This window comes from Hypanus sabinus, chromosome 16, assembly GCF_030144855.1.
Source record: "Hypanus sabinus isolate sHypSab1 chromosome 16, sHypSab1.hap1, whole genome shotgun sequence".
Taxonomy (NCBI): Eukaryota; Metazoa; Chordata; class Chondrichthyes; order Myliobatiformes; family Dasyatidae; genus Hypanus; species Hypanus sabinus.
The window spans coordinates 54,965,491-55,037,579 of NC_082721.1; positions in this window are offsets into that span (position 1 = coordinate 54,965,491).

Below are 72,089 nucleotides of genomic sequence, written 5' to 3' on the forward strand. Positions count from 1 at the left end.
AGTTTTCAGCGAAATTGTACTTGACACTCCATTGTGTTCAATGCTTTACTTTCTATTCAATGCATTTCGTGGTGAATTTGTGTACATAACTACTCAGTGTGATTTGAAACTGCGCAGATATTGCATGTAGAGTGCTCAGTGCCATGGAATACACCAATGCAAGCTGAATTGAGGAACCTACCTGGTACCATTTGGAATGGAACAGCCATTGACTTGCTTTAGTACTGCAAACTCTAAAGTTCCACTATGTAGAGAATGTGTAGTTACTGAAAGTAAATTATGGAGATTAGGTAGCAGACACATAAAATTGGTTGCAGACGATTCTGAATCATATGGTGAGTATAATAATAAGGTTTACATCATGTTAGCACATACTAGTTTTCAGCAAAATTGTACTTGACACTCCATTGTGTTGAATGCTTTTGTATTCAATGCATTTTGTGGTAAGGTTGTGTACATCACTACTCAGGGTGATTTAGAACTGTATAGTTATTGCATTAAGAGTGCTCAGTGCAATGGAATACACCAATGCAAGCTGAATTCAACAACTTACCTGGTAGATTTTGGAATGGAACAGCCATTGACTTGCTTTAGTACTGCAAACTCTAATGTTCCACTATGTAGAGAATGTGTTGTTACTGAAAGTAAATTCTGGATCTTAGGTAGCACACACAGAAAATTGGTTGCAGACGATTCTAAATCATATGGTGAGTATAATAATAAGGTTTACATCATGTTAGCACATACTAGTTTTCAGCGAAATTGTACTTGACACTCCATTGTGTTCAATGCGTTACTTTCTATTCAATGCATTTCGTGGTAAATTTGTGTACATAACTACTCAGTGTGATTTGAAACTGCGCAGATATTGCTTGTAGAGTGCTCAGTGCCATGGAATACACCAGTGCAAGCTGAATTGAGGAACCTACCTGGTACCATTTGGAATGGAACAGCCATTGACTTGCTTTAGTACTGCAAACTCTAATGTTGCACTATGTAGAAAATGTGATGTTCCTGAAAGTAAATTCTGGAGCTTAGGTAGCACACTCATAAAATTGGTTGCCGACAATTCTAAATCATATGGTGAGTATAATAATAAGGTTTACATCATGTTAGCACATACTTGTTTTCACCAAAATTGTACTTGACACTCCATTGTGTTCAATGCTTTACTTTCTATTCAATGCATTTCGTGGTAAGGTTGTGTACATAACTACTCCATGTGATTTGGAACTGTGTACATATTGCATGTAGAGTGCTCAGTGACATGGAGTTCACCAATGCAAGCTGAATATAGGAACCTACATGGTACCATTTGGAATGGAACAGCCATTGACTTGCTTTAGTACTGCAAACTCTAATGTTCCACTATGTAGAGAATGCGTTGTTCCTGAAAGTAAATTCTGGTGCTTAGGTAGCACAGTCATAAAATTGGTTGTAGACGATTCTAAATCATATGGTGAGTATAATAATAAGGTTTACATCATGTTAGCACATACTAGTTTTCAGCGAAATTGTACTTGACACTCCATTGTGTTCAATACTTTACTTTCTATTCAATGCATTTTGTGGTAAGGCTGTGTACATAACTACTCAGGGTGATTTGGAATAGTGTAGATATTGCATGTAGAGTGCTCAGTGCCATGGAATACACCAATGCAAGCTGAATATAGGAACCTACCTGGTACCATTTGGAATGGAACAGCCATTGACTTGCTTTAGTACTGCAAACTCGAAAGTTCCACTATGTAGAGAATGTGTAGTTACTGAAAGTAAATTATGGAGATTAGGTAGCAGACACATAAAATTGGTTGCAGACTATTCTAAAACATATGGTGAGTATAATAATAAGGTTTACATTATGATAGCAAATAGCTGATTTTAGCAAAATTGTACATGACACTCCATTGTGTTAAATGCTTTTGTATTCAATGCATTTTGTGGTAAGGTTGTGTACATAACTACTCAGGGTGATTTAGAACTGTATAGATATTGCATTAAGAGTGCTCAGTGCAATGGAATACACCAATGCAAGCTGAATTCAAGAACTTACCTGGTAGATTTTGGAATGGAACAGCCTTTGACTTGCTTTTGTACTGCAAACTCTAATGTTCCACTATGTAGAGAATGTGTTGTTACTGAAAGTAAATTCTGGATCTTAGGTAGCACACCCAGAAAATTGGTTGCAGACGATTCTAAATCATATGGTGAGTATAATAATAAGGTTTACATCATGTTAGCACATACTAGTTTTCAGCGAAATTGTACTTGACACTCCATGGTGTTCAATGCTTTACTTTCTATTCAATGCATTTCTTGGTAAGGTTGTGTACATAACTACTCCATGTGAATTGGAACTGTGTAGATATTGCATGTAGAGTGCTCAGTGCCATGGAGTACACCAATGCAAGCTGAATATAGGAACCTACCTGGTACCATTTGGAATGGAACAGCCTTTGACTTGCTTTAGTACCAAAAACTCTAATGTTCCACTATGTAGAGAATGTGTTGTTACTTAAAGTAAATTCTGGAGCTTAGGTAGCACACACATAAAATTGGTTGCAGACGATTCTAAATCATATGGTGAGTATAATAATAAGGTTTACATCATGTTAGGACATACTAATTTTCAGCGAAATTGTACTTGACACTCCATTGTGTTCAATGCTTTACTTTCTATTCAATGCATTTCTTGGTAAGGTTGTGTACATAACTACTCCATGTGAATTGGAACTGTGTAGATATTGCATGTAGAGTGCTCAGTGCCATGGAGTATACCAATGCAAGCTGAATATAGGAACCTACCTGGTACCATTTGGAATGGAACAGCCTTTGACTTGCTTTAGTACCAAAAACTCTAATGTTCCACTATGTAGGGAATGTGTTGTTACTGAAAGTAAATTCTGGAGCTTAGGTAGCACACACATAAAATTGGTTGCAGACGATTCTAAATCATATGGTGAGTATAATAATAAGGTTTACATCATGTTAGCACATACTAGTTTTCAGCGAAATTGTACTTGACACTCCATTGTGTTCAATGCTTTACTTTCTATTCAATGCATTTCGTGGTAAAGTTGTGTACATAACTACTCAGTGTGATTTGGAACTGCGCAGATATTGCATGTGGAGTGCTCAGTGCCAGGGAATACACCAATGCAAGCTGAATTGAGGAACCTACCTGGTACCATTTGGAATGGAACAGCCATTGACTTGCTTTAGTACTGCAAACTCTAATGTCCCACCATGTAGAGAATGTGTTGTTACTGAAAGTAAATTCTGGAGATCAGGTAGCACACTCATAAAATTGTTTGCAGACGATTCTGAATCATATGGTGAGTATAATAATAAGGTTTAAATCATGTTAGCACATACTAGTTTTCTGCAAAATTGTACTTGACACTCCATTGTGTTCAATGCTTTTCCTTCTATTCAATGCATTTCGTGGTAAGGTTGTGTACATAACTACTCAGTGTGATTTGGAGCTGTGCAGATATTGCATGTACATTTCTCAGTGCCAAGGAATACTACAATGCAAGTTGAATTCAGGAACTTACCTGGTAGTATTTGGAGTGGAACTGCCATTTTCTTGTTTTAGCAGTGCAATCACTAATCTTCAACTCTGTGGAGAACATGATGTTACTGAAAATAACTTCAGGTTCATAGATAGCACACTCATTAAATTGGTTGCAGTCTTGTCTAAATCATACTGTAATAATAAGGCTTACATCATGTTAGGACTTACTAGTTTTCAGCAAAATTGAACTGTACACTCCATTGAGTTGAATGCAATATGTTATATTCAAAGTATTTTGTGATACGATTGTGTATATACATAGTCAGGGTGATTTGGAACTGTATAGATATTGCATGTATAGTGCTCAGTGCCATGGAATACACCAATGCAAGCTGAATTCAGGAACCTACCTGGTAGCATTTGGAATGGAACAGCCATTGACTTGCTTTAGAACTGCAAACTCTAATGTTGCACTAAGTAGAAAATGTGTTGTTACTGAAAGTAAATTCTGGAGCTCAGGTAGCACACTCATAAAATTGGTTGCAGAGGATTCTAAATCATATGGTGAGTATAATAATAAGGTTTACATCATGTTAGCACATACTAGTTTTCAGCGAAATTGTACTTGACACTCCATTGTGTTCAATGCTTTACTTTCTATTCAATGCATTTCGTGGTAAATTTGGGTACATAACTACTCAGTGTGATTTGGAACTGCGCAGATATTGCATGTAGAGTGCTCAGTGCCATGGAATACACCAATGCAAGCTGAATTGAGGAACCTACCTGGTACCACTTGGAATGGAACAGCCATTGACTTCCTTTAGTACCAAAAACTCTAATGTTCCACTATGTAGAAAATGTGTTGTTACTGAAAGTAAATTCTGGAGCTTAGGTAGCACACACATAAAATTGGTTGCAGACGATTCTAAATCATATGGTGAGTATAATAATAAGGTTTACATCATGTTAGCACATACTAGTTTTCAGCGAAATTGTACTTGACACTCCATTTTGTTCAATGCTTTACTTTCTATTCAATGCATTTTGTGGTAAAGTTGTGTACATAAATACTCAGTGTGATTTGGAACTGCGCAGATATTGCATGTAGACTGCTCAGTGCCATGGAATACACCAATGCAAGCTGAATTGAGGAACCTACCTGGTACCATTTGAAATGGAACAGCCATTGACTTGCTTTAGTACTGCAAACTCTAATGTTGCACTATGTAGAAAATGTGTTGTTACTGAAAGTAAATTCTGGAGCTTAGGTAGCACACTCATAAAATTGTTTGCAGACTATTCTAAATCATATGGTGAGTATAATAATAAGGTTTACATCATGTTAGCAAATACCTGTTTTTAGCAAAATTGTACTTGACACTCCATTGTGTTCAATACTTTACTTTCTATTCAATGCATTTCGTGGTAAATTTGGGTACATAACTACTCAGTGTGATTTGGAACTGCGCAGATATTGCATGTAGAGTGCTCAGTGCCATGGAATACACCAATGCAAGCTGAATTGAGGAACCTACCTGGTACCACTTGGAATGGAACAGCCATTGACTTCCTTTAGAACCAAAAACTCTAATGTTCCACTATGTAGAAAATGTGTTGTTACTGAAAGTAAATTCTGGAGCTTAGGTAGCACACACATAAAATTGGTTGCAGACGATTCTAAATCATATGGTGAGTATAATAATAAGGTTTACATCATGTTAGCACATACTAGTTTTCAGCGAAATTGTACTTGACACTCCATTTTGTTCAATGCTTTACTTTCTATTCAATGCATTTTGTGGTAAAGTTGTGTACATAAATACTCAGTGTGATTTGGAACTGCGCAGATATTGCATGTAGACTGCTCAGTGCCATGGAATACACCAATGCAAGCTGAATTGAGGAACCTACCTGGTACCATTTGAAATGGAACAGCCATTGACTTGCTTTAGTACTGCAAACTCTAATGTTGCACTATGTAGAAAATGTGTTGTTACTGAAAGTAAATTCTGGAGCTTAGGTAGCACACTCATAAAATTGTTTGCAGACTATTCTAAATCATATGGTGAGTATAATAATAAGGTTTACATCATGTTAGCAAATACCTGTTTTTAGCAAAATTGTACTTGACACTCCATTGTGTTCAATACTTTACTTTCTATTCAATGCATTTCGTGGTAAGGCTGTGTACATAACTACTCAGGGTGATTTGGAACAGTGTAGATATTGCATGTAGAGTGCTCAGTGCCATGGAATACACCAATGCAAGCTGAATATAGGAACCTACCTGGTACCATTTGGAATGGAACAGCCATTGACTTGCTTTAGTACTGCAAACTCGAAAGTTCCACTATGTAGAAAATGTGTTGTTACTGAAAGTAAATTCTGGAGCTTAGGTAGCAAACTCATAAAATTGTTTGCAGACTATTCTAAATCATATGGTGAGTATAATAATAAGGTTTACATCATGTTAGCAAATACCTGTTTTTAGCAAAATTGTACTTGACACTCCATTGTGTTCAATACTTTACTTTCTATTCAATGCATTTCGTGGTAAGGCTGTGTACATAACTACTCAGGGTGATTTGGAACAGTGTAGATATTGCATGTAGAGTGCTCAGTGCCATGGAATACACCAATGCAAGCTGAATATAGGAACCTACCTGGTACCATTTGGAATGGAACAGCCATTGACTTGCTTTAGTACTGCAAACTCGAAAGTTCCACTATGTAGAGAATGTGTAGTTACTGAAAGTAAATTATGGAGATTAGGTAGCAGACACATAAAATTGGTTGCAGACTATTCTAAAACATATGGTGAGTATAATAATAAGGTTTACATTATGATAGCAAATAGCTGATTTTAGCAAAATTGTACTTGGCACTCCAATGTGTTGAATGCTTTACTTTCTATTCAATGCATTTTGTGGTAAGGTTGTGTACATAACTACTCAGGGTGATTTGGAACAGTGTAGACATTGCATGTAGAATGCTCAGTGCCATGGAATACACCAATGCAAGCTGAATATAGGAACCTACCTGGTACCATTTGGAATGGAACAGCCATTGACTTGCTTTAGTACTGCAAACTCTAAAGTTCCACTATGTAGAGAATGTGTAGTTACTGAAAGTAAATTATGGAGATTAGGTAGCAGACACATAAAATTGGTTGCAGACGATTCTGAATCATATGGTGAGTACAATAATAAGGTTTACATCATGTTAGCACATACTAGTTTTCAGCAAAATTGTACTTGACACTCCATTGTGTTGAATGCTTTTGTATTCAATGCATTTTGTGGTAAGGTTATGTACATCACTACTCAGGGTGATTTAGAACTGTATAGATATTGCATTAAGAGTGCTCAGTGCAATGGAATACACCAATGCAAGCTGAATTCAAGAACTTACCTGGTAGATTTTGGAATGGAACAGCCTTTGACTTGCTTTTGTACTGCAAACTCCATTGTTCCACTATGTAGAGAATGTGTTGTTACTGAAAGTGAATTCTGGATCTTAGGTAGCACACCCAGAAAATTGGTTGCAGACGATTCTAAATCATATGGTGAGTATAATAATAAGGTTTACATCATGTTAGCACATACTAGTTTTCAGCGAAATTGTACTTGACACTCCATGGTGTTCAATGCTTTACTTTCTATTCAATGCATTTCTTGGTAAGGTTGTGTACATAACTACTCCATGTGAATTGGAACTGTGTAGATATTGCATGTAGAGTGCTCAGTGCCATGGAATACACCAATGCAAGCTGAATATAGGAACCTACCTGGTACCATTTGGAATGGAACAGCCATTGACTTGCTTTAATGCTGCAAACTCTAATGTTCCACTATGTAGAGAATGTGTTGTTACTGAAAGTAAATTCTGGATCTTAGGTAGCACACACAGAAAATTGGTTGCAGACGATTCTAAATCATATGGTGAGTATAATAATAAGGTTTACATCATGTTAGCACATACTAGTTTTCAGCGAAATTGTACTTGACACTCCATGGTGTTCAATGCTTTACTTTGTATTCAATGCATTTCATGGTAAGGTTGTGTACATAACTACTCAGTGTGATTTGGAACTATGCAAATATTGCATGTAGAGTGCTCAGTGCCATGGAATACACCAATGCAAGCTGAATTGAGGAACCTACCTGTTACCATTTGGAATGGAACAGCCATTGACTTGCTTTAGTACTGCAAACTCTAATGTTGCACTATACAGAAAATGCGTTGTTACTGAAAGTAAATTCTGGAGCTTAGGTAGCAGACTCATAAAATTTCTTGCAGACTATTCTAAAACATATGGTGAGTATAATAATAAGGTTTACATTATGATAGCAAATAGCTGATTTTAGCAAAATTGTACTTGACACTCCATTGTGTTGAATGCTTTTGTATTCAATGCATTTTGTGGTAAGGTTGTGTACATCACTACTCAGGGTGATTTAGAACTGTATAGATATTGCATTAAGAGTGCTCAGTGCAATGGAATACACCAATGCAAGCTGAATTCAACAACTTACCTGGTAGATTTTGGAATGGAACAGCCATTGACTTGCTTTAGTACTGCAAACTCTAATGTTCCACTATGTAGAGAATGTGTTGTTACTGAAAGTAAATTCTGGATCTTAGGTAGCACACACAGAAAATTGGTTGCAGACGATTCTAAATCATATGGTGAGTATAATAATAAGGTTTACATCATGTTAGCACATACTAGTTTTCAGCGAAATTGTACTTGACACTCCATTGTGTTCAATGCGTTACTTTCTATTCAATGCATTTCGTGGTAAATTTGTGTACCTAACTACTCAGTGTGATTTGAAACTGCGCAGATATTGCTTGTAGAGTGCTCAGTGCCATGGAATACACCAGTGCAAGCTGAATTGAGTAACCTACCTGGTACCATTTGGAATGGAACAGCCATTGACTTGCTTTAGTACTGCAAACTCTAATGTTGCACTATGTAGAAAATGTGATGTTCCTGAAAGTAAATTCTGGAGCTTAGGTAGCACACTCATAAAATTGGTTGCCGACAATTCTAAATCATATGGTGAGTATAATAATAAGGTTTACATCATGTTAGCACATACTTGTTTTCACCAAAATTGTACTTGACACTCCATTGTGTTCAATGCTTTACTTTCTATTCAATGCATTTCGTGGTAAGGTTGTGTACATAACTACTCCATGTGATTTGGAACTGTGTACATATTGCATGTAGAGTGCTCAGTGACATGGAGTTCACCAATGCAAGCTGAATATAGGAACCTACATGGTACCATTTGGAATGGAACAGCCATTGACTTGCTTTAGTACTGCAAACTCTAATGTTCCACTATATAGAGAATGCGTTGTTCCTGAAAGTAAATTCTGGTGCTTAGGTAGCACAGTCATAAAATTGGTTGCAGACGATTCTAAATCATATGGTGAGTATAATAATAAGGTTTACATCATGTTAGCACATACTAGTTTTCAGCGAAATTGTACTTGACACTCCATTGTGTTCAATACTTTACTTTCTATTCAATGCATTTTGTGGTAAGGCTGTGTACATAACTACTCAGGGTGATTTGGAACAGTGTAGATATTGCATGTAGACTGCTCAGTGCCATGGAATACACCAATGCAAGCTGAATTGAGGAACCTACCTGGTACCATTTGAAATGGAACAGCCATTGACTTGCTTTAGTACTGCAAACTCTAATGTTGCACTATGTAGAAAATGTGTTGTTACTGAAAGTAAATTCTGGAGCTTAGGTAGCACACTCATAAAATTGTTTGCAGACTATTCTAAATCATATGGTGAGTATAATAATAAGGTTTACATCATGTTAGCAAATACCTGTTTTTAGCAAAATTGTACTTGACACTCCATTGTGTTCAATACTTTACTTTCTATTCAATGCATTTCGTGGTAAGGCTGTGTACATAACTACTCAGGGTGATTTGGAACAGTGTAGATATTGCATGTAGAGTGCTCAGTGCCATGGAATACACCAATGCAAGCTGAATATAGGAACCTACCTGGTACCATTTGGAATGGAACAGCCATTGACTTGCTTTAGTACTGCAAACTCGAAAGTTCCACTATGTAGAAAATGTGTTGTTACTGAAAGTAAATTCTGGAGCTTAGGTAGCAAACTCATAAAATTGTTTGCAGACTATTCTAAATCATATGGTGAGTATAATAATAAGGTTTACATCATGTTAGCAAATACCTGTTTTTAGCAAAATTGTACTTGACACTCCATTGTGTTCAATACTTTACTTTCTATTCAATGCATTTCGTGGTAAGGCTGTGTACATAACTACTCAGGGTGATTTGGAACAGTGTAGATATTGCATGTAGAGTGCTCAGTGCCGTGGAATACACCAATGCAAGCTGAATATAGGAACCTACCTGGTACCATTTGGAATGGAACAGCCATTGACTTGCTTTAGTACTGCAAACTCGAAAGTTCCACTATGTAGAGAATGTGTAGTTACTGAAAGTAAATTATGGAGATTAGGTAGCAGACACATAAAATTGGTTGCAGACTATTCTAAAACATATGGTGAGTATAATAATAAGGTTTACATTATGATAGCAAATAGCTGATTTTAGCAAAATTGTACTTGGCACTCCAATGTGTTGAATGCTTTACTTTCTATTCAATGCATTTTGTGGTAAGGTTGTGTACATAACTACTCAGGGTGATTTGGAACAGTGTAGACATTGCATGTAGAATGCTCAGTGCCATGGAATACACCAATGCAAGCTGAATATAGGAACCTACCTGGTACCATTTGGAATGGAACAGCCATTGACTTGCTTTAGTACTGCAAACTCTAATGTTGCACTATACAGAAAATGCGTTGTTACTGAAAGTAAATTCTGGAGCTTAGGTAGCAGACTCATAAAATTTCTTGCAGACTATTCTAAAACATATGGTGAGTATAATAATAAGGTTTACATTATGATAGCAAATAGCTGATTTTAGCAAAATTGTACTTGACACTCCATTGTGTTGAATGCTTTTGTATTCAATGCATTTTGTGGTAAGGTTGTGTACATCACTACTCAGGGTGATTTAGAACTGTATAGATATTGCATTAAGAGTGCTCAGTGCAATGGAATACACCAATGCAAGCTGAATTCAACAACTTACCTGGTAGATTTTGGAATGGAACAGCCATTGACTTGCTTTAGTACTGCAAACTCTAATGTTCCACTATGTAGAGAATGTGTTGTTACTGAAAGTAAATTCTGGATCTTAGGTAGCACACACAGAAAATTGGTTGCAGACGATTCTAAATCATATGGTGAGTATAATAATAAGGTTTACATCATGTTAGCACATACTAGTTTTCAGCGAAATTGTACTTGACACTCCATTGTGTTCAATGCGTTACTTTCTATTCAATGCATTTCGTGGTAAATTTGTGTACCTAACTACTCAGTGTGATTTGAAACTGCGCAGATATTGCTTGTAGAGTGCTCAGTGCCATGGAATACACCAGTGCAAGCTGAATTGAGTAACCTACCTGGTACCATTTGGAATGGAACAGCCATTGACTTGCTTTAGTACTGCAAACTCTAATGTTGCACTATGTAGAAAATGTGATGTTCCTGAAAGTAAATTCTGGAGCTTAGGTAGCACACTCATAAAATTGGTTGCCGACAATTCTAAATCATATGGTGAGTATAATAATAAGGTTTACATCATGTTAGCACATACTTGTTTTCACCAAAATTGTACTTGACACTCCATTGTGTTCAATGCTTTACTTTCTATTCAATGCATTTCGTGGTAAGGTTGTGTACATAACTACTCCATGTGATTTGGAACTGTGTACATATTGCATGTAGAGTGCTCAGTGACATGGAGTTCACCAATGCAAGCTGAATATAGGAACCTACATGGTACCATTTGGAATGGAACAGCCATTGACTTGCTTTAGTACTGCAAACTCTAATGTTCCACTATATAGAGAATGCGTTGTTCCTGAAAGTAAATTCTGGTGCTTAGGTAGCACAGTCATAAAATTGGTTGCAGACGATTCTAAATCATATGGTGAGTATAATAATAAGGTTTACATCATGTTAGCACATACTAGTTTTCAGCGAAATTGTACTTGACACTCCATTGTGTTCAATACTTTACTTTCTATTCAATGCATTTTGTGGTAAGGCTGTGTACATAACTACTCAGGGTGATTTGGAACAGTGTAGATATTGCATGTAGACTGCTCAGTGCCATGGAATACACCAATGCAAGCTGAATTGAGGAACCTACCTGGTACCATTTGAAATGGAACAGCCATTGACTTGCTTTAGTACTGCAAACTCTAATGTTGCACTATGTAGAAAATGTGTTGTTACTGAAAGTAAATTCTGGAGCTTAGGTAGCACACTCATAAAATTGTTTGCAGACTATTCTAAATCATATGGTGAGTATAATAATAAGGTTTACATCATGTTAGCAAATACCTGTTTTTAGCAAAATTGTACTTGACACTCCATTGTGTTCAATACTTTACTTTCTATTCAATGCATTTCGTGGTAAGGCTGTGTACATAACTACTCAGGGTGATTTGGAACAGTGTAGATATTGCATGTAGAGTGCTCAGTGCCATGGAATACACCAATGCAAGCTGAATATAGGAACCTACCTGGTACCATTTGGAATGGAACAGCCATTGACTTGCTTTAGTACTGCAAACTCGAAAGTTCCACTATGTAGAAAATGTGTTGTTACTGAAAGTAAATTCTGGAGCTTAGGTAGCAAACTCATAAAATTGTTTGCAGACTATTCTAAATCATATGGTGAGTATAATAATAAGGTTTACATCATGTTAGCAAATACCTGTTTTTAGCAAAATTGTACTTGACACTCCATTGTGTTCAATACTTTACTTTCTATTCAATGCATTTCGTGGTAAGGCTGTGTACATAACTACTCAGGGTGATTTGGAACAGTGTAGATATTGCATGTAGAGTGCTCAGTGCCATGGAATACACCAATGCAAGCTGAATATAGGAACCTACCTGGTACCATTTGGAATGGAACAGCCATTGACTTGCTTTAGTACTGCAAACTCGAAAGTTCCACTATGTAGAGAATGTGTAGTTACTGAAAGTAAATTATGGAGATTAGGTAGCAGACACATAAAATTGGTTGCAGACTATTCTAAAACATATGGTGAGTATAATAATAAGGTTTACATTATGATAGCAAATAGCTGATTTTAGCAAAATTGTACTTGGCACTCCAATGTGTTGAATGCTTTACTTTCTATTCAATGCATTTTGTGGTAAGGTTGTGTACATAACTACTCAGGGTGATTTGGAACAGTGTAGACATTGCATGTAGAATGCTCAGTGCCATGGAATACACCAATGCAAGCTGAATATAGGAACCTACCTGGTACCATTTGGAATGGAACAGCCATTGACTTGCTTTAGTACTGCAAACTCTAAAGTTCCACTATGTAGAGAATGTGTAGTTACTGAAAGTAAATTATGGAGATTAGGTAGCAGACACATAAAATTGGTTGCAGACGATTCTGAATCATATGGTGAGTACAATAATAAGGTTTACATCATGTTAGCACATACTAGTTTTCAGCAAAATTGTACTTGACACTCCATTGTGTTGAATGCTTTTGTATTCAATGCATTTTGTGGTAAGGTTATGTACATCACTACTCAGGGTGATTTAGAACTGTATAGATATTGCATTAAGAGTGCTCAGTGCAATGGAATACACCAATGCAAGCTGAATTCAAGAACTTACCTGGTAGATTTTGGAATGGAACAGCCTTTGACTTGCTTTTGTACTGCAAACTCCATTGTTCCACTATGTAGAGAATGTGTTGTTACTGAAAGTAAATTCTGGATCTTAGGTAGCACACCCAGAAAATTGGTTGCAGACGATTCTAAATCATATGGTGAGTATAATAATAAGGTTTACATCATGTTAGCACATACTAGTTTTCAGCGAAATTGTACTTGACACTCCATGGTGTTCAATGCTTTACTTTCTATTCAATGCATTTCTTGGTAAGGTTGTGTACATAACTACTCCATGTGAATTGGAACTGTGTAGATATTGCATGTAGAGTGCTCAGTGCCATGGAATACACCAATGCAAGCTGAATATAGGAACCTACCTGGTACCATTTGGAATGGAACAGCCATTGACTTGCTTTAATACTGCAAACTCTAATGTTCCACTATGTAGAGAATGTGTTGTTACTGAAAGTAAATTCTGGATCTTAGGTAGCACACACAGAAAATTGGTTGCAGACGATTCTAAATCATATGGTGAGTATAATAATAAGGTTTACATCATGTTAGCACATACTAGTTTTCAGCGAAATTGTACTTGACACTCCATGGTGTTCAATGCTTTACTTTGTATTCAATGCATTTCATGGTAAGGTTGTGTACATAACTACTCAGTGTGATTTGGAACTATGCAAATATTGCATGTAGAGTGCTCAGTGCCATGGAATACACCAATGCAAGCTGAATTGAGGAACCTACCTGTTACCATTTGGAATGGAACAGCCATTGACTTGCTTTAGTACAGCAAACTCTAATGTTGCACTATACAGAAAATGCGTTGTTACTGAAAGTAAATTCTGGAGCTTAGGTAGCAGACTCATAAAATTTCTTGCAGACTATTCTAAAACATATGGTGAGTATAATAATAAGGTTTACATTATGATAGCAAATAGCTGATTTTAGCAAAATTGTACTTGACACTCCATTGTGTTGAATGCTTTTGTATTCAATGCATTTTGTGGTAAGGTTGTGTACATCACTACTCAGGGTGATTTAGAACTGTATAGATATTGCATTAAGAGTGCTCAGTGCAATGGAATACACCAATGCAAGCTGAATTCAACAACTTACCTGGTAGATTTTGGAATGGAACAGCCATTGACTTGCTTTAGTACTGCAAACTCTAATGTTCCACTATGTAGAGAATGTGTTGTTACTGAAAGTAAATTCTGGATCTTAGGTAGCACACACAGAAAATTGGTTGCAGACGATTCTAAATCATATGGTGAGTATAATAATAAGGTTTACATCATGTTAGCACATACTAGTTTTCAGCGAAATTGTACTTGACACTCCATTGTGTTCAATGCGTTACTTTCTATTCAATGCATTTCGTGGTAAATTTGTGTACCTAACTACTCAGTGTGATTTGAAACTGCGCAGATATTGCTTGTAGAGTGCTCAGTGCCATGGAATACACCAGTGCAAGCTGAATTGAGTAACCTACCTGGTACCATTTGGAATGGAACAGCCATTGACTTGCTTTAGTACTGCAAACTCTAATGTTGCACTATGTAGAAAATGTGATGTTCCTGAAAGTAAATTCTGGAGCTTAGGTAGCACACTCATAAAATTGGTTGCCGACAATTCTAAATCATATGGTGAGTATAATAATAAGGTTTACATCATGTTAGCACATACTTGTTTTCACCAAAATTGTACTTGACACTCCATTGTGTTCAATGCTTTACTTTCTATTCAATGCATTTCGTGGTAAGGTTGTGTACATAACTACTCCATGTGATTTGGAACTGTGTACATATTGCATGTAGAGTGCTCAGTGACATGGAGTTCACCAATGCAAGCTGAATATAGGAACCTACATGGTACCATTTGGAATGGAACAGCCATTGACTTGCTTTAGTACTGCAAACTCTAATGTTCCACTATATAGAGAATGCGTTGTTCCTGAAAGTAAATTCTGGTGCTTAGGTAGCACAGTCATAAAATTGGTTGCAGACGATTCTAAATCATATGGTGAGTATAATAATAACGTTTACATCATGTTAGCACATACTAGTTTTCAGCGAAATTGTACTTGACACTCCATTGTGTTCAATACTTTACTTTCTATTCAATGCATTTTGTGGTAAGGCTGTGTACATAACTACTCAGGGTGATTTGGAACAGTGTAGATATTGCATGTAGAGTGCTCAGTGCCATGGAATACACCAATGCAAGCTGAATATAGGAACCTACCTGGTACCATTTGGAATGGAACAGCCATTGACTTGCTTTAGTACTGCAAACTCGAAAGTTCCACTATGTAGAGAATGTGTAGTTACTGAAAGTAAATTATGGAGATTAGGTAGCAGACACATAAAATTGGTTGCAGACTATTCTAAAACATATGGTGAGTATAATAATAAGGTTTACATTATGATAGCAAATAGCTGATTTTAGCAAAATTGTACTTGGCACTCCAATGTGTTGAATGCTTTACTTTCTATTCAATGCATTTTGTGGTAAGGTTGTGTACATAACTACTCAGGGTGATTTGGAACAGTGTAGACATTGCATGTAGAATGCTCAGTGCCATGGAATACACCAATGCAAGCTGAATATAGGAACCTACCTGGTACCATTTGGAATGGAACAGCCATTGACTTGCTTTAGTACTGCAAACTCTAAAGTTCCACTATGTAGAGAATGTGTAGTTACTGAAAGTAAATTATGGAGATTAGGTAGCAGACACATAAAATTGGTTGCAGACGATTCTGAATCATATGGTGAGTATAATAATAAGGTTTACATCATGTTAGCACATACTAGTTTTCAGCAAAATTGTACTTGACACTCCATTGTGTTGAATGCTTTTGTATTCAATGCATTTTGTGGTAAGGTTGTGTACATCACTACTCAGGGTGATTTAGAACTGTATAGATATTGCATTAAGAGTGCTCAGTGCAATGGAATACACCAATGCAAGCTGAATTCAAGAACTTACCTGGTAGATTTTGGAATGGAACAGCCTTTGACTTGCTTTTGTACTGCAAACTCTAATGTTCCACTATGTAGAGAATGTGTTGTTACTGAAAGTAAATTCTGGATCTTAGGTAGCACACCCAGAAAATTGGTTGCAGACGATTCTAAATCATATGGTGAGTATAATAATAAGGTTTACATCATGTTAGCACATACTAGTTTTCAGTGAAATTGTACTTGACACTCCATGGTGTTCAATGCTTTACTTTCTATTCAATGCATTTCTTGGTAAGGTTGTGTACATAACTACTCCATGTGAATTGGAACTGTGTAGATATTGCATGTAGAGTGCTCAGTGCCATGGAGTACACCAATGCAAGCTGAATATAGGAACCTACCTGGTACCATTTGGAATGGAACAGCCTTTGACTTGCTTTAGTACCAAAAACTCTAATGTTCCACTATGTAGAGAATGTGTTGTTACTGAAAGTAAATTCTGGAGCTTAGGTAGCACACACATAAAATTGGTTGCAGACGATATTAAATCATATGGTGAGTATAATAATAAGGTTTACATCATGTTAGCACATACTAGTTTTCAGCGAAATTGTACTTGACACTCCATTGTGTTCAATGCTTTACTTTCTATTCAATGCATTTCTTGGTAAGGTTGTGTACATAACTACTCCATGTGAATTGGAACTGTGTAGATATTGCATGTAGAGTGCTCAGTGCCATGGAGTATACCAATGCAAGCTGAATATAGGAACCTACCTGGTACCATTTGGAATGGAACAGCCTTTGACTTGCTTTAGTACCAAAAACTCTAATGTTCCACTATGTAGAGAATGTGTTGTTACTGAAAGTAAATTCTGGAGCTTAGGTAGCACACACATAAAATTGGTTGCAGACGATTCTAAATCATATGGTGAGTATAATAATAAGGTTTACATCATGTTAGCACATACTAGTTTTCAGCGAAATTGTACTTGACACTCCATTGTGTTCAATGCTTTACTTTCTATTCAATGCATTTCGTGGTAAAGTTGTGTACATAACTACTCAGTGTGATTTGGAACTGCGCAGATATTGCATGTGGAGTGCTCAGTGCCAGGGAATACACCAATGCAAGCTGAATTGAGGAACCTACCTGGTACCATTTGGAATGGAACAGCCATTGACTTGCTTTAGTACTGCAAACTCTAATGTCCCACCATGTAGAGAATGTGTTGTTACTGAAAGTAAATTCTGGAGATCAGGTAGCACACTCATAAAATTGTTTGCAGACGATTCTGAATCATATGGTGAGTATAATAATAAGGTTTAAATCATGTTAGCACTTACTAGTTTTCTGCAAAATTGTACTTGACACTCCATTGTGTTCAATGCTTTTCCTTCTATTCAATGCATTTCGTGGTAAGGTTGTGTACATAACTACTCAGTGTGATTTGGAGCTGTGCAGATATTGCATGTACATTTCTCAGTGCCAAGGAATACTACAATGCAAGTTGAATTCAGGAACTTACCTGGTAGTATTTGGAGTGGAACTGCCATTTTCTTGTTTTAGCAGTGCAATCACTAATCTTCAACTCTGTGGAGAACATGATGTTACTGAAAATAACTTCAGGTTCATAGATAGCACACTCATTAAATTGGTTGCAGTCTTGTCTAAATCATACTGTAATAATAAGGCTTACATCATGTTAGGACTTACTAGTTTTCAGCAAAATTGAACTGTACACTCCATTGGGTTGAATGCAATATGTTATATTCAAAGTATTTTGTGATACGATTGTGTATATACATAGTCAGGGTGATTTGGAACTGTATAGATATTGCATGTATAGTGCTCAGTGCCATGGAATACACCAATGCAAGCTGAATTCAGGAATCTACCTGGTAGCATTTGGAATGGAACAGCCATTGACTTGCTTTAGAACTGCAAACTCTAATGTTGCACTATGTAGAAAATGTGTTGTTACTGAAAGTAAATTCTGGAGCTCAGGTAGCACACTCATAAAATTGGTTGCAGAGGATTCTAAATCATATGGTGAGTATAATAATAAGGTTTACATCATGTTAGCACATACTAGTTTTGAGCGAAATTGTACTTGACACTCCATTGTGTTCAATGCTTTACTTTCTATTCAATGCATTTCGTGGTAAATTTGGGTACATAACTACTCAGTGTGATTTGGAACTGCGCAGATATTGCATGTAGAGTGCTCAGTGCCATGGAATACACCAATGCAAGCTGAATTGAGGAACCTACCTGGTACCACTTGGAATGGAACAGCCATTGACTTCCTTTAGTACCAAAAACTCTAATGTTCCACTATGTAGAAAATGTGTTGTTACTGAAAGTAAATTCTGGAGCTTAGGTAGCACACACATAAAATTGGTTGCAGACGATTCTAAATCATATGGTGAGTATAATAATAAGGTTTACATCATGTTAGCACATACTAGTTTTCAGCGAAATTGTACTTGACACTCCATTTTGTTCAATGCTTTACTTTCTATTCAATGCATTTCGTGGTAAAGTTGTGTACATAACTACTCAGTGTGATTTGGAACTGCGCAGATATTGCATGTAGACTGCTCAGTGCCATGGAATACACCAATGCAAGCTGAATTGAGGAACCTACCTGGTACCATTTGAAATGGAACAGCCATTGACTTGCTTTAGTACTGCAAACTCTAATGTTGCACTATGTAGAAAATGTGTTGTTACTGAAAGTAAATTCTGGAGCTTAGGTAGCACACTCATAAAATTGTTTGCAGACTATTCTAAATCATATGGTGAGTATAATAATAAGGTTTACATCATGTTAGCAAATACCTGTTTTTAGCAAAATTGTACTTGGCACTCCATTGTGTTCAATGCTTTACTTTCTATTCAATGCATTTCGTGGTAAGGTTGTGTACATAACTACTCCATGTGATTTGGAACTGTGTACATATTGCATGTAGAGTGCTCAGTGACATGGAGTTCACCAATGCAAGCTGAATATAGGAACCTACATGGTACCATTTGGAATGGAACAGCCATTGACTTGCTTTAGTACTGCAAACTCTAATGTTCCACTATGTAGAGAATGCGTTGTTCCTGAAAGTAAATTCTGGTGCTTAGGTAGCACAGTCATAAAATTGGTTGCAGACGATTCTAAATCATATGGTGAGTATAATAATAAGGTTTACATCATGTTAGCACATACTAGTTTTCAGCGAAATTGTACTTGACACTCCATTGTGTTCAATACTTTACTTTCTATTCAATGCATTTTGTGGTAAGGCTGTGTACATAACTACTCAGGGTGATTTGGAACAGTGTAGATATTGCATGTAGAGTGCTCAGTGCCATGGAATACACCAATGCAAGCTGAATATAGGAACCTACCTGGTACCATTTGGAATGGAACAGCCATTGACTTGCTTTAGTACTGCAAACTCTAATGTTGCACTAGGTAGAAAATGTGTTGTTCCTGAAAGTAAATTCTGGAGCTTAGGTAGCACACTCATAAAATTGGTTGCAGACAATTCTGAAACATATGGTGAGTATAATAATAAGGTTTACATCATGTTAGCAGATACTTGTTTTCACCAAAATTGTACTTGACACTCCATTGTGTTCAAAGCTTTACTTTCTATTCAATGCATTTCATGGTAAGGTTGTGTACATAACTTCTCCATGTCAATTGGAACTGTGTAGATATCGCATGTAGAGTGCTCAGTGCCATGGAGTACACCAATGCAAGCTGAATATAGGAACCTACCTGGTACCACTTGGAATGGAACAGCCATTGACTTCCTTTAGTACCAAAAACTCTAATGTTCCACTATGTAGAAAATGTGTTGTTACTGAAAGTAAATTCTGGAGCTTAGGTAGCACACACATAAAATTGGTTGCAGACGATTCTAAATCATATGGTGAGTATAATAATAAGGTTTACATCATGTTAGCACATACTAGTTTTCAGCGAAATTGTACTTGACACTCCATTTTGTTCAATGCTTTACTTTCTATTCAATGCATTTCGTGGTAAAGTTGTGTACATAACTACTCTGTGTGATTTGGAACTGCGCAGATATTGCATGTAGACTGCTCAGTGCCATGGAATACACCAATGCAAGCTGAATTGAGGAACCTACCTGGTACCATTTGAAATGGAACAGCCATTGACTTGCTTTAGTACTACAAACTCTAATGTTCCACTATGTAGAGAATGCGTTGTTCCTGAAAGTAAATTCTGGTGCTTAGGTAGCACAGTCATAAAATTGGTTGCAGACGATTCGAAATCATATGGTGAGTATAATAATAAGGTTTACATCATGTTAGCACATACTAGTTTTCAGCGAAATTGTACTTGACACTCCATTGTGTTGAATGCTTTTGTATTCAATGCATTTTGTGGTAAGGTTGTGTACATCACTACTCAGGGTGATTTAGAACTGTATAGATATTGCATTAAGAGTGCTCAGTGCAATGGAATACACCAATGCAAGCTGAATTCAAGAACTTACCTGGTAGATTTTGGAATGGAACAGCCATTGACTTGCATTAGTACTGCAAACTCTAATGTTCCACTAGGTAGAGAATGTGTTGTTACTGAAAGTAAATTCTGGAGCTTAGGTAGCAGACTCATAAAATTGGTTGCAGACTATTCTAAAACATATGGTGAGTATAATAATAAGGTATACATTATGATAGCAAATAGCTGATTTTAGCAAAATTGTACTTGGCACTCCATTGTGTTGAATGCTTTACTTTCTATTCAATGCATTTTGTGGTAAGGCTGTGTACATAACTACTCAGGGTGATTTGGAACAGTGTAGATATTGCATGTAGAGTGCTCAGTGCCATGGAATACACCAATGCAAGCTGAATATAGGAACCTACCTGGTACCATTTGGAATGGAACAGCCATTGACCTGCTTTAGTACTGCAAACTCGAAAGTTCCACTATGTAGAGAATGTGTAGTTACTGAAAGTAAATTATGGAGATTAGGTAGCAGACACATAAAATTGGTTGCAGACTATTCTAAAACATATGGTGAGTATAATAATAAGGTTTACATCATGTTAGCACATACTAGTTTTCAGCAAAATTGTACTTGACACTCCATTGTGTTGAATGCTTTTGTATTCAATGCATTTTGTGGTAAGGTTGTGTACATCACTACTCAGGGTGATTTAGAACTGTATAGATATTGCATTAAGAGTGCTCAGTGCAATGGAATACACCAATGCAAGCTGAATTCAAGAACTTACCTGGTAGATTTTGGAATGGAACAGCCATTGACTTGCTTTAGTACTGCAAACTCTAATGTTGCACTATGTAGAAAATGTGTTGTTCCTGAAAGTAAATTCTGGAGCTTAGGTAGCACACTCATAAAATTGGTTGCAGACAATTCTAAATCATATGGTGAGTACAATAATAAGGTTTACATCATGTTACCAGATACTTGTTTTCACCAAAATTGTACTTGACACTCCATTGTGTTCAATGCTTTACTTTCTATTCAATGCATTTCGTGGTAAGGTTGTGTACATAACTTCTCCATGTCAATTGGAACTGTGTAGATATTGCATGTAGAGTGCTCAGTGCCATGGAGTACACCAATGCAAGCTGAATATAGGAACCTACCTGGTACCACTTGGAATGGAACAGCCATTGACTTCCTTTAGTACCAAAAACTCTAATGTTCCACTATGTAGAAAATGTGTTGTTACTGAAAGTAAATTCTGGAGCTTAGGTAGCGCACACATAAAATTGGTTGCAGACGATTCTAAATCATATGGTGAGTATAATAATAAGGTTTACATCATGTTAGCACATACTAGTTTTCAGCGAAATTGTACTTGACACTCCATTTTGTTCAATGCTTTACTTTCTATTCAATGCATTTCGTGGTAAAGTTGTGTACATAACTACTCAGTGTGATTTGGAACTGCGCAGATATTGCATGTAGACTGCTCAGTGCCATGGAATACACCAATGCAAGCTGAATTGAGGAACCTACCTGGTACCATTTGAAATGGAACAGCCATTGACTTGCTTTAGTACTGCAAACTCTAATGTTGCACTATGTAGAAAATGTGTTGTTACTGAAAGTAAATTCTGGAGCTTAGGTAGCACACTCATAAAATTGTTTGCAGACTATTCTAAATCATATGGTGAGTATAATAATAAGGTTTACATCATGTTAGCAAATACCTGTTTTTAGCAAAATTGTACTTGGCACTCCATTGTGTTCAATGCTTTACTTTCTATTCAATGCATTTCGTGGTAAGGTTGTGTACATAACTACTCCATGTGATTTGGAACTGTGTACATATTGCATGTAGAGTGCTCAGTGCCATGGAGTTCACCAATGCAAGCTGAATATAGGAACCTACATGGTACCATTTGGAATGGAACAGCCATTGACTTGCTTTAGTACTGCAAACTCTAATGTTCCACTATGTAGAGAATGCGTTGTTCCTGAAAGTAAATTCTGGTGCTTAGGTAGCACAGTCATAAAATTGGTTGCAGACGATTCTAAATCATATGGTGAGTATAATAATAAGGTTTACATCATGTTAGCACATACTAGTTTTCAGCGAAATTGTACTTGACACTCCATTGTGTTCAATACTTTACTTTCTATTCAATGCATTTTGTGGTAAGGCTGTGTACATAACTACTCAGGGTGATTTGGAACAGTGTAGATATTGCATGTAGAGTGCTCAGTGCCATGGAATACACCAATGCAAGCTGAATATAGGAACCTACCTGGTACCATTTGGAATGGAACAGCCATTGACTTGCTTTAGTACTGCAAACTCGAAAGTTCCACTATGTAGAGAATGTGTAGTTACTGAAAGTAAATTATGGAGATTAGGTAGCAGACACTTAAAATTGGTTGCAGACTATTCTAAAACATATGGTGAGTATAATAATAAGGTTTACATCATGTTAGCACATACTAGTTTTCAGCAAAATTGTACTTGACGCTCCATTTTGTTGAATGCTTTTGTATTCAATGCATTTTGTGGTAAGGTTGTGTACATCACTACTCAGGGTGATTTAGAACTGTATAGATATTTCATTAAGAGTGCTCAGTGCAATGGAATACACCAATGCAAGCTGAATTCAAGAACTTACCTGGTAGATTTTGGAATGGAACAGCCATTGACTTGCTTTAGTACTGCAAACTCTAATGTCCCACCATGTAGAGAATGTGTTGTTACTGAAAGTAAATTCTGGAGATTAGGAAGCACACAGATAAAATTGGTTGCAGACGATTCTAAATCATATGGTGAGTATAATAATAAGGTTTAAATCATGTTAGCACATACTAGTTTTCAGCAAAATTGTACTTGACACTCCATTGTGTTCAATGCTTTTCCTTCTATTCGATGCATTTCGTGGTAAGGTTGTGTACATAACTACTCAGTGTGATTTGGAGCTGTGCAGATATTGCATGTACATTTCTCAGTGCCAAGGAATACTACAATGCAAGTTGAATTCAGGAACTTACCTGGTAGTATTTGGAGTGGAACTGCCATTTTCTTGGTTTAGCAGTGCAATCACTAATCTTCAACTCTGTGGAGAACATGATGTTACTGAAAATAACTTCAGGTTGATAGATAGCACACTCATAACATTGGTTGCAGACTTGTCTAAATCATACTGTAATAATAAGGCTTACATCATGTTAGGACTTACTAGTTTTCAGCAAAATTGAAATGTACACTCCATTGAGTTGAATGCAATATGTTATATTCAAAGTATTTTGTGATAAGATTGTGTATATACATAGTCAGGGTGATTTGGAACTGTATAGATATTGCATGTAGAGTGCTCAGTGCCCTTGAATACACCAATGCAAGCTGAATATAGGAACCTACCTGGTACCATTTGGAATGGAACTGCCATTGACTTGCTTTAGTACTGCAAACTCTAATGTTCCACTATGTAGAGAATGTGTTGTTACTGAAAGTAAATTCTGGAGCTTAGGTAGCACACACATAAAATTGGTTGCAGACGATTCTAAATCATATGGTGAGTATAATAATAAGGTTTACATCATGTTAGCATATACTATTTTTCCGCGAAATTGTACTTGACACTCCATTGTGTTCAATGCTTTACTTTCTATTCAATGCATTTCGTGGTAAATTTGTGTACATAACTACTCAGTGTGATTTGAAACTGCGCAGATATTGCATGTAGAGTGCTCAGTGCCATGGAATACACCAATGCAAGCTGAATTGAGGAACCTACCTGGTAACATTTGGAATGGAACAGCCATTGACTTGCTTTAGTACTGCAAACTCTAATGTTGCACTGTGTAGAAAATGTGTTGTTCCTGAAAGTAAATTCTGGAGCTTAGGTAGCACACTCATAAAATTGGTTGCAGACAATTCTAAATCATATGGTGAGTATAATAATAAGGTTTACATCATGTTAGCAGATACTTGTTTTCACCAAAATTGTACTTGACACTCCATTGTGTTCAATGCTTTACTTTCTATTCAATGCATTTCGTGGTAAGGTTGTGTACATAACTTCTCCATGTCAATTGGAACTGTGTAGATATTGCATGTAGAGTGCTCAGTGCCATGGAGTACACCAATGCAAGCTGAATATAGGAACCTACCTGGTACCACTTGGAATGGAACAGCCATTGACTTCCTTTAGTACCAAAAACTCTAATGTTCCACTATGTAGAAAATGTGTTGTTACTGAAAGTAAATTCTGGAGCTTAGGTAGCGCACACATAAAATTGGTTGCAGACGATTCTAAATCATATGGTGAGTATAATAATAAGGTTTACATCATGTTAGCACATACTAGTTTTCAGCGAAATTGTACTTGACACTCCATTTTGTTCAATGCTTTACTTTCTATTCAATGCATTTCGTGGTAAAGTTGTGTACATAACTACTCAGTGTGATTTGGAACTGCGCAGATATTGCATGTAGACTGCTCAGTGCCATGGAATACACCAATGCAAGCTGAATTGAGGAACCTACCTGGTACCATTTGAAATGGAACAGCCATTGACTTGCTTTAGTACTGCAAACTCTAATGTTGCACTATGTAGAAAATGTGTTGTTACTGAAAGTAAATTCTGGAGCTTAGGTAGCACACTCATAAAATTGTTTGCAGACTATTCTAAATCATATGGTGAGTATAATAATAAGGTTTACATCATGTTAGCAAATACCTGTTTTTAGCAAAATTGTACTTGGCACTCCATTGTGTTCAATGCTTTACTTTCTATTCAATGCATTTCGTGGTAAGGTTGTGTACATAACTACTCCATGTGATTTGGAACTGTGTACATATTGCATGTAGAGTGCTCAGTGCCATGGAGTTCACCAATGCAAGCTGAATATAGGAACCTACATGGTACCATTTGGAATGGAACAGCCATTGACTTGCTTTAGTACTGCAAACTCTAATGTTCCACTATGTAGAGAATGCGTTGTTCCTGAAAGTAAATTCTGGTGCTTAGGTAGCACAGTCATAAAATTGGTTGCAGACGATTCTAAATCATATGGTGAGTATAATAATAAGGTTTACATCATGTTAGCACATACTAGTTTTCAGCGAAATTGTACTTGACACTCCATTGTGTTCAATACTTTACTTTCTATTCAATGCATTTTGTGGTAAGGCTGTGTACATAACTACTCAGGGTGATTTGGAACAGTGTAGATATTGCATGTAGAGTGCTCAGTGCCATGGAATACACCAATGCAAGCTGAATATAGGAACCTACCTGGTACCATTTGGAATGGAACAGCCATTGACTTGCTTTAGTACTGCAAACTCGAAAGTTCCACTATGTAGAGAATGTGTAGTTACTGAAAGTAAATTATGGAGATTAGGTAGCAGACACTTAAAATTGGTTGCAGACTATTCTAAAACATATGGTGAGTATAATAATAAGGTTTACATCATGTTAGCACATACTAGTTTTCAGCAAAATTGTACTTGACGCTCCATTTTGTTGAATGCTTTTGTATTCAATGCATTTTGTGGTAAGGTTGTGTACATCACTACTCAGGGTGATTTAGAACTGTATAGATATTTCATTAAGAGTGCTCAGTGCAATGGAATACACCAATGCAAGCTGAATTCAAGAACTTACCTGGTAGATTTTGGAATGGAACAGCCATTGACTTGCTTTAGTACTGCAAACTCTAATGTCCCACCATGTAGAGAATGTGTTGTTACTGAAAGTAAATTCTGGAGATTAGGAAGCACACAGATAAAATTGGTTGCAGACGATTCTAAATCATATGGTGAGTATAATAATAAGGTTTAAATCATGTTAGCACATACTAGTTTTCAGCAAAATTGTACTTGACACTCCATTGTGTTCAATGCTTTTCCTTCTATTCAATGCATTTCGTGGTAAGGTTGTGTACATAACTACTCAGTGTGATTTGGAGCTGTGCAGATATTGCATGTACATTTCTCAGTGCCAAGGAATACTACAATGCAAGTTGAATTCAGGAACTTACCTGGTAGTATTTGGAGTGGAACTGCCATTTTCTTGGTTTAGCAGTGCAATCACTAATCTTCAACTCTGTGGAGAACATGATGTTACTGAAAATAACTTCAGGTTGATAGATAGCACACTCATAACATTGGTTGCAGACTTGTCTAAATCATACTGTAATAATAAGGCTTACATCATGTTAGGACTTACAAGTTTTCAGCAAAATTGAAATGTACACTCCATTGAGTTGAATGCAATATGTTATATTCAAAGTATTTTGTGATAAGATTGTGTATATACATAGTCAGGGTGATTTGGAACTGTATAGATATTGCATGTAGAGTGCTCAGTGCCCTTGAATACACCAATGCAAGCTGAATATAGGAACCTACCTGGTACCATTTGGAATGGAACTGCCATTGACTTGCTTTAGTACTGCAAACTCTAATGTTCCACTATGTAGAGAATGTGTTGTTACTGAAAGTAAATTCTGGAGCTTAGGTAGCACACACATAAAATTGGTTGCAGACGATTCTAAATCATATGGTGAGTATAATAATAAGGTTTACATCATGTTAGCATATACTATTTTTCCGCGAAATTGTACTTGACACTCCATTGTGTTCAATGCTTTACTTTCTATTCAATGCATTTCGTGGTAAATTTGTGTACATAACTACTCAGTGTGATTTGAAACTGCGCAGATATTGCATGTAGAGTGCTCAGTGCCATGGAATACACCAATGCAAGCTGAATTGAGGAACCTACCTGGTAACATTTGGAATGGAACAGCCATTGACTTGCTTTAGTACTGCAAACTCTAATGTTGCACTGTGTAGAAAATGTGTTGTTCCTGAAAGTAAATTCTGGAGCTTAGGTAGCACACTCATAAAATTGGTTGCAGACAATTCTAAATCATATGGTGAGTATAATAATAAGGTTTACATCATGTTAGCAGATACTTGTTTTCACCAAAATTGTACTTGACACTCCATTGTGTTCAATGCTTTACTTTCTATTCAATGCATTTCGTGGTAAGGTTGTGTACATAACTTCTCCATGTCAATTGGAACTGTGTAGATATTGCATGTAGAGTGCTCAGTGCCATGGAGTACACCAATGCAAGCTGAATATAGGAACCTACCTGGTACCACTTGGAATGGAACAGCCATTGACTTCCTTTAGTACCAAAAACTCTAATGTTCCACTATGTAGAAAATGTGTTGTTACTGAAAGTAAATTCTGGAGCTTAGGTAGCGCACACATAAAATTGGTTGCAGACGATTCTAAATCATATGGTGAGTATAATAATAAGGTTTACATCATGTTAGCACATACTAGTTTTCAGCGAAATTGTACTTGACACTCCATTTTGTTCAATGCTTTACTTTCTATTCAATGCATTTCGTGGTAAAGTTGTGTACATAACTACTCAGTGTGATTTGGAACTGCGCAGATATTGCATGTAGACTGCTCAGTGCCATGGAATACACCAATGCAAGCTGAATTGAGGAACCTACCTGGTACCATTTGAAATGGAACAGCCATTGACTTGCTTTAGTACTGCAAACTCTAATGTTGCACTATGTAGAAAATGTGTTGTTACTGAAAGTAAATTCTGGAGCTTAGGTAGCACACTCATAAAATTGTTTGCAGACTATTCTAAATCATATGGTGAGTATAATAATAAGGTTTACATCATGTTAGCAAATACCTGTTTTTAGCAAAATTGTAGTTGGCACTCCATTGTGTTCAATGCTTTACTTTCTATTCAATGCATTTCGTGGTAAGGTTGTGTACATAACTACTCCACGTGATTTGGAACTGTGTACATATTGCATGTAGAGTGCTCAGTGCCATGGAGTTCACCAATGCAAGCTGAATATAGGAACCTACATGGTACCATTTGGAATGGAACAGCCATTGACTTGCTTTAGTACTGCAAACTCTAATGTTCCACTATGTAGAGAATGCGTTGTTCCTGAAAGTAAATTCTGGTGCTTAGGTAGCACAGTCATAAAATTGGTTGCAGACGATTCTAAATCATATGGTGAGTATAATAATAAGGTTTACATCATGTTAGCACATACTAGTTTTCAGCGAAATTGTACTTGACACTCCATTGTGTTCAATACTTTACTTTCTATTCAATGCATTTTGTGGTAAGGCTGTGTACATAACTACTCAGGGTGATTTGGAACAGTGTAGATATTGCATGTAGAGTGCTCAGTGCCATGGAATACACCAATGCAAGCTGAATATAGGAACCTACCTGGTACCATTTGGAATGGAACAGCCATTGACTTGCTTTAGTACTGCAAACTCGAAAGTTCCACTATGTAGAGAATGTGTAGTTACTGAAAGTAAATTATGGAGATTAGGTAGCAGACACTTAAAATTGGTTGCAGACTATTCTAAAACATATGGTGAGTATAATAATAAGGTTTACATCATGTTAGCACATACTAGTTTTCAGCAAAATTGTACTTGACGCTCCATTTTGTTGAATGCTTTTGTATTCAATGCATTTTGTGGTAAGGTTGTGTACATCACTACTCAGGGTGATTTAGAACTGTATAGATATTGCATTAAGAGTGCTCAGTGCAATGGAATACACCAATGCAAGCTGAATTCAAGAACTTACCTGGTAGATTTTGGAATGGAACAGCCATTGACTTGCTTTAGTACTGCAAACTCTAATGTCCCACCATGTAGAGAATGTGTTGTTACTGAAAGTAAATTCTGGAGATTAGGAAGCACACAGATAAAATTGGTTGCAGACGATTCTAAATCATATGGTGAGTATAATAATAAGGTTTAAATCATGTTAGCACATACTAGTTTTCAGCAAAATTGTACTTGACACTCCATTGTGTTCAATGCTTTTCCTTCTATTCAATGCATTTCGTGGTAAGGTTGTGTACATAACTACTCAGTGTGATTTGGAGCTGTGCAGATATTGCATGTACATTTCTCAGTGCCAAGGAATACTACAATGCAAGTTGAATTCAGGAACTTACCTGGTAGTATTTGGAGTGGAACTGCCATTTTCTTGGTTTAGCAGTGCAATCACTAATCTTCAACTCTGTGGAGAACATGATGTTACTGAAAATAACTTCAGGTTGATAGATAGCACACTCATAACATTGGTTGCAGACTTGTCTAAATCATACTGTAATAATAAGGCTTACATCATGTTAGGACTTACTAGTTTTCAGCAAAATTGAAATGTACACTCCATTGAGTTGAATGCAATATGTTATATTCAAAGTATTTTGTGATAAGATTGTGTATATACATAGTCAGGGTGATTTGGAACTGTATAGATATTGCATGTAGAGTGCTCAGTGCCCTTGAATACACCAATGCAAGCTGAATATAGGAACCTACCTGGTACCATTTGGAATGGAACTGCCATTGACTTGCTTTAGTACTGCAAACTCTAATGTTCCACTATGTAGAGAATGTGTTGTTACTGAAAGTAAATTCTGGAGCTTAGGTAGCACACACATAAAATTGGTTGCAGACGATTCTAAATCATATGGTGAGTATAATAATAAGGTTTACATCATGTTAGCACATACTAGTTTTCCGCAAAATTGTACTTGACACTCCATTGTGTTCAATGCTTTACTTTCTATTCAATGCATTTCGTGGTAAATTTGTGTACATAACTACTCAGTGTGATTTGAAACTGCGCAGATATTGCATGTAGAGTGCTCAGTGCCATGGAATACACCAATGCAAGCTGAATTGAGGAACCTACCTGGTAACATTTGGAATGGAACAGCCATTGACTTGCTTTAGTACTGCAAACTCTAATGTTGCACTGTGTAGAAAATGTGTTGTTCCTGAAAGTAAATTCTGGAGCTTAGGTAGCACACTCATAAAATTGGTTGCAGACAATTCTAAATCATATGGTGAGTATAATAATAAGGTTTACATCATGTTATCACATACTTGTTTTCACCAAAATTGTACTTGACACTCCATTGTGTTCAATGCTTTACTTTCTATTCAATGCATTTCGTGGTAAGGTTGTGTACATAACTACTCCATGTGATTTGGAACTGTGTACATATTGCATGTAGAGTGCTCAGTGCCATGGAGTTCACCAATGCAAGCTGAATATAGGAACCTACATGGTACCATTTGGAATGGAACAGCCATTGACTTGCTTTAGTACTGCAAACTCTAATGTTCCACTATGTAGAGAATGCGTTGTTCCTGAAAGTAAATTCTGGTGCTTAGGTAGCACAGTCATAAAATTGGTTGCAGACGATTCTAAATCATATGGTGAGTATAATAATAAGGTTTACATCATGTTAGCACATACTAGTTTTCAGCGAAATTGTACTTGACACTCCATTGTGTTCAATACTTTACTTTGTATTCAATGCATTTTGTGGTAAGGCTGTGTACATAACCACTCAGGGTGATTTGGAACAGTGTAGATATTGCATGTAGAGTGCTCAGTGCCATGGAATACACCAATGCAAGCAGAATATAGGAACCTACCTGGTACCATTTGGAATGGAACAGCCATTGACTTGCTTTAGTACTGCAAACTCGAAAGTTCCACTATGTAGAGAATTTGTAGTTACTGAAAGTAAATTATGGAGATTAGGTAGCAGACACATAAAATCGGTTGCAGACTATTCTAAAACATATGGTGAGTATAATAATAAGGTTTACATTATGATAGCAAATAGCTGATTTTAGCAAAATTGTAATTGGCACTCCAATGTGTTGAATGCTTTACTTTCTATTCAATGCATTTTGTGGTAAGGTTGTGTACATAAGTACTCAGGGTGATTTGGAACAGTGTAGACATTGCATGTAGAATGCTGAGTGCCATGGAATACACCAATGCAAGCTGAATATAGGAACCTACCTGGTACCATTTGGAATGGAACAGCCATTGACTTGCTTTAGTACTGCAAACTCTAATGTTCCACTATGTAGAGAATGTGTTGTTACTGAAAGTAAATTCTGGATCTTAGGTAGCACAGACAGAAAATTGGTTGCAGACGATTCTAAATCATATGGTGAGTATAATAATAAGGTTTACATCATGTTAGCACATACTAGTTTTCAGCGAAATTGTACTTGACACTCCATGGTGTTCAATGCTTTACTTTGTATTCAATGCATTTCTTGGTAAGGTTGTGTACATAACTACTCAGTGTGATTTGGAACTATGCAAATATTGCATGTAGAGTGCTCAGTGCCATGGAATACACCAATGCAAGCTGAATTGAGGAACCTACCTGTTACCATTTGGAATGGAACAGCCATTGACTTGCTTTAGTACTGCAAACTCTAATGTTGCACTATACAGAAAATGCGTTGTTACTGAAAGTAAATTCTGGAGCTTAGGTAGCAGACTCATAAAATTGGTTGCAGACTATTCTAAAACATATGGTGAGTATAATAATAAGGTTTACATTATGATAGCAAATAGCTGATTTTAGCAAAATTGTACTTGGCACTCCATTGTGTTGAATGCTTTACTTTCTATTCAATGCATTTTGTGGTAAGGTTGTGTACATAACTACTCAGGGTGATTTGGAACAGTATAGATATTGCTTGTAGAATGATCAGTGCCAAGGAATACTACAATGCAAGTTGAATTCAGGAACTTACCTGGTAGTATTTGGAATGGAACAGCCATTGACTTGCTTTAGTACTGCAAACTCTAATGTTCCACTATGTAGAGAATGTGTTACTGAAAGTAAATTCTGGAGATTAGGTAGTACACACATAAAATTGGTTGCAGACGATTCTGAATCATATGGTGAGAATAATAATAAGGTTTACATCATGTTAGCACATACTAGTTTTCAGCGAAATTGTACTTGACACTCCATTGTGTTCAATGCTTTACTTTTTATTCAATGCATTTTGTGGTAAGGCTGTGTACATAACTACTCAGGGTGATTTGGAACAGTGTAGATATTGCATGTAGAGTGCTCAGTGCCATGGAATACACCAATGCAAGCTGAATTGAGGATCCTATCTGGTACCATTTTGAATGGAACAGCCATTGACTTGCTTTAGTACTGCAAACTCTAATGTTGCACGATACAGAAAATGCGTTGTTACTGAAAGTAAATTCTGGAGCTTAGGTAGCAGACTCATAAAATTGTTTGCAGACTATTCTAAAACATATGGTGAGTATAATAATAAGGTTTACATTATGATAGCAAATAGCTGATTTTAGCAAAATTGTACTTGGCACTCCATTGTGTTGAATGCTTTACTTTCTATTCAATGCATTTTGTGGTAAGGGTGTGTACATAACTACTCAGGGTGATTTGGAACTGTATAGATATTGTTTGTAGAATGCTCAGTGCCAAGGAATACTACAATGCAAGTTGAATTCAGGAAATTACCTGGTAGTATTTGGAATGGAACAGCCATTGACTTGCTTTAGTACTGCAAACTCTAATCTTCCACTATGTAGAGAATGTGTTGTTACTGAAAGTAAATTCTGGAGGTTAGGTAGCACACACATAAAATTGGTTGCAGACGTTTCTAAATCATATGGTGTGTATAATAATAAGGTTTACATCATGTTAGCACATACTAGTTTTCAGCGAAATTGTACTTGACACTCCATTGTGTTCAATGCTTTATTTTCTATTCAATGCATTTTGTGGTAAGGTTGTGTACATAACAACTCAGGGTGATTTGGAACAATGTAGATATTGCATGTAGAGTGCTCAGTGCCATGGAATACACCAATGCAAGCTGAATTCAGGAAGCTACCTGGTACCATTTGGAATGGAACAGCCATTGACTTGCTTTAGTACTGCAAACTCTAATGTTCCACTATGTTGAGAATGTGTTGTTACTGAAAGTAAATTCTGGAGATTAGGTAGCACGCACATAAAATTGGTTGCAGACGATGCTGAATCATATGGTGAGTATAATAATAAGGTTTACATCATGTTAGCACATACTAGTTTTCAGCGAAATTGTACTTGACACTCCATTGTGTTGAATGCTTTACTTTCTATTCAATGCATTTTGTGGTAAGGTTGTGTACATAACTACTCAGGGTGATTTGGAACTGTATAGATATTGCATGTAGAGTGCTCAGTGCCATGGAATACACAAATGCAAGCTGAATTGAGGATCCTACCTGGTACCATTTTGAATGGAACAGCCATTGAATTGCTTTAGTACTGTACCCTCTGATGTTCCACTATGTAGAGAATGCGTTGTTACTGAAAGTAAAGTCTGGAGCTTAGGTAGCACAGTCATGAAATTGGTTGCAGAGTATTCTAAAACATATGGTGAGTATAATAATAAGGTTTACATCATGTTAGCACATACTAGTTTTCAGCAAAATTGTACTTGACACTCCATTGTGTTCAATGCTTTTCCTTCTATTCAATGCATTTCGTGGTAAGGTTGTGTACATAACAGTGTGATTTCGAGCTGTGCAGATATTGCATGTAGAGTGCTCAGTGCCATTGAATACACCAATGCAAGCTGAATATAGGAACCTAGCTGGTACCATTTGGAATGGAACAGCCATTGACTTGTTTTAGTACTGCAAACTCTAATGTTCCACTATGTAGAGAATGTGTTGTTACTGAAAGTAAATTCTGGAGCTTAGGTAGCACACACATAAAATTGGTTGCAGACGATTCTAAATCATATGGTGTGTATAATAATAAGGTTTACATCATGTTAGCACATACTAGTTTTCAGCGAAATTGTACTTGACACTCCTTTGTGTTCAATGCTTTACTTTCTATTCAATGCATTTTGTGGTAAGGTTGTGTACATAACTACTCAGGGTGATTTGGAACAGTGTAGATATTGCATGTAGAGTGCTCAGTGCCATGGAATACACCAATGCAAGCTGAATTGAGGATCCTACCTGGTACCATTTTGAATGGAACAGCCATTGACTTGCTTTAGTACTGCAAATTCTAATGTTCCACTATGTAGAGAATGCGTTGTTACTGAAAGTAAATTCTGGAGCTTAGGTAGCACACACATAAAATTGGTTGCAGACGATTCTAAATCATATGGTGTGTATAATAATAAGGTTTACATCATGTTAGCACATACTAGTTTTCAGCGAAATTGTACTTGACACTCTATTGTGTTCAATGCTTTACTTTCTATTCAATGCATTTTGTGGTAAGGTTGTGTACATAACTACTCAGGGTGATTTGGAACAGTGTAGACATTGCATGTAGAATGCTCAGTGCCATGGAATACACCAATGCAAGCTGAATATAGGAACCTATCTGGTACCATTTGGAATGGAACAGCCATTGACTTGCTTTAGTACTGCAAACTCTAATGTTCCTCTATGTTGAGAATGTGTTGTTACTGAAAGTAAATTCTGGAGATTAGGTAGCAGACTCATAAAATTTCTTGCAGACTATTCTAAAACATATGGTGAGTATAATAATAAAGTTTACATTATGATAGCAAATAGCTGATTTTAGCAAAATTGTACTTGGCACTCCATTGTGTTGAATGCTTTACTTTCTATTCAATGCATTTTGTGGTAAGGTTGTGTACATAACTACTCAGGGTGAATTGGAACAGTATAGATATTGCATGTAGAGTGCTCAGTGCCATGGAATACACCAATGCAAGCTGAATTGAGGATCCTATCTGGTACCATTTTGAATGGAACAGCCATTGACTTGCTTTAGTACTGCAAACTCTAATGTTCCACTATGTAGAGAATGCGTTGTTACTGAAAGTAAATTCTGGAGATTAGGTAGCACAGTCATGAAATTGGTTGCAGACTATTCTAAAACATATGGTGAGTATAATAATAAGGTTTACATCATATTAGCAAATAGCTGTTTTTAGAAAAATTTTACTTGGCACTCCATTGTGTTGAATGCTTTACTTTCTATTCAATGCATTTTGTGGTAATGTTGTGTACATAACTACTCAGGGTGATTTGGAACAGTGTAGACATTGCATGTAGAATGCTCAGTGCCATGGAATACACCAATGCAAGCTGAATATAGGAACCTATCTGGTACCATTTGGAATGGAACAGCCATTGACTTGCTTTAGTACTGCAAACTCTAATGTTGCACTATACAGAAAATGCGTTGTTACTGAAAGTAAATTCTGGAGCTTAGGTAGCAGACTCATAAAATTGATTGCAGACTATTCTAAAACATATGGTGAGTATAATAATAAGGTTTACATTATGATAGCAAATAGCTGATTTTAGCAAAATTGTACTTGGCACTCCATTGTGTTGAATGCTTTACTTTCTATTCAATGCATTTTGTGGTAAGGTTGTGTACATAACTACTCAGGGTGATTTGGAACAGTATAGATATTGCTTGTAGAATGCTCAGTGCCAAGGAATACTACAATGCAAGTTGAATTCAGGAACTTACCTGGTAGTATTTGGAATGGAACAGCCATTGACTTGCTTTAGTACTGCAAACTCTAAAGTTCCACTATGTAGAGAGTGTGTAGTTACTGAAAGTCAATTATGGAGATTAGGTAGCAGACACATAAAATTGGTTGCAGACGATTCTGAATCATATGGTGAGTATAATAATAAGGTTTACATCATGTTAGCACATACTAGTTTTCAGCAAAATTGTACTTGACACTCCATTGTGTTAAATGCTTTTGTATTCAATGCATTTTGTGGTAAGGTTGTGTACATAACTACTCAGGGTGATTTAGAACTGTATAGATATTGCATTAAGAGTGCTCAGTGCAATGGAATACACCAATGCAAGCTGAATTCAAGAACTTACCTGGTAGATTTTGGAATGGAACAGCCATTGACTTGCTTTAGTACTGCAAACTCTAATGTTCCACTATGTAGAGAATGTGTTGTTACTGAAAGTAAATTCTGGATCTTAGGTAGCACACACAGAAAATTGGTTGCAGACGATTCTAAATCATATGGTGAGTATAATAATAAGGTTTACATCATGTTAGCACATACTAGTTTTCAGCGAAATTGTACTTGACACTCCATGGTGTTCAATGCTTTACTTTCTATTCAATGCATTTCTTCGTAAGGTTGTGTACATAACTACTCAGTGTGATTTGGAACTATGCAAATATTGCATGTAGAGTGCTCAGTGCCATGGAATACACCAATGCAAGCTGAATTGAGGAACCTACCTGTTACCATTTGGAATGGAACAGCCATTGACTTGCTTTAGTACTGCAAACTCTAATGTTGCACTATACAGAAAATGCGTTGTTACTGAAAGTAAATTCTGGAGCTTAGGTAGCAGACTCATAAAATTTCTTGCATACTATTCTAAAACATATGGTGAGTATAATAATAAGGTTTACATTATGATAGCAAATAGCTGATTTTAGCAAAATTGTACTTGGCACTCCATTGTGTTGAATGCTTTACTTTCTATTCAATGCATTTTGTGGTAAGGTTGTGTACATAACTACTCAGGGTGATTTGGAACAGTATAGATATTGCTTGTAGAATGCTCAGTGCCAAGGAATACTACAATGCAAGTTGAATTCAGGAACTTACCTGGTAGTATTTGGAATGGAACAGCCATTGACTTGCTTTAGTACTGCAAACTCTAAAGTTCCACTATGTAGAGAGTGTGTAGTTACTGAAAGTCAATTATGGAGATTAGGTAGCAGACACATAAAATTGGTTGCAGACGATTCTGAATCATATGGTGAGTATAATAATAAGGTTTACATCATGTTAGCACATACTAGTTTTCAGCAAAATTGTACTTGACACTCCATTGTGTTAAATGCTTTTGTATTCAATGCATTTTGTGGTAAGGTTGTGTACATAACTACTCAGGGTGATTTAGAACTGTATAGATATTGCATTAAGAGTGCTCAGTGCAATGGAATACACCAATGCAAGCTGAATTCAAGAACTTACCTGGTTGATTTTGGAATGGAACAGCCATTGACTTGCTTTAGTACTGCAAACTCTAATGTTCCACTATGTAGAGAATGTGTTGTTACTGAAAGTAAATTCTGGATCTTAGGTAGCACACACAGAAAATTGGTTGCAGACGATTCTAAATCATATGGTGAGTATAATAATAAGGTTTACATCATGTTAGCACATACTAGTTTTCAGCGAAATTGTACTTGACACTCCATGGTGTTCAATGCTTTACTTTCTATTCAATGCATTTCTTCGTAAGGTTGTGTACATAACTACTCAGTGTGATTTGGAACTATGCAAATATTGCATGTAGAGTGCTCAGTGCCATGGAATACACCAATGCAAGCTGAATTGAGGAACCTACCTGTTACCATTTGGAATGGAACAGCCATTGACTTGCTTTAGTACTGCAAACTCTAATGTTGCACTATACAGAAAATGCGTTGTTACTGAAAGTAAATTCTGGAGCTTAGGTAGCAGACTCATAAAATTTCTTGCATACTATTCTAAAACATATGGTGAGTATAATAATAAGGTTTACATTATGATAGCAAATAGCTGATTTTAGCAAAATTGTACTTGGCACTCCATTGTGTTGAATGCTTTACTTTCTATTCAATGCATTTTGTGGTAAGGTTGTGTACATAACTACTCAGGGTGATTTGGAACAGTATAGATATTGCTTGTAGAATGATCAGTGCCAAGGAATACTACAATGCAATTTGAATTCAGGAACTTACCTGGTAGTATTTGGGATGGAACAGCCATTGACTTGCTTTAGTACTGCAAACTCTAATGTTCCACTATGTAGAGAATGTGTTGTTACTGAAAGTAAATTCTGGAGATTAGGTAGTACACACATAAAGTTGGTTGCAGACGATTCTGAATCATATGGTGAGTATAATAATAATGTTTTCATCATGTTAGCACATACTAGTTTTCAGCAAAATTGTACTTGACACTCCATTGTGTTGAATGCTTTTGTATTCAATGCATTTTGTGGTAAGGTTGTGTACATAACTACTCAGGGTCATTTAGAACTGTATAGATATTGCATTAAGAGTGCTCAGTGCAATGGAATACGCCAATGCAAGCTGAATTCAAGAACTTACCTGGTAGATTTTGGAATGGAACAGCCATTGACTTGCTTATTACTGCAAACTCTAATGTTCCACTATGTAGAGAATGTGTTGTTACTGAAAGTAAATTCTGGATCTTAGGTAGCACACACAGAAAATTGGTTGCAGACGATTCTAAATCATATGGTGAGTATAATAATAAGGTTTACATCCTGTTAGCTCATACTAGTTTTCAGCGAAATTGTACTTGACACTCCATGGTTTTTAAATCTTTACTTTCTATTCAATGCATTTCTTGGTAAGGTTGTGTAGATAACTACTCAGTGTGATATGGAACTATGCAAATATTGCATGTAGAGTGCTCAGTGCTATGGAATACACCAATGCAAGCTGAATTGAGGAACCTACCTGGTACCATTTGGAATGGAACAGCCATTGACTTGCTTTAGTACTGCAAACTCTGATGTTCCACTATGTAGAGAATGCGTTGTTACTGAAAGTAAATTCTGGAGCTTAGGTAGCACAGTCATGAAATTGGTTGCAGACTATTATAAAACATATGGTGAGTATAATAATAAGGTTTACATCATGTTAGCAAATAGCTGTTGTTAGAAAAATTTTACTTGGCACTCCATTGTGTTGAATGCTTTACTTTCTATTCAATGCATTTTGTGGTAAGGTTGTGTACATAACTACTCAGGGTGATTTGGAACAGTGTAGACATTGCATGTAGAATGCTCAGTGCCATGGAATACACCACTGCAAGCTGAATATAGGAACCTACCTGGCACCATTTGGAATGGAACAGCCATTGACTTGCTTTAGTACTGCAAACTCTAATGTTCCTCTATGTTGAGAATGTGTTGTTACTGAAAGTAAATTCTGGAGATTAGGTAGCACGCACATAAAATTGGTTGCAGACGATGCTGAATCATATGGTGAGTATAATAATAAGGTTTACATCATGTTAGCACATACTAGTTTTCAGCGAAATTTTACTTGACACTCAATTGTGTTGAATGCTTTACTTTCTATTCAATGCATTTTGTGGTAAGGTTGTGTACATAACTACTCAGGGTGATTTGGAACAGTGTAGACATTGCATGTAGAATGCTCAGTGCCATGGAATACACCAATGCAAGCTGAATATAGGAACCTATCTGGTACCATTTGGAATGGAACAGCCATTGACTTGCTTTAGTACTGCAAACTCTAATGTTGCACTATACAGAAAATGCGTTGTTACTGAAAGTAAATTCTGGAGCTTAGGTAGCAGACTCATAAAATTGGTTGCAGACTATTCTAAAACATATGGTGAGTATAATAATAAGGTTTACATTATGATAGCAAATAGCTGATTTTAGCAAAATTGTACTTGGCACTCCATTGTGTTGAATGCTTTACTTTCTATTCAATGCATTTTGTGGTAAGGTTGTGTACATAACTACTCAGGGTGATTTGGAACAGTATAGATATTGCTTGTAGAATGCTCAGTGCCAAGGAATACTACAATGCAAGTTGAATTCAGGAACTTACCTGGTAGTATTTGGAATGGAACAGCCATTGACTTGCTTTAGTACTGCAAACTCTAAAGTTCCACTATGTAGAGAGTGTGTAGTTACTGAAAGTCAATTATGGAGATTAGGTAGCAGACACATAAAATTGGTTGCAGACGATTCTGAATCATATGGTGAGTATAATAATAAGGTTTACATCATGTTAGCACATACTAGTTTTCAGCAAAATTGTACTTGACACTCCATTGTGTTAAATGCTTTTGTATTCAATGCATTTTGTGGTAAGGTTGTGTACATAACTACTCAGGGTGATTTAGAACTGTATAGATATTGCATTAAGAGTGCTCAGTGCAATGGAATACACCAATGCAAGCTGAATTCAAGAACTTACCTGGTAGATTTTGGAATGGAACAGCCATTGACTTGCTTTAGTACTGCAAACTCTAATGTTCCACTATGTAGAGAATGTGTTGTTACTGAAAGTAAATTCTGGATCTTAGGTAGCACACACAGAAAATTGGTTGCAGACGATTCTAAATCATATGGTGAGTATAATAATAAGGTTTACATCATGTTAGCACATACTAGTTTTCAGCGAAATTGTACTTGACACTCCATGGTGTTCAATGCTTTACTTTCTATTCAATGCATTTCTTCGTAAGGTTGTGTACATAACTACTCAGTGTGATTTGGAACTATGCAAATATTGCATGTAGAGTGCTCAGTGCCATGGAATACACCAATGCAAGCTGAATTGAGGAACCTACCTGTTACCATTTGGAATGGAACAGCCATTGACTTGCTTTAGTACTGCAAACTCTAATGTTGCACTATACAGAAAATGCGTTGTTACTGAAAGTAAATTCTGGAGCTTAGGTAGCAGACTCATAAAATTTCTTGCATACTATTCTAAAACATATGGTGAGTATAATAATAAGGTTTACATTATGATAGCAAATAGCTGATTTTAGCAAAATTGTACTTGGCACTCCATTGTGTTGAATGCTTTACTTTCTATTCAATGCATTTTGTGGTAAGGTTGTGTACATAACTACTCAGGGTGATTTGGAACAGTATAGATATTGCTTGTAGAATGATCAGTGCCAAGGAATACTACAATGCAATTTGAATTCAGGAACTTACCTGGTAGTATTTGGGATGGAACAGCCATTGACTTGCTTTAGTACTGCAAACTCTAATGTTCCACTATGTAGAGAATGTGTTGTTACTGAAAGTAAATTCTGGAGATTAGGTAGTACACACATAAAGTTGGTTGCAGACGATTCTGAATCATATGGTGAGTATAATAATAATGTTTACATCATGTTAGCACATACTAGTTTTCAGCAAAATTGTACTTGACACTCCATTGTGTTGAATGCTTTTGTATTCAATGCATTTTGTGGTAAGGTTGTGTACATAACTACTCAGGGTCATTTAGAACTGTATAGATATTGCATTAAGAGTGCTCAGTGCAATGGAATACGCCAATGCAAGCTGAATTCAAGAACTTACCTGGTAGATTTTGGAATGGAACAGCCATTGACTTGCTTATTACTGCAAACTCTAATGTTCCACTATGTAGAGAATGTGTTGTTACTGAAAGTAAATTCTGGATCTTAGGTAGCACACACAGAAAATTGGTTGCAGACGATTCTAAATCATATGGTGAGTATAATAATAAGGTTTACATCCTGTTAGCTCATACTAGTTTTCAGCGAAATTGTACTTGACACTCCATGGTTTTTAAATCTTTACTTTCTATTCAATGCATTTCTTGGTAAGGTTGTGTAGATAACTACTCAGTGTGATATGGAACTATGCAAATATTGCATGTAGAGTGCTCAGTGCTATGGAATACACCAATGCAAGCTGAATTGAGGAACCTACCTGGTACCATTTGGAATGGAACAGCCATTGACTTGCTTTAGTACTGCAAACTCTGATGTTCCACTATGTAGAGAATGCGTTGTTACTGAAAGTAAATTCTGGAGCTTAGGTAGCACAGTCATGAAATTGGTTGCAGACTATTATAAAACATATGGTGAGTATAATAATAAGGTTTACATCATGTTAGCAAATAGCTGTTGTTAGAAAAATTTTACTTGGCACTCCATTGTGTTGAATGCTTTACTTTCTATTCAATGCATTTTGTGGTAAGGTTGTGTACATAACTACTCAGGGTGATTTGGAACAGTGTAGACATTGCATGTAGAATGCTCAGTGCCATGGAATACACCACTGCAAGCTGAATATAGGAACCTACCTGGCACCATTTGGAATGGAACAGCCATTGACTTGCTTTAGTACTGCAAACTCTAATGTTCCTCTATGTTGAGAATGTGTTGTTACTGAAAGTAAATTCTGGAGATTAGGTAGCACGCACATAAAATTGGTTGCAGACGATGCTGAATCATATGGTGAGTATAATAATAAGGTTTACATCATGTTAGTACATACTAGTTTTCAGCGAAATTTTACTTGACACTCAATTGTGTTGAATGCTTTACTTTCTATTCAATGCATTTTGTGGTAAGGTTGTGTACATAACTACTCAGGGTGATTTGGAACAGTATAGATATTGCTTGTAGAATGATCAGTGTCAAGGAATACTACAATGCAAGTTGAATTCAGGAACTTACCTGGTAGTATTTGGAATGGAACAGCCATTGACTTGCTTTAGTACTGCAAACTCTAATGTTCCACTATGTAGAGAATGTGTTACTGAAAGTAAATTCTGGAGATTAGGTAGTACACACATAAAATTGGTTGCAGACGATTCTGAATCATATGGTGAGTATAATAATAATGTTTACATCATGTTAGCACATACTAGTTTTCAGCGAAATTGTACTTGACACTCCATTGTGTTCAATGCTTTACTTTTTATTCAATGCATTTTGTGGTAAGGCTGTGTACATAACTACTCAGGGTGATTTGGAACAGTGTAGATATTGCATGTAGAGTGCTCAGTGCCATGGAATACACCAATGCAAGCTGAATTGAGGATCCTATCTGGTACCATTTTGAATGGAACAGCCATTGACTTGCTTTAGTACTGCAAACTCTAATGTTGCACGATACAGAAAATGCGTTGTTACTGAAAGTAAATTCTGTAGCTTAGGTAGCAGACTCATAAAATTGGTTGCAGACTATTCTAAAACATATGGTGAGTATAATAATAAGGTTTACATTATGATAGCAAATAGCTGATTTTAGCAAAATTGTACTTGGCACTCCATTGTGTTGAATGCTTTACTTTCTATTCAATGCATTTTGTGGTAAGGTTGTGTACATAACTACTCAGGGTGATTTGGAACTGTATAGATATTGTTTGTAGAATGCTCAGTGCCAAGGAATACTACAATGCAAGTTGAATTCAGGAAATTACCTGGTAGTAATTGGAATGGAACAGCCATTGACTTGCTTTAGTACTGCAAACTCTAATCTTCCACTATGTAGAGAATGTGTTGTTACTGAAAGTAAATTCTGGAGGTTAGGTAGCACACACATAAAATTGGTTGCAGACGTTTCTAAATCATATGGTGTGTATAATAATAAGGTTTACATCATGTTAGCACATACTAGTTTTCAGCGAAATTGTACTTGACACTCCATTGTGTTCAATGCTTTATTTTCTATTCAATGCATTTTGTGGTAAGGTTGTGTACATAACAACTCAGGGTGATTTGGAACAATGTAGATATTGCATGTAGAGTGCTCAGTGCCATGGAATACACCAATGCAAGCTGAATTCAGGAAGCTACCTGGTACCATTTGGAATGGAACAGCCATTGACTTGCTTTAGTACTGCAAACTCTAATGTTCCACTATGTTGAGAATGTGTTGTTACTGAAAGTAAATTCTGGAGATTAGGTAGCACGCACATAAAATTGGTTGCAGACGATGCTGAATCATATGGTGAGTATAATAATAAGGTTTACATCATGTTAGCACATACTAGTTTTCAGCGAAATTGTACTTGACACTCCATTGTGTTGAATGCTTTACTTTCTATTCAATGCATTTTGTGGTAAGGTTGTGTACATAACTACTCAGGGTGATTTGGAACTGTATAGATATTGCATGTAGAGTGCTCAGTGCCATGGAATACACAAATGCAAGCTGAATTGAGGATCCTACCTGGTACCATTTTGAATGGAACAGCCATTGAATTGCTTTAGTACTGTACCCTCTGATGTTCCACTATGTAGAGAATGCGTTGTTACTGAAAGTAAAGTCTGGAGCTTAGGTAGCACAGTCATGAAATTGGTTGCAGAGTATTCTAAAACATATGGTGAGTATAATAATAAGGTTTACATCATGTTAGCACTTACTAGTTTTCAGCAAAATTGTACTTGACACTCCATTGTGTTCAATGCTTTTCCTTCTATTCAATGCATTTCGTGGTAAGGTTGTGTACATAACAGTGTGATTTCGAGCTGTGCAGATATTGCATGTAGAGTGCTCAGTGCCATTGAATACACCAATGCAAGCTGAATATAGGAACCTAGCTGGTACCATTTGGAATGGAACAGCCATTGACTTGTTTTAGTACTGCAAACTCTAATGTTCCACTATGTAGAGAATGTGTTGTTACTGAAAGTAAATTCTGGAGCTTAGGTAGCACACACATAAAATTGGTTGCAGACGATTCTAAATCATATGGTGTGTATAATAATAAGGTTTACATCATGTTAGCACATACTAGTTTTCAGCGAAATTGTACTTGACACTCCATTGTGTTCAATGCTTTACTTTCTATTCAATGCATTTTGTGGTAAGGTTGTGTACATAACTACTCAGGGTGATTTGGAACAGTGGAGATATTGCATGTAGAGTGCTCAGTGCCATGGAATACACCAATGCAAGCTGAATTGAGGATCCTACCTGGTACCATTTTGAATGGAACAGCCATTGACTTGCTTTAGTACTGCAAATTCTAATGTTCCACTATGTAGAGAATGCGTTGTTACTGAAAGTAAATTCTGGAGCTTAGGTAGCACACACAGAAAATTGGTTGCAGACGATTCTAAATCATATGGTGTGTATAATAATAAGGTTTACATCATGTTAGCACATACTAGTTTTCAGCGAAATTGTACTTGACACTCCATTGTGTTGAATGCTTTACTTTCTATTCAATGCATTTTGTGGTAAGGTTGTGTACATTACTACTCAGTGTGATTTGGAACTATGCAAATATTGCATGTAGAGTCCTCAGTGCCATGGAATGCACCAATGCAAGCTGAATTGAGGAACCTACCTGTTACCATTTGGAATGGAACAGCCATTGACTTGCTTTAGTACTGCAAACTCTAATGTTGCACTATACAGAAAATGCGTTGTTACTGATAGTAAATTCTGGAGCTTAGGTAGCAGACTCATAAAATTTCTTGCAGACTATTCTAAAACATATGGTGAGTATAATAATAAGGTTTACATTATGATAGCAAATAGCTGATTTTAGCAAAATTGTACTTGGCACTCCATTGTGTTGAATGCTTTACTTTCTATTCAATGCATTTTGTGGTAAGGTTGTGTACATAACTACTCAGGGTGAATTGGAACAGTATAGATATTGCATGTAGAGTGCTCAGTGCCATGGAATACACCAATGCAAGCTGAATTGAGGATCCTATCTGGTACCATTTTGAATGGAACAGCCATTGACTTGCTTTAGTACTGCAAACTCTAATGTTCCACTATGTAGAGAATGCGTTGTTACTGAAAGTAAATTCTGGAGATTAGGTAGCACAGTCATGAAATTGGTTGCAGACTATTCTAAAACATATGGTGAGTATAATAATAAGGTTTACATCATATTAGCAAATAGCTGTTTTTAGAAAAATTTTACTTGGCACTCCATTGTGTTGAATGCTTTACTTTCTATTCAATGCATTTTGTGGTAATGTTGTGTACATAACTACTCAGGGTGATTTGGAACAGTGTAGACATTGCATGTAGAATGCTCAGTGCCATGGAATACACCAATGCAAGCTGAATATAGGAACCCACCTGGTACCATTTGGAATGGAACAGCCATTGACTTGCTTTAGTACTGCAAACTCTAATGTTGGACTATACAGAAAATGCGTTGTTACTGAAAGTAAATTCTGGAGCTTAGGTAGCAGACTCATAAAATTGGTTGCAGAGTATTCTAAAACATATGGTGAGTATAATAATAAGGTTTACATTATGATAGCAAATAGCTGATTTTAGCAAAATTGTACTTGGCACTTCTTTGTGTTGAATGCTTTACTTTCTATTCAATGCATTTTGTGGTAAGGTTGTGTACATAACTACTCAGGGTGATTTGGAACAGTATAGATATTGCTTGTAGAATGCTCACTGCCAAGGAATACTACAATGCAAGTTGAATTCAGGAACTTACCTGGTAGAATTTGGAATGGAACAGCCATTGACTTGCTTTAGTACTGCAAACTCTAAAGTTCCACTATGTAGAGAGTGTGTAGTTACTGAAAGTCAATTATGGAGATTAGGTAGCAGACACATAAAATTGGTTGCAGACGATTCTGAATCATATGGTGAGTATAATAATAAGGTTTACATCATGTTAGCACATACTAGTTTTCAGCAAAATTGTACTTGACACTCCATTGTGTTAAATGCTTTTGTATTCAATGCATTTTGTGGTAAGGTTGTGTACATAACTACTCAGGGTGATTTAGAACTGTATAGATATTGCATTAAGAGTGCTCAGTGCAATGGAATACACCAATGCAAGCTGAATTCAAGAACTTACCTGGTAGATTTTGGAATGGAACAGCCATTGACTTGCTTTAGTACTGCAAACTCTAATGTTCCACTATGTAGAGAATGTGTTGTTACTGAAAGTAAATTCTGGATCTTAGGTAGCACACACAGAAAATTGGTTGCAGACGATTCTAAATCATATGGTGAGTATAATAATAAGGTTTACATCATGTTAGCACATACTAGTTTTCAGCGAAATTGTACTTGACACTCCATGGTGTTCAATGCTTTACTTTCTATTCAATGCATTTCTTCGTAAGGTTGTGTACATAACTACTCAGTGTGATTTGGAACTATGCAAATATTGCATGTAGAGTGCTCAGTGCCATGGAATACACCAATGCAAGCTGAATTGAGGAACCTACCTGTTACCATTTGGAATGGAACAGCCATTGACTTGCTTTAGTACTGCAAACTCTAATGTTGCACTATACAGAAAATGCGTTGTTACTGAAAGTAAATTCTGGAGCTTAGGTAGCAGACTCATAAAATTTCTTGCATACTATTCTAAAACATATGGTGAGTATAATAATAAGGTTTACATTATGATAGCAAATAGCTGATTTTAGCAAAATTGTACTTGGCACTCCATTGTGTTGAATGCTTTACTTTCTATTCAATGCATTTTGTGGTAAGGTTGTGTACATAACTACTCAGGGTGATTTGGAACAGTATAGATATTGCTTGTAGAATGATCAGTGCCAAGGAATACTACAATGCAATTTGAATTCAGGAACTTACCTGGTAGTATTTGGAATGGAACAGCCATTGACTTGCTTTAGTACTGCAAACTCTAATGTTCCACTATGTAGAGAATGTGTTGTTACTGAAAGTAAATTCTGGAGATTAGGTAGCACACTCATAAAATTGGTTGCCGACAATTCTAAATCATATGGTGAGTATAATAATAAGGTTTACATCATGTTAGCGCATACTTGTTTTCACCAAAATTGTACTTGACACTCCATTGTGTTCAATGCTTTACTTTCTATTCAATGCATTTCGTGGTAAGGTTGTGTACATAACTACTCCATGTGATTTGGAACTGTGTACATATTGCATGTAGAGTGCTCAGTGCCATGGAGTTCACCAATGCAAGCTGAATATAGGAACCTACATGGTACCATTTGGAATGGAACAGCCATTGACTTGCTTTAGTACTGCAAACTCTAATGTTCCACTATGTAGAGAATGCGTTGTTCCTGAAAGTAAATTCTGGTGCTTAGATAGCACAGTCATAAAATTGGTTGCAGACGATTCTAAATCATATGGTGAGTATAATAATAAGGTTTACATAATGTTAGCACATACTAGTTTTCAGCGAAATTGTACTTGACACTCCATTGTGTTCAATACTTTACTTTCTATTCAATGCATTTTGTGGTAAGGCTGTGTACATAACTACTCAGGGTTATTTGGAACAGTGTAGATATTGCATGTAGAGTGCTCAGTGCCATGGAATACACCAATGCAAGCTGAATATAGGAACCTACCTGGTACCATTTGGAATGGAACAGCCATTGACTTGCTTTAATACTGCAAACTCTAATGTTCCACTATGTAGAGAATGTGTTGTTACTGAAAGTAAATTCTGGATCTTAGGTAGCACACACAGAAAATTGGTTGCAGACGATTCTAAATCATATGGTGAGTATAATAATAAGGTTTACATCATGTTAGCACATACTAGTTTTCAGCGAAATTGTACTTGACACTCCATGGTGTTCAATGCTTTACTTTGTATTCAATGCATTTCTTGGTGAGGTTGTGTACATAACTACTCAGTGTGATTTGGAACTATGCAAATATTGCATGTAGAGTGCTCAGTGCCATGGAATACACCAATGCAAGCTGAATTGAGGAACCTACCTGTTACCATTTGGAATGGAACAGCCATTGACTTGCTTTAGTACTGCAAACTCTAATGTTGCACTATACAGAAAATGCGTTGTTACTGAAAGTAAATTCTGGAGCTTAGGTAGCAGACTCATAAAATTTCTTGCAGAGTATTCTAAAACATATGGTGAGTATAATAATAAGGTTTACATTATGATAGCAAATAGCTGATTTTAGCAAAATTGTACTTGACACTCCATTGTGTTGAATGCTTTTGTATTCAATGCATTTTGTGGTAAGGTTGTGTACATCACTACTCAGGGTGATTTAGAACTGTATAGATATTGCATTAAGAGTGCTCAGTGCAATGGAATACACCAATGCAAGCTGAATTCAAGAACTTACCTGGTAGATTTTGCAATGGAACAGCCATTGACTTGCTTTTGTACTGCAAACTCTAATGTTCCACTATGTAGAGAATGTGTTGTTACTGAAAGTAAATTCTGGATCTTAGGTAGCACACCCAGAAAATTGATTGCAGACGATTCTAAATCATATGGTGAGTATAATAATAAGGTTTACATCATGTTAGCACATACTAGTTTTCAGCGAAATTGTACTTGACACTCCATTGTGTTCAATGCTTTACTTTCTATTCAATGCATTTCGTGGTAAATTTGTGTACATAACTACTCAGTGTGATTTGAAACTGCGCAGATATTGCATGTAGAGTGCTCAGTGCCATGGAATACACCAATGCAAGCTGAATTGAGGAACCAACCTGGTACCATTTGGAATGGAACAGCCATTGACTTGCTTTAGTACTGCAAACTCTAAAGTTCCACTATGTAGAGAATGTGTAGTTACTGAAAGTAAATTATGGAGATTAGGTAGCAGACACATAAAATTGGTTGCAGACGATTCTGAATCATATGGTGAGTATAATAATAAGGTTTACATCATGTTAGCACATACTAGTTTTCAGCAAAATTGTACTTGACACTCCATTGTGTTGAATGCTTTTGTATTCAATGCATTTTGTGGTAAGGTTGTGTACATCACTACTCAGGGTGATTTAGAACTGTATAGATATTGCATTAAGAGTGCTCAGTGCAATGGAATACACCAATGCAAGCTGAATTCAACAACTTACCTGGTAGATTTTGGAATGGAACAGCCATTGACTTGCTTTAGTACTGCAAACTCTAATGTTCCACTATGTAGAGAATGTGTTGTTACTGAAAGTAAATTCTGGATCTTAGGTAGCACACACAGAAAATTGGTTGCAGACGATTCTAAATCATATGGTGAGTATAATAATAAGGTTTACATCATGTTAGCACATACTAGTTTTCAGCGAAATTGTACTTGACACTCCATGGTGTTCAATGCGTTACTTTCTATTCAATGCATTTCGTGGTAAATTTGTGTACATAACTACTCAGTGTGATTTGAAACTGCGCAGATATTGCTTGTAGAGTGCTCAGTGCCATGGAATACACCAGTGCAAGCTGAATTGAGGAACCTACCTGGTACCATTTGGAATGGAACAGCCATTGACTTGCTTTAGTACTGCAAACTCTAATGTTGCACTATGTAGAAAATGTGATGTTCCTGAAAGTAAATTCTGGAGCTTAGGTAGCACACTCATAAAATTGGTTGCCGACAATTCTAAATCATATGGTGAGTATAATAATAAGGTTTACATCATGTTAGCACATACTTGTTTTCACCAAAATTGTACTTGACACTCCATTGTGTTCAATGCTTTACTTTCTATTCAATGCATTTCGTGGTAAGGTTGTGTACATAACTACTCCATGTGATTTGGAACTGTGTACATATTGCATGTAGAGTGCTCAGTGACATGGAGTTCACCAATGCAAGCTGAATATAGGAACCTACATGGTACCATTTGGAATGGAACAGCCATTGACTTGCTTTAGTACTGCAAACTCTAATGTTCCACTATGTAGAGAATGCGTTGTTCCTGAAAGTAAATTCTGGTGCTTAGGTAGCACAGTCATAAAATTGGTTGCAGACGATTCTAAATCATATGGTGAGTATAATAATAAGGTTTACATCATGTTAGCACATACTAGTTTTCAGCGAAATTGTACTTGACACTCCATTGTGTTCAATACTTTACTTTCTATTCAATGCATTTTGTGGTAAGGCTGTGTACATAACTACCCAGGGTGATTTGGAACAGTGTAGATATTGCATGTAGAGTGCTCAGTGACATGGAATACACCAATGCAAGCTGAATATAGGAACCTACCTGATACCATTTGGAATGGAACAGCCATTGACTTGCTTTAGTACTGCAAACTCGAAAGTTCCACTATGTAGAGAATGTGTAGTTACTGAAAGTAAATTATGGAGATTAGGTAGCAGACACATAAAATTGGTTGCAGACTATTCTAAAACATATGGTGAGTATAATAATAAGGTTTACATTATGATAGCAAATAGCTGATTTTAGCAAAATTGTACTTGGCACTCCAATGTGTTGAATGCTTTACTTTCTATTCAATGCATTTTGTGGTAAGGTTGTGTACATAACTACTCAGGGTGATTTGGAACAGTGTAGACATTGCATGTAGAATGCTCAGTGCCATGGAATACACCAATGCAAGCTGAATATAGGAACCTACCTGGTACCATTTGGAATGGAACAGCCATTGACTTGCTTTAGTACTGCAAACTCTAAAGTTCCACTATGTAGAGAATGTGTAGTTACTGAAAGTAAATTATGGAGATTAGGTAGCAGACACATAAAATTGGTTGCAGACGATTCTGAATCATATGGTGAGTATAATAATAAGGTTTACATCATGTTAGCACATACTAGTTTTCAGCAAAATTGTACTTGACACTCCATTGTGTTGAATGCTTTTGTATTCAATGCATTTTGTGGTAAGGTTGTGTACATCACTACTCAGGGTGATTTAGAACTGTATAGATATTGCATTAAGAGTGCTCAGTGCAATGGAATACACCAATGCAAGCTGAATTCAACAACTTACCTGGTAGATTTTGGAATGGAACAGCCATTGACTTGCTTTAGTACTGCAAACTCTAATGTTCCACTATGTAGAGAATGTGTTGTTACTGAAAGTAAATTCTGGATCTTAGGTAGCACACACAGAAAATTGGTTGCAGACGATTCTAAATCATATGGTGAGTATAATAATAAGGTTTACATCATGTTAGCACATACTAGTTTTCAGCGAAATTGTACTTGACACTCCATTGTGTTCAATGCGTTACTTTCTATTCAATGCATTTCGTGGTAAATTTGTGTACATAACTACTCAGTGTGATTTGAAACTGCGCAGATATTGCTTGTAGAGTGCTCAGTGCCATGGAATACACCAGTGCAAGCTGAATTGAGGAACCTACCTGGTACCATTTGGAATGGAACAGCCATTGACTTGCTTTAGTACTGCAAACTCTAATGTTGCACTATGTAGAAAATGTGATGTTCCTGAAAGTAAATTCTGGAGCTTAGGTAGCACACTCATAAAATTGGTTGCCGACAATTCTAAATCATATGGTGAGTATAATAATAAGGTTTACATCATGTTAGCACATACTTGTTTTCACCAAAATTGTACTTGACACTCCATTGTGTTGAATGCTTTACTTTCTATTCAATGCATTTTGTGGTAAGGTTGTGTACATAACAACTCAGTGTGATTTGGAACTATGCAAATATTGCATGTAGAGTGCTCAGTGCCATGGAATACACCAATGCAAGCTAAATTGAGGAACCTACCTGTTACCATTTGGAATGGAACAGCCATTGACTTGCTTTAGTACTGCAAACTCTAATGTTGCACTATACAGAAAATGCGTTGTTACTGAAAGTAAATTCTGGAGCTTAGGTAGCAGACTCATAAAATTTCTTGCAGACTATTCTAAAACATATGGTGAGTATAATAATAAGGTTCACATGATGATAGCAAATAGCTGATTTTAGCAAAATTGTACTTGACACTCCATTGTGTTGAATGCTTTTGTATTCAATGCATTTTGTGGTAAGGTTGTGTACATCACTACTCAGGGTGATTTAGAACTGTATAGATATTGCATTAAGAGTGCTCAGTGCAATGGAATACACCAATGCAAGCTGAATTCAAGAACTTACCTGGTAGATTTTGGAATGGAACAGCCATTGACTTGCATTAGTACTGCAAACTCTAATGTTCCACTAGGTAGAGAATGTGTTGTTACTGAAAGTAAATTCTGGATCTTAGGTAGCACACACAGAAAATTGGTTGCAGACGATTCTAAATCATATGGTGAGTATAATAATAAGGTTTACATCATGTTAGCACATACTAGTTTTCAGCGAAATTTTACTTGACACTCCATGGTGTTCAATGCTTTACTTTGTATTCAATGCATTTCTTGGTAAGGTTGTGTACATAACTACTCAGTGTGATTTGGAACTATGCAAATATTGCATGTAGAGTGCTCAGTGCCATGGAATACACCAATGCAAGCTGAATTGAGGAACCTACCTGTTACCATTTGGAATGGAACAGCCATTGACTTGCTTTAGTACTGCAAACTCTAATGTTGCACTATACAGAAAATGCGTTGTTACTGAAAGTAAATTCTGGAGCTTAGGTAGCAGACTCATAAAATTTCTTGCAGAGTATTCTAAAACATATGGTGAGTATAATAATAAGGTTTACATTATGATAGCAAATAGCTGATTTTAGCAAAATTGTACTTGACACTCCATTGTGTTGAATGCTTTTGTATTCAATGCATTTTGTGGTAAGGTTGTGTACATCACTACTCAGGGTGATTTAGAACTGTATAGATATTGCATTAAGAGTGCTCAGTGCAATGGAATACACCAATGCAAGCTGAATTCAAGAACTTACCTGGTAGATTTTGCAATGGAACAGCCATTGACTTGCTTTTGTAATGCAAACTCTAATGTTCCACTATGTAGAGAATGTGTTGTTACTGAAAGTAAATTCTGGATCTTAGGTAGCACACACAGAAAATTGGTTGCAGACGATTCTAAATCATATGGTGAGTATAATAATAAGGTTTACATCATGTTAGCACATACTAGTTTTCAGCGAAATTGTACTTGACACTCCATTGTGTTCAATGCGTTACTTTCTATTCAATGCATTTCGTGGTAAATTTGTGTACATAACTACTCAGTGTGATTTGAAACTGCGCAGATATTGCTTGTAGAGTGCTCAGTGCCATGGAATACACCAGTGCAAGATGAATTGAGGAACCTACCTGGTACCATTTGGAATGGAACAGCCATTGACTTGCTTTAGTACTGCAAACTCTAATGTTGCACTATGTAGAAAATGTGATGTTCCTGAAAGTAAATTCTGGAGCTTAGGTAGCACACTCATAAAATTGGTTGCCGACAATTCTAAATCATATGGTGAGTATAATAATAAGGTTTACATCATGTTAGCACATACTTGTTTTCACCAAAATTGTACTTGACACTCCATTGTGTTCAATGCTTTACATTCTATTCAATGCATTTCGTGGTAAGGTTGTGTACATAACTACTCCATGTGATTTGGAACTGTGTACATATTGCATGTAGAGTGCTCAGTGACATGGAGTTCACCAATGCAAGCTGAATATAGGAACCTACATGGTACCATTTGGAATGGAACAGCTATTGACTTGCTTTAGTACTGCAAACTCTAATGTTCCACTATGTAGAGAATGCGTTGTTCCTGAAAGTAAATTCTGGTGCTTAGGTAGCACAGTCATAAAATTGGTTGCAGACGATTCTAAATCATATGGTGAGTATAATAATAAGGTTTACATCATGTTAGCACATACTAGTTTTCAGCGAAATTGTACTTGACACTCCATTGTGTTCAATACTTTACTTTCTATTCAATGCATTTTGTGGTAAGGCTGTGTACATAACTACTCAGGGTGATTTGGAACAGTGTAGATATTGCATGTAGAGTGCTCAGTGCCATGGAATACACCAATGCAAGCTGAATATAGGAACCTACCTGGTACCATTTGGAATGGAACAGCCATTGACTTGCTTTAGTACTGCAAACTCTAAAGTTCCACTATGTAGAGAATGTGTAGTTACTGAAAGTAAATTATGGAGATTAGGTAGCAGACACATAAAATTGGTTGCAGACGATTCTGAATCATATGGTGAGTATAATAATAAGGTTTACATCATGTTAGCACATACTAGTTTTCAGCAAAATTGTACTTGACACTCCATTGTGTTCAATGCTTTTCCTTCTATTCAATGCATTTCGTGGTAAGGTTGTGTACATCACTACTCAGTGTGATTTGGAGCTGTGCAGATATTGCATGTACATTTCTCAGTGCCAAGGAATACTACAATGCAAGTTGAATTCAGGAACTTACCTGGTAGTATTTGGAGTGGAACTGCCATTTTCTTGTTTTAGCAGTGCAATCACTAATCTTCAACTCTGTGGAGAACATGATGTTACTGAAAATAACTTCAGGTTCATAGATAGCACACTCATTAAATTGGTTGCAGTCTTGTCTAAATCATACTGTAATAATAAGGCTTACATCATGTTAGGACTTACTAGTTTTCAGCAAAATTGAACTGTACACTCCATTGAGTTGAATGCAATATGTTATATTCAAAGTATTTTGTGATACGATTGTGTATATACATAGTCAGGGTGATTTGGAACTGTATAGATATTGCATGTATAGTGCTCAGTGCCATGGAATACACCAATGCAAGCTGAATTGAGGAACCTACCTGGTACCATTTGGAATGGAACAGCCATTGACTTGCTTTAGTACTGCAAACTCTAATGTTGCACTAGGTAGAAAATGTGTTGTTCCTGAAAGTAAATTCTGGAGCTTAGGTAGCACACTCATAAAATTGGTTGCAGACAATTCTGAAACATATGGTGAGTATAATAATAAGGTTTACATCATGTTAGCAGATACTTGTTTTCACCAAAATTGTACTTGACACTCCATTGTGTTCAAAGCTTTACTTTCTATTCAATGCATTTCATGGTAAGATTGTGTACATAACTTCTCCATGTCAATTGGAACTGTGTAGATATTGCATGTAGAGTGCTCAGTGCCATGGAGTACACCAATGCAAGCTGAATATAGGAACCTACCTGGTACCACTTGGAATGGAACAGCCATTGACTTCCTTTAGTACCAAAAACTCTAATGTTCCACTATGTAGAAAATGTGTTGTTACTGAAAGTAAATTCTGGAGCTTAGGTAGCACACACATAAAATTGGTTGCAGACGAGTCTAAATCATATGGTGAGTATAATAATAAGGTTTACATCATGTTAGCACATACTAGTTTTCAGCGAAATTGTACTTGACACTCCATTTTGTTCAATGCTTTACTTTCTATTCAATGCATTTCGTGGTAAAGTTGTGTACATAACTACTCAGTGTGATTTGGAACTGCGCAGATATTGCATGTAGACTGCTCAGTGCCATGGAATACACCAATGCAAGCTGAATTGAGGAACCTACCTGGTACCATTTGAAATGGAACAGCCATTGACTTGCTTTAGTACTGCAAACTCTAATGTTGCACTATGTAGAAAATGTGTTGTTACTGAAAGTAAATTCTGGAGCTTAGGTAGCACACTCATAAAATTGTTTGCAGACTATTCTAAATCATATGGTGAGTATAATAATAAGGTTTACATCATGTTAGCAAATACCTGTTTTTAGCAAAATTGTACTTGGCACTCCATTGTGTTCAATGCTTTACTTTCTATTCAATGCATTTCGTGGTAAGGTTGTGTACATAACTACTCCATGTGATTTGGAACTGTGTACATATTGCATGTAGAGTGCTCAGTGCCATGGAGTTCACCAATGCAAGCTGAATATAGGAACCTACATGGTACCATTTGGAATGGAACAGCCATTGACTTGCTTTAGTACTACAAACTCTAATGTTCCACTATGTAGAGAATGCGTTGTTCCTGAAAGTAAATTCTGGTGCTTAGGTAGCACAGTCATAAAATTGGTTGCAGACGATTCTAAATCATATGGTGAGTATAATAATAAGGTTTACATCATGTTAGCACATACTAGTTTTCAGCGAAATTGTACTTGACACTCCATTGTGTTCAATACTTTACTTTCTATTCAATGCATTTTGTGGTAAGGCTGTGTACATAACTACTCAGGGTGATTTGGAACAGTGTAGATATTGCATGTAGAGTGCTCAGTGCCATGGAATACACCAATGCAAGCTGAATATAGGAACCTACCTGGTACCATTTGGAATGGAACAGCCATTGACTTGCTTTAGTACTGCAAACTCGAAAGTTCCACTATGTAGAGAATGTGTAGTTACTGAAAGTAAATTATGGAGATTAGGTAGCAGACACATAAAATTGGTTGCAGACTATTCTAAAACATATGGTGAGTATAATAATAAGGTTTACATCATGTTAGCACATACTAGTTTTCAGCAAAATTGTACTTGACACTCCATTGTGTTGAATGCTTTTGTATTCAATGCATTTTGTGGTAAGGTTGTGTACATCACTACTCAGGGTGATTTAGAACTGTATAGATATTGCATTAAGAGTGCTCAGTGCAATGGAATACACCAATGCAAGCTGAAATCAAGAACTTACCTGGTAGATTTTGGAATGGAACAGCCATTGACTTGCTTTAGTACTGCAAACTCTAATGTCCCACCATGTAGAGAATGTTACTGAAACTCTAATGTCCCACCATGTAGAGAATGTTACTGAAAGTAAATTCTGGAGATTAGGAAGCACACAGATAAAATTGGTTGCAGACGATTCTAAATCATATGGTGAGTATAATAATAAGGTTTAAATCATGTTAGCACATACTAGTTTTCAGCAAAATTGTACTTGACACTCCATTGTGTTCAATGCTTTTCCTTCTATTCAATGCATTTCGTGGTAAGGTTGTGTACATAACTACTCAGTGTGATTTGGAGCTGTGCAGATATTGCATGTACATTTCTCAGTGCCAAGGAATACTACAATGCAAGTTGAATTCAGGAACTTACCTGGTAGTATTTGGAGTGGAACTGCCATTTTCTTGGTTTAGCAGTGCAATCAATAATCTTCAACTCTGTGGAGAACATGATGTTACTGAAAATAACTTCAGGTTGATAGATAGCACACTCATAACATTGGTTGCAGACTTGTCTAAATCATACTGTAATAATAAGGCTTACATCATGTTAGGACTTACTAGCTTTCAGCAAAATTGAACTGTACACTCCATTGAGTTGAATGCAATATGTTATATTCAAAGTATTTTGTGATACGATTGTGTATATACATAGTCAGGGTGATTTGGAACTGTATAGATATTGCATGTATAGTGCTCAGTGCCACGGAATACACCAATGCAAGCTGAATTCAGGAACCTACCTGGTAGCATTTGGAATGGAACAGCCATTGACTTGCTTTAGAACTGCAAACTCTAATGTTGCACTATGTAGAAAATGTGTTGTTACTGAAAGTAAATTCTGGAGCTCAGGTAGCACACTCATAAAATTGTTTGCAGACTATTCCAAATCACATGGTGAGTATAATAATAAGGTTTACATCATGTTAGCAAATACTGTTTTCAGCAAAATGTACTTGGCACACCATTGTGTTGAATGCTTTACTTTGTATTCAATGCATTGTGTGGTAAGGTTGTGTACATAACTACTCCATGTGATTGGGAACTGCGTAGATATTGCATGTAGAGTGCTCAGTGCCCCTGAATACACCAATGCAAGCTGAATATAGGAACCTACCTGGTACCATTTGGAATGGAACTGCCATTGACTTGCTTTAGCACTGCAAACTCCAATGTTCCACTATGTAGAGAATGTGTTGTTACTGAAAGTAAATTCTGGAGCTTAGGTAGCAGACTCATGAAATTGGTTGCAGACTATTCTAAAACATATGGTGAGTATAATAATAAGGTTTACATTATGATAGCAAATAGCTGATTTTAGCAAAATTGTACTTGGCACTCCATTGTGTTGAATGCTTTACTTTCTATTCAATGCATTTTGTGGTAAGGCTGTGTACATAACTACTCAGGGTGATTTGGAACAGTGTAGATATTGCATGTAGAGTGCTCAGTGCCATGGAATACACCAATGCAAGCTGAATATAGGAACCTACCTGGTACCATTTGGAATGGAACAGCCATTGACCTGCTTTAGTACTGCAAACTCGAAAGTTCCAATATGTAGAGAATGTGTAGTTACTGAAAGTAAATTATGGAGATTAGGTAGCAGACACATAAAATTGGTTGCAGACTATTCTAAAACATATGGTGAGTATAATAATAAGGTTTACATCATGTTAGCACATACTAGTTTTCAGCAAAATTGTACTTGACACTCCATTGTGTTGAATGCTTTTGTATTCAATGCATTTTGTGGTAAGGTTGTGTACATCACTACTCAGGGTGATTTAGAACTGTATAGATATTGCATTAAGAGTGCTCAGTGCAATGGAATACACCAATGCAAGCTGAATTCAAGAACTTAACTGGTAGATTTTGGAATGGAACAGCCATTGACTTGCTTTAGTACTGCAAACTCTAATGTCCCAACATGTAGAGAATGTGTTGTTACTGAAAGTAAATTCTGGAGATTTGGAAGCACACAGATAAAATTGGTTGCAGGCGATTCTAAATCATATGGTGAGTATAATAATAAGGTTTAAATCATGTTAGCACATACTAGTTTTCAGCAAAATTGTACTTGACACTCCATTGTGTTCAATGCTTTTCCTTCTATTCAATGCATTTCGTGGTAAGGTTGTGTACATAACTACTCAGTGTGATTTGGAGCTGTGCAGATATTGCATGTACATTTCTCAGTGCCAAGGAATACTACAATGCAAGTTGAATTCAGGAACTTACCTGGTAGTATTTGGAGTGGAACTGCCATTTTCTTGGTTTAGCAGTGCAATCACTAATCTTCAACTCTGTGGAGAACATGATGTTACTGAAAATAACTTCAGGTTGATAGATAGCACACTCATAACATTGGTTGCAGACTTGTCTAAATCATACTGTAATAATAAGGCTTACATCATGTTAGGACTTACTAGTTTTCAGCAAAATTGAACTGTACACTCCATTGAGTTGAATGCAATATGTTATATTCAAAGTATTTTGTGATACGATTGTGTATATACATAGTCAGGGTGATTTGGAACTGTATAGATATTGCATGTATAGTGCTCAGTGCCATGGAATACACCAATGCAAGCTGAATTCAGGAACCTACCTGGTAGCATTTGGAATGGAACAGCCATTGACTTGCTTTAGAACTGCAAACTCTAATGTTGCACTATGTAGAATATGTGTTGTTACTGAAAGTAAATTCTGGAGCTCAGGTAGCACACTCATAAAATTGTTTGCAGACTATTCCAAATCACATGGTGAGTATAATAATAAGGTTTACATCATGTTAGCAAATACTGTTTTTAGCAAAATGTACTTGGCACTCCATTGTGTTGAATGCTTTACTTTGTATTCAATGCATTGTGTGGTAAGGTTGTGTACATAACTACTCCATGTGATTGGGAACTGCGTAGATATTGCATGTAGAGTGCTCAGTGCCCCTGAATACACCAATGCAAGCTGAATATAGGAACCTACCTGGTACCATTTGGAATGGAACTGCCATTGACTTGCTTTAGTACTGCAAACTCTAATGTTGCACTATGTAGAAAATGTGTTGTTCCTGAAAGTAAATTCTGGAGCTTAGGTAGAACACTCATAAAATTGGTTGCAGACAATTCTAAATCATATGGTGAGTATAATAATAAGGTTTACATCATGTTAGCAGATACTTGTTTTCACCAAAATTGTACTTGACACTCCATTGTGTTCAAAGCTTTACTTTCTATTCAATGCATTTCGTGGTAAGGTTGTGTACATAACTTCTCCATGTCAATTGGAACTGTGTAGATATTGCATGTAGAGTGCTCAGTGCCATGGAGTACACCAATGCAAGCTGAATATAGGAACCTACCTGGTACCACTTGGAATGGAACAGCCATTGACTTCCTTTAGTACCAAAAACTCTAATGTTCCACTATGTAGAAAATGTGTTGTTACTGAAAGTAAATTCTGGAGCTTAGGTAGCACACACATAAAATTGGTTGCAGACGATTCTAAATCATATGGTGAGTATAATAATAAGGTTTACATCATGTTAGCACATACTAGTTTTCAGCGAAATTGTACTTGACACTCCATTTTGTTCAATGCTTTACTTTCTATTCAATGCATTTCATGGTAAAGTTGTGTACATAACTACTCAGTGTGATTTGGAACTGCGCAGATATTGCATGTAGACTGCTCAGTGACATGGAATACACCAATGCAAGCTGAATTGAGGAACCTACCTGGTACCATTTGAAATGGAACAGCCATTGACTTGCTTTAGTACTGCAAACTCTAATGTTGCACTATGTAGAAAATGTGTTGTTACTGAAAGTAAATTCTGGAGCTTAGGTAGCACACTGATAAAATTGTTTGCAGACTATTCTAAATCATATGGTGAGTATAATAATAAGGTTTACATCATGTTAGCAAATACCTGTTTTTAGCAAAATTGTACTTGGCACTCCATTGTGTTCAATGCTTTACTTTGTATTCAATGCATTTCGTGGTAAGGTTGTGTACATAACTACTCCATGTGATTTGGAACTGTGTACATATTGCATGTAGAGTGCTCAGTGCCATGGAGTTCACCAATGCAAGCTGAATATAGGAACCTACATGGTACCATTTGGAATGGAACAGCCATTGACTTGCTTTAGTACTGCAAACTCTAATGTTCCACTATGTAGAGAATGCGTTGTTCCTGAAAGTAAATTCTGGTGCTTAGGTAGCACAGTCATAAAATTGGTTGCAGACGATTCTAAATCATATGGTGAGTATAATAATAAGGTTTACATCATGTTAGCACATACTAGTTTTCAGCGAAATTGTACTTGACACTCCATTGTGTTCAATACTTTACTTTCTATTCAATGCATTTTGTGGTAAGGCTGTGTACATAACTACTCAGGGTGATTTGGAACAGTGTAGATATTGCATGTAGAGTGCTCAGTGCCATGGAATACACCAATGCAAGCTGAATATAGGAACCTACCTGGTACCATTTGGAATGGAACAGCCATTGACTTGCTTTAGTACTGCAAACTCGAAAGTTCCACTATGTAGAGAATGTGTAGTTACTGAAAGTAAATTATGGAGATTAGGTAGCAGACACATAAAATTGGTTGCAGACTATTCTAAAACATATGGTGAGTATAATAATAAGGTTTACATCATGTTAGCACATACTAGTTTTCAGCAAAATTGTACTTGACACTCCATTTTGTTGAATGCTTTTGTATTCAATGCATTTTGTGGTAAGGTTGTGTACATCACTACTCAGGGTGATTTAGAACTGTATAGATATTGCATTAAGAGTGCTCAGTGCAATGGAATACACCAATGCAAGCTGAATTCAAGAACTTACCTGGTAGATTTTGGAATGGAACAGCCATTGACTTGCTTTAGTACTGCAAACTCTAATGTCCCACCATGTAGAGAATGTGTTGTTACTGAAAGTAAATTCTGGAGATTAGGAAGCACACAGATAAAATTGGTTGCAGACGATTCTAAATCATATGGTGAGTATAATAATAAGGTTTAAATCATGTTAGCACATACTAGTTTTCAGCAAAATTGTACTTGACACTCCATTGTGTTCAATGCTTTTCCTTCTATTCAATGCATTTCGTGGTAAGGTTTTGTACATAACTACTCAGTGTGATTTGGAGCTGTGCAGATATTGCATGTACATTTCTCAGTGCCAAGGAATACTACAATGCAAGTTGAATTCAGGAACTTACCTGGTAGTATTTGGAGTGGAACTGCCATTTTCTTGGTTTAGCAGTGCAATCACTAATCTTCAACTCTGTGGAGAACATGATGTTACTGAAAATAACTTCAGGTTGATAGATAGCACACTCATAACATTGGTTGCAGACTTGTCTAAATCATACTGTAATAAGAAGGCTTACATCATGTTAGGACTTACTAGTTTTCAGCAAAATTGAAATGTACACTCCATTGAGTTGAATGCAATATGTTATATTCAAAGTATTTTGTGATAAGATTGTGTATATACATAGTCAGGGTGATTTGGAACTGTATAGATATTGCATGTAGAGTGCTCAGTGCCATGGAATACACCAATGCAAGCTGAATATAGGAACCTACCTGGTAGCATTTGGAATGGAACAGCCATTGACTTGCTTTAGAACTGCAAACTCTAATGTTGCACTATGTAGAATATGTGTTGTTACTGAAAGTAAATTCTGGAGCTCAGGTAGCACACTCATAAAATTGTTTGCAGACTATTCCAAATCACATGGTGAGTATAATAATAAGGTTTACATCATGTTAGCAAATACTGTTTTTAGCAAAATGTACTTGGCACTCCATTGTGTTGAATGCTTTACTTTGTATTCAATGCATTGTGTGGTAAGGTTGTGTACATAACTACTCCATGTGATTGGGAACTGCGTAGATATTGCATGTAGAGTGCTCAGTGCCCCTGAATACACCAATGCAAGCTGAATATAGGAACCTACCTGGTACCATTTGGAATGGAACTGCCATTGACTTGCTTTAGTACTGCAAACTCTAATGTTGCACTATGTAGAAAATGTGTTGTTCCTGAAAGTAAATTCTGGAGCTTAGGTAGAACACTCATAAAATTGGTTGCAGACAATTCTAAATCATATGGTGAGTATAATAATAAGGTTTACATCATGTTAGCAGATACTTGTTTTCACCAAAATTGTACTTGACACTCCATTGTGTTCAAAGCTTTACTTTCTATTCAATGCATTTCGTGGTAAGGTTGTGTACATAACTTCTCCATGTCAATTGGAACTGTGTAGATATTGCATGTAGAGTGCTCAGTGCCATGGAGTACACCAATGCAAGCTGAATATAGGAACCTACCTGGTACCACTTGGAATGGAACAGCCATTGACTTCCTTTAGTACCAAAAACTCTAATGTTCCACTATGTAGAAAATGTGTTGTTACTGAAAGTAAATTCTGGAGCTTAGGTAGCACACACATAAAATTGGTTGCAGACGATTCTAAATCATATGGTGAGTATAATAATAAGGTTTACATCATGTTAGCACATACTAGTTTTCAGCGAAATTGTACTTGACACTCCATTTTGTTCAATGCTTTACTTTCTATTCAATGCATTTCATGGTAAAGTTGTGTACATAACTACTCAGTGTGATTTGGAACTGCGCAGATATTGCATGTAGACTGCTCAGTGACATGGAATACACCAATGCAAGCTGAATTGAGGAACCTACCTGGTACCATTTGAAATGGAACAGCCATTGACTTGCTTTAGTACTGCAAACTCTAATGTTGCACTATGTAGAAAATGTGTTGTTACTGAAAGTAAATTCTGGAGCTTAGGTAGCACACTGATAAAATTGTTTGCAGACTATTCTAAATCATATGGTGAGTATAATAATAAGGTTTACATCATGTTAGCAAATACCTGTTTTTAGCAAAATTGTACTTGGCACTCCATTGTGTTCAATGCTTTACTTTGTATTCAATGCATTTCGTGGTAAGGTTGTGTACATAACTACTCCATGTGATTTGGAACTGTGTACATATTGCATGTAGAGTGCTCAGTGCCATGGAGTTCACCAATGCAAGCTGAATATAGGAACCTACATGGTACCATTTGGAATGGAACAGCCATTGACTTGCTTTAGTACTGCAAACTCTAATGTTCCACTATGTAGAGAATGCGTTGTTCCTGAAAGTAAATTCTGGTGCTTAGGTAGCACAGTCATAAAATTGGTTGCAGACGATTCTAAATCATATGGTGAGTATAATAATAAGGTTTACATCATGTTAGCACATACTAGTTTTCAGCGAAATTGTACTTGACACTCCATTGTGTTCAATACTTTACTTTCTATTCAATGCATTTTGTGGTAAGGCTGTGTACATAACTACTCAGGGTGATTTGGAACAGTGTAGATATTGCATGTAGAGTGCTCAGTGCCATGGAATACACCAATGCAAGCTGAATATAGGAACCTACCTGGTACCATTTGGAATGGAACAGCCATTGACTTGCTTTAGTACTGCAAACTCGAAAGTTCCACTATGTAGAGAATGTGTAGTTACTGAAAGTAAATTATGGAGATTAGGTAGCAGACACATAAAATTGGTTGCAGACTATTCTAAAACATATGGTGAGTATAATAATAAGGTTTACATCATGTTAGCACATACTAGTTTTCAGCAAAATTGTACTTGACACTCCATTTTGTTGAATGCTTTTGTATTCAATGCATTTTGTGGTAAGGTTGTGTACATCACTACTCAGGGTGATTTAGAACTGTATAGATATTGCATTAAGAGTGCTCAGTGCAATGGAATACACCAATGCAAGCTGAATTCAAGAACTTACCTGGTAGATTTTGGAATGGAACAGCCATTGACTTGCTTTAGTACTGCAAACTCTAATGTCCCACCATGTAGAGAATGTGTTGTTACTGAAAGTAAATTCTGGAGATTAGGTAGAACACTCATAAAATTGGTTGCAGACAATTCTAAATCATATGGTGAGTATAATAATAAGGTTTACATCATGTTAGCAGATACTTGTTTTCACCAAAATTGTACTTGACACTCCATTGTGTTCAAAGCTTTACTTTCTATTCAATGCATTTCGTGGTAAGGTTGTGTACATAACTTCTCCATGTCAATTGGAACTGTGTAGATATTGCATGTAGAGTGCTCAGTGCCATGGAGTACACCAATGCAAGCTGAATATAGGAACCTACCTGGTACCACTTGGAATGGAACAGCCATTGACTTCCTTTAGTACCAAAAACTCTAATGTTCCACTATGTAGAAAATGTGTTGTTACTGAAAGTAAATTCTGGAGCTTAGGTAGCACACACATAAAATTGGTTGCAGACGATTCTAAATCATATGGTGAGTATAATAATAAGGTTTACATCATGTTAGCACATACTAGTTTTCAGCGAAATTGTACTTGACACTCCATTTTGTTCAATGCTTTACTTTCTATTCAATGCATTTCATGGTAAAGTTGTGTACATAACTACTCAGTGTGATTTGGAACTGCGCAGATATTGCATGTAGACTGCTCAGTGACATGGAATACACCAATGCAAGCTGAATTGAGGAACCTACCTGGTACCATTTGAAATGGAACAGCCATTGACTTGCTTTAGTACTGCAAACTCTAATGTTGCACTATGTAGAAAATGTGTTGTTACTGAAAGTAAATTCTGGAGCTTAGGTAGCACACTGATAAAATTGTTTGCAGACTATTCTAAATCATATGGTGAGTATAATAATAAGGTTTACATCATGTTAGCAAATACCTGTTTTTAGCAAAATTGTACTTGGCACTCCATTGTGTTCAATGCTTTACTTTGTATTCAATGCATTTCGTGGTAAGGTTGTGTACATAACTACTCCATGTGATTTGGAACTGTGTACATATTGCATGTAGAGTGCTCAGTGCCATGGAGTTCACCAATGCAAGCTGAATATAGGAACCTACATGGTACCATTTGGAATGGAACAGCCATTGACTTGCTTTAGTACTGCAAACTCTAATGTTCCACTATGTAGAGAATGCGTTGTTCCTGAAAGTAAATTCTGGTGCTTAGGTAGCACAGTCATAAAATTGGTTGCAGACGATTCTAAATCATATGGTGAGTATAATAATAAGGTTTACATCATGTTAGCACATACTAGTTTTCAGCGAAATTGTACTTGACACTCCATTGTGTTCAATACTTTACTTTCTATTCAATGCATTTTGTGGTAAGGCTGTGTACATAACTACTCAGGGTGATTTGGAACAGTGTAGATATTGCATGTAGAGTGCTCAGTGCCATGGAATACACCAATGCAAGCTGAATATAGGAACCTACCTGGTACCATTTGGAATGGAACAGCCATTGACTTGCTTTAGTACTGCAAACTCGAAAGTTCCACTATGTAGAGAATGTGTAGTTACTGAAAGTAAATTATGGAGATTAGGTAGCAGACACATAAAATTGGTTGCAGACTATTCTAAAACATATGGTGAGTATAATAATAAGGTTTACATCATGTTAGCACATACTAGTTTTCAGCAAAATTGTACTTGACACTCCATTTTGTTGAATGCTTTTGTATTCAATGCATTTTGTGGTAAGGTTGTGTACATCACTACTCAGGGTGATTTAGAACTGTATAGATATTGCATTAAGAGTGCTCAGTGCAATGGAATACACCAATGCAAGCTGAATTCAAGAACTTACCTGGTAGATTTTGGAATGGAACAGCCATTGACTTGCTTTAGTACTGCAAACTCTAATGTCCCACCATGTAGAGAATGTGTTGTTACTGAAAGTAAATTCTGGAGATTAGGAAGCACACAGATAAAATTGGTTGCAGACGATTCTAAATCATATGGTGAGTATAATAATAAGGTTTAAATCATGTTAGCACATACTAGTTTTCAGCAAAATTGTACTTGACACTCCATTGTGTTCAATGCTTTTCCTTCTATTCAATGCATTTCGTGGTAAGGTTTTGTACATAACTACTCAGTGTGATTTGGAGCTGTGCAGATATTGCATGTACATTTCTCAGTGCCAAGGAATACTACAATGCAAGTTGAATTCAGGAACTTACCTGGTAGTATTTGGAGTGGAACTGCCATTTTCTTGGTTTAGCAGTGCAATCACTAATCTTCAACTCTGTGGAGAACATGATGTTACTGAAAATAACTTCAGGTTGATAGATAGCACACTCATAACATTGGTTGCAGACTTGTCTAAATCATACTGTAATAAGAAGGCTTACATCATGTTAGGACTTACTAGTTTTCAGCAAAATTGAAATGTACACTCCATTGAGTTGAATGCAATATGTTATATTCAAAGTATTTTGTGATAAGATTGTGTATATACATAGTCAGGGTGATTTGGAACTGTATAGATATTGCATGTAGAGTGCTCAGTGCCATGGAATACACCAATGCAAGCTGAATATAGGAACCTACCTGGTAGCATTTGGAATGGAACAGCCATTGACTTGCTTTAGAACTGCAAACTCTAATGTTGCACTATGTAGAATATGTGTTGTTACTGAAAGTAAATTCTGGAGCTCAGGTAGCACACTCATAAAATTGTTTGCAGACTATTCCAAATCACATGGTGAGTATAATAATAAGGTTTACATCATGTTAGCAAATACTGTTTTTAGCAAAATGTACTTGGCACTCCATTGTGTTGAATGCTTTACTTTGTATTCAATGCATTGTGTGGTAAGGTTGTGTACATAACTACTCCATGTGATTGGGAACTGCGTAGATATTGCATGTAGAGTGCTCAGTGCCCCTGAATACACCAATGCAAGCTGAATATAGGAACCTACCTGGTACCATTTGGAATGGAACTGCCATTGACTTGCTTTAGTACTGCAAACTCTAATGTTGCACTATGTAGAAAATGTGTTGTTCCTGAAAGTAAATTCTGGAGCTTAGGTAGAACACTCATAAAATTGGTTGCAGACAATTCTAAATCATATGGTGAGTATAATAATAAGGTTTACATCATGTTAGCAGATACTTGTTTTCACCAAAATTGTACTTGACACTCCATTGTGTTCAAAGCTTTACTTTCTATTCAATGCATTTCGTGGTAAGGTTGTGTACATAACTTCTCCATGTCAATTGGAACTGTGTAGATATTGCATGTAGAGTGCTCAGTGCCATGGAGTACACCAATGCAAGCTGAATATAGGAACCTACCTGGTACCACTTGGAATGGAACAGCCATTGACTTCCTTTAGTACCAAAAACTCTAATGTTCCACTATGTAGAAAATGTGTTGTTACTGAAAGTAAATTCTGGAGCTTAGGTAGCACACACATAAAATTGGTTGCAGACGATTCTAAATCATATGGTGAGTATAATAATAAGGTTTACATCATGTTAGCACATACTAGTTTTCAGCGAAATTGTACTTGACACTCCATTTTGTTCAATGCTTTACTTTCTATTCAATGCATTTCATGGTAAAGTTGTGTACATAACTACTCAGTGTGATTTGGAACTGCGCAGATATTGCATGTAGACTGCTCAGTGACATGGAATACACCAATGCAAGCTGAATTGAGGAACCTACCTGGTACCATTTGAAATGGAACAGCCATTGACTTGCTTTAGTACTGCAAACTCTAATGTTGCACTATGTAGAAAATGTGTTGTTACTGAAAGTAAATTCTGGAGCTTAGGTAGCACACTGATAAAATTGTTTGCAGACTATTCTAAATCATATGGTGAGTATAATAATAAGGTTTACATCATGTTAGCAAATACCTGTTTTTAGCAAAATTGTACTTGGCACTCCATTGTGTTCAATGCTTTACTTTGTATTCAATGCATTTCGTGGTAAGGTTGTGTACATAACTACTCCATGTGATTTGGAACTGTGTACATATTGCATGTAGAGTGCTCAGTGCCATGGAGTTCACCAATGCAAGCTGAATATAGGAACCTACATGGTACCATTTGGAATGGAACAGCCATTGACTTGCTTTAGTACTGCAAACTCTAATGTTCCACTATGTAGAGAATGCGTTGTTCCTGAAAGTAAATTCTGGTGCTTAGGTAGCACAGTCATAAAATTGGTTGCAGACGATTCTAAATCATATGGTGAGTATAATAATAAGGTTTACATCATGTTAGCACATACTAGTTTTCAGCGAAATTGTACTTGACACTCCATTGTGTTCAATACTTTACTTTCTATTCAATGCATTTTGTGGTAAGGCTGTGTACATAACTACTCAGGGTGATTTGGAACAGTGTAGATATTGCATGTAGAGTGCTCAGTGCCATGGAATACACCAATGCAAGCTGAATATAGGAACCTACCTGGTACCATTTGGAATGGAACAGCCATTGACTTGCTTTAGTACTGCAAACTCGAAAGTTCCACTATGTAGAGAATGTGTAGTTACTGAAAGTAAATTATGGAGATTAGGTAGCAGACACATAAAATTGGTTGCAGACTATTCTAAAACATATGGTGAGTATAATAATAAGGTTTACATCATGTTAGCACATACTAGTTTTCAGCAAAATTGTACTTGACACTCCATTTTGTTGAATGCTTTTGTATTCAATGCATTTTGTGGTAAGGTTGTGTACATCACTACTCAGGGTGATTTAGAACTGTATAGATATTGCATTAAGAGTGCTCAGTGCAATGGAATACACCAATGCAAGCTGAATTCAAGAACTTACCTGGTAGATTTTGGAATGGAACAGCCATTGACTTGCTTTAGTACTGCAAACTCTAATGTCCCACCATGTAGAGAATGTGTTGTTACTGAAAGTAAATTCTGGAGATTAGGAAGCACACAGATAAAATTGGTTGCAGACGATTCTAAATCATATGGTGAGTATAATAATAAGGTTTAAATCATGTTAGCACATACTAGTTTTCAGCAAAATTGTACTTGACACTCCATTGTGTTCAATGCTTTTCCTTCTATTCAATGCATTTCGTGGTAAGGTTTTGTACATAACTACTCAGTGTGATTTGGAGCTGTGCAGATATTGCATGTACATTTCTCAGTGCCAAGGAATACTACAATGCAAGTTGAATTCAGGAACTTACCTGGTAGTATTTGGAGTGGAACTGCCATTTTCTTGGTTTAGCAGTGCAATCACTAATCTTCAACTCTGTGGAGAACATGATGTTACTGAAAATAACTTCAGGTTGATAGATAGCACACTCATAACATTGGTTGCAGACTTGTCTAAATCATACTGTAATAAGAAGGCTTACATCATGTTAGGACTTACTAGTTTTCAGCAAAATTGAAATGTACACTCCATTGAGTTGAATGCAATATGTTATATTCAAAGTATTTTGTGATAAGATTGTGTATATACATAGTCAGGGTGATTTGGAACTGTATAGATATTGCATGTAGAGTGCTCAGTGCCCTTGAATACACCAATGCAAGCTGAATATAGGAACCTACCTGGTACCATTTGGAATGGAACTGCCATTGACTTGCTTTAGTACTGCAAACTCTAATGTTCCACTATGTAGAGAATGTGTTGTTACTGAAAGTAAATTCTGGAGCTTAGGTAGCACACACATAAAATTGGTTGCAGACGATTCTAAATCATATGGTGAGTATAATAATAAGGTTTACATCATGTTAGCACATACTAGTTTTCCGCGAAATTGTACTTGACACTCCATTGTGTTCAATGCTTTACTTTCTATTCAATGCATTTCGTGGTAAATTTGTGTACATAACTACTCAGTGTGATTTGAAACTGCGCAGATATTGCATGTAGAGTGCTCAGTGCCATGGAATACACCAATGCAAGCTGAATTGAGGAACCTACCTGGTAACATTTGGAATGGAACAGCCATTGACTTGCTTTAGTACTGCAAACTCTAATGTTGCACTGTGTAGAAAATGTGTTGTTCCTGAAAGTAAATTCTGGAGCTTAGGTAGCACACTCATAAAATTGGTTGCAGACAATTCTAAATCATATGGTGAGTATAATAATAAGGTTTACATCATGTTATCACATACTTGTTTTCACCAAAATTGTACTTGACACTCCATTGTGTTCAATGCTTTACTTTCTATTCAATGCATTTCGTGGTAAGGTTGTGTACATAACTACTCCATGTGATTTGGAACTGTGTACATATTGCATGTAGAGTGCTCAGTGCCATGGAGTTCACCAATGCAAGCTGAATATAGGAACCTACATGGTACCATTTGGAATGGAACAGCCATTGACTTGCTTTAGTACTGCAAACTCTAATGTTCCACTATGTAGAGAATGCGTTGTTCCTGAAAGTAAATTCTGGTGCTTAGGTAGCACAGTCATAAAATTGGTTGCAGACGATTCTAAATCATATGGTGAGTATAATAATAAGGTTTACATCATGTTAGCACATACTAGTTTTCAGCGAAATTGTACTTGACACTCCATTGTGTTCAATACTTTACTTTGTATTCAATGCATTTTGTGGTAAGGC